At 46.1% G+C, this 72089-nt stretch overlaps 1 pseudogene; it reads left to right on the top strand.

The window, feature by feature from the left end:
- The first annotated feature begins 27829 nt into the window (after positions 1 to 27829).
- On the top strand, positions 27830 to 69745 carry LOC129656510 (histone-lysine N-methyltransferase SETMAR-like; annotated as a pseudogene).
- The last annotated feature ends 2344 nt before the right edge of the window (positions 69746 to 72089 follow it).

The raw sequence follows: 72089 nt of genomic DNA, 5'->3' as shown, positions 1-72089 counted from the left end.
CAGAACATCCATATTTCTAAAATTCAGCCTTCCACAAATCTTAATTACCACCAAGCATTCCAAACTGATTATGCTGCTCAGACTTGGGGAAAAAAAAAAAAGGCAAAAGAATCCGCTAAATATATTTGTCTTCTCGTGTCTCAGCGTAAACCATTAAAAGTCAGTTGCTTAAGCTTCTTTTGTGATTGTGCACTGGTTTAAGAATTTTGACTGAAGTATGATTGCTATGACTCATTGGCTCCTTTGAAAAATTCATCAAAAATCTGCTTTGCCTAAATGCTGTAACTTGAACCAGTTGTTTTATTAAATTTAATTTCTGTAGGTGGGGAGCGGGGGCATGCAGTCATTTGATGATTGATCGCATGAAATGGTTGAAAAGTTTCTCTCCTTGCTCCTCAGTGTTTCTCATTTGAGGATCGGATCCACACGAGCATTTCCCAGGAGGTGGGTCTGTGCCTGTGTGTACAGAGATGCTCCCATGGGCTTGAGCGGGCCGAGTCCGCAGCAAGAACCACACCGCTCAGGGCTTCACCTCTTAGGTGGGGGGAGCCAATCATTCCTCCGGACAAACAGCTCAGAGGAGGGCAGAGAGAAAGCTGCGTCCTCCCTGCCAGGACCTCAGAAGAGGATCAGTGGGTGGAAACAGGGAGCCGGGCAGCCTGCAAGCCGCCTGTCTCTGCTTGCTCCTGCTGTTTCTCCGGCAGATGCTCTCAGCTAATTCCAAGCGGTTCAGCTTGGTCCTCTGTCCTCTCTTCTCAGATGCACCAGTTTCTACAGTCTCGTGTCCCTTCTCCCAGCCTGGCCCTGGTTCACATCTGATCAAAGACAATCCCACGTGATGATTTCCTGGAAAATATCAGATAAACAAGCCCAGGCAGGGAAGCTAAGGACACTATCTGGCTAAGGAGAGGCGGGTGAACATTCTCCATCCCCATCAGGGTGACGTGCCAGGGGAGGGCAGGGCACAGAGGAGTGGGAGCAGATAGCGGGGGCGCCTTGGGGCGTGGGGTGTGGAGAGGATGGCTGAAGATGGCTGCTGGCGTGTCACTCACCCCAGCTCTTGTCATTTCTCCGGGAACAGTGCTCCTGGCTTTTCCATAAATCCCCATGAGCAGGAGGACACGGACTCTTACCTACCTATGCACAAGTCTCTCCTGGCACTCTGCTGGTGCCTTGGAGTCTACATGGGGTAGGGAGAGTCTCACATCCTGAACAAGGAGGGAAGCGCATCCCTCACTCCCAAACTGTGGGCTCCTTTCCCTCCCCTCCCCACCCCCACCCCTGTGCACCACCATCCAACTAGGCTTTTCTGCACCTGTAAGATGTCTTACATCTTGGCTTCCACCTCGAGCCCCCTACCGCATCCCAAGGTCTCCTCCATGGTTCTGGATTCCATCTACCAAGCTCAATCCCAAACAAGCAGCCAAACCCACTGCTAGGAACCAGACCTGGCCTCTGAGCCTTCTTTGGACTTCTTTGGAATCATGACCCCATCCCAAGTTCTGCCCAGAAAACCCCAGGCCAGGTCCTTCCCTTGGCCACGGCCATTGGTCAGGACCATCTCAAGAAGCACAGACCTTGTGAGTGGACACTGGGTACCAAGTGACCCCTCGCCTCCATGCTCCAGCTGCAAACTCCCTCCTGCCAGGCCAGCTTGACATGCCCACCCTACCTTGAGGCTGTTTGCTCAAGCCACCAACAAGGTGCCACTTGAAATGCCCAGGCTAAAAAGGGTATGAATTCCCCCTGCACCCAAAGTTGGCACTTTGGTACAGCTAGCCCATACTGTGCATATACACAAAAGGGAATTAAAAATAGCCTATGGAAGTTATAACCTATGATTCATGATCATTAGGAAAATTAACCAGTCTTAACTAGCTGACTGCACCAGGATCCAGGAAACACCCGAGCCCAGACAAAAGGGTTTGGAATCACGGCTCTCATGGGAAATAAGGAAAGTGTCCTGCATGTGGGGTTCCTCTCAGAAGTTACCTGTGCAGACATCACAGTCTGCATCAGCTTATTTTTTGAAGTTTCTTCCTACTAATAATATGGGATTTAATACTTCTTTTAGAAGTTGTGTTATTTACAGCTAGACCTCTGCTGTGATGTTTATACCAGTAAATCTCTCTGGCTCCTCACAGACGTTGCCAAATCTCTCCACCCCCAAATAATCCAAACCCAAAAGCTGCATCAGAAATTAATAACCATGATCATAAATCAAAGTGAAGGTTTTATCCTTTCATTTTGCATACGACATCCTGACTAAATGAGTACCCCCGTGCACACAGGACTTATCATAAAGGGGGGAAAACCTTCCTTAATCAAAGGCATATTTCATCTCTGAAAAATTCATCAGAATGCATTACCGAGTGACTGTATGTCTTGAAAATCGCTCGTGAGCACATCTGGAAACTCACGGGTTTTTTTCCCCATCATTATATTCAGGAATACAAGCAGTTTCGATTTGCATGCATAAAGCAGTTTCTTCATCTCTTATCTTATGTGCCATGTGAATGAATTTCTGTGATCTATGGTCACAATTACCAGAATATGGATTAAGAGTGCCTACATTATGCAGATGGTGGCCGTGATCAAGAAGCTGCAGGAAATATAACACAGTGAGGGAACGTGCTCTGCTGTTTCTACAACGCTGATCTCTTCCTCAGAGCCCTGCCTGCTGCCTGGAGCCAGAGATCGCAGGAGTACCTGAACCCAGACTTTTCTGGGCTTTAATCAGAAGCGATGCTGACAAGTTGCCCTGCTCGCACAATCTTGCACTCAGAGCGAGTCACTGAAATGCCACCTTCTGACGCCTGTAGCCCATCAGGCAGACTCATCCCCCTCCCAGCCCCCGGCCACCCCGCTCTGCTCAGGGACTCTTCCTCTCGTCTCTAAATGACACATCTGCCTGTTTTTGTCACATCCTCCCAGGTAGATGTTAAAGTGAAAGTGAAGTCGCTCAGTCGTGTCCAACTCTTTGCTACCCCATGGACTGTAGCCAACCAGGCTCCTCCGTCCATGGGATTCTCCAGGCAAGAGTACTGGAGTGGGTTGCCATTTCCTTCTCCAGGGGATCTTCCCGACCCAAGGATTGAACCTGGGTCTCCCACATCACGAGCAGACACTTTAACTTCTGAGCCACCAGGGAAGCCCAGATGTTAAGTGCATCCATTTCTTTTCTTTTAGCTAAAATGGGGGACCAATGTCTCTAGGAGGGGCTTTCATCACTATAATCATGCCATTCTACCTGTTCATAGCATCCAAGTTAGTGAGCCAGACAAATGGTGAAATATGCAGAAAAGCACTTTGCGTGCATTGATATCAGGCATGTGGAAGCTTATATTTATCACCACCATTTTCCAAAAGCAGGTTGCTGGTGTGCATGATGGCTGTCAGAAGTAGGCAACATCCTTGCCTCCTGGGTGAGAGGCACTGGAGAACTCTAAAGATGAAGACACTTCAGTTCATCCCATGACACCAGTTGAGATAGCTTGGAGAAATCCCAAGACTCAGTTTCCTCAACTCTAAAATAGAAACTACAATATAGCTTAGAGTATTCATTTCCTAAGATTACTGTAACAAAGTTCCACAAACCAGGGAGCTTAGAAGCACAAAAGTTATCATCCCACAGCTCTGGAGGCTGAAGTCCAAAATCTAGGTACCGGCGGGGCTGGGTTCCCTCTGAAATCTAAAGGAAGGATCCTTTCTGGCTTCTTTCAGCTTTTGGTGCCTGCAGACTTTGCTTAGCTTGTGGCAGCATCATTCCGGTCCTCCCGTCCATCATAGCATCCTCCCTGTGGCTCTCTCCACATAGTCCTGCCTCTGTGTGAGTCTGTCTCTGGGTCCAGATATCTCCTTTTCACAAGGACTGCAGTTATATAAGCCACCTGGATCAGGGCTCACCATTTGAACTTGGCTACCTCTATGAAGACCCTATTTCCAAATTAAGTCATATTCGGAGGTGCAGGGGTTAGGTCTCAGAGGTGCCCTTTGCAGGGGACACAGTTCAGCCCACAACCTGATAAGCTGTCGTGAGACACAGGCAGAGCCAATTCTATGTTTCTCACGTTAATGGCAGTCAGTGTCAATCATGCCTACCTCTTCATCCCAGCCCCCGGGGACAGGCATGCTGGGCACAGCGTACAGTGCGGTCTCAGTTAACTGAGGGGACTTGCTTAGGGTGCAAACTCTAGTGAGTAGGACATTATGAAAATGAGCTGCAGGCATTACAGTGGGTCCCTGGACAAGTCACGCAAATTGCCCATGATATGCTTCTAGATAATCCTGGCAGCTCAGGAAGCTGCCCCAAATAAGGCATAATAGGAGTCAAATGAGCTTCTAAACTTGGCGCAAAACCTGCTGCCTTCCAAAATCATGGGCAACTATTCCCTCTGAAAAGATGGAGACGGTTCATTGTTTTTCAAGGAAATATGAAAGGGAGAAGAAGAATGAATTAAACGTAACTGTTAAAAATGCTATTGGGATAAATGTCAAACCCGTAATGAATGCTTTGAGCAAAGACTGGCTACAAAGTAACTTTGTCACAGAGAAAACAAGTGAAGCATCTGGACCGAGGGTCAAGATCGCAGGGTTTCAACATGGTTCTGGCAGTTCTATCTCAGCCTGCCTACACTCAGGATGCTTTTAAAGAATTGTCAATAAACAATACAAGGTTTGTAGCCCTCAGGGACCTGTGTCCAGGCTTTGACTGAGGACCCAGCCAGGCTGCAGGGTAAGCAGTGTGCACGCTCAGCAGATTCCAAGATTTAGTCGTGCCTTTGTTGCTGTTCAGTTGCTGAGTCATGTCCAGCTCTGTGACCTCATGGACTGCAGCAGGCCAGGCGTCCCTGTCCTTCACCATCTCCCAGAGTTTGCTCAAACTCATGTCCAATGAGTCGGTGATGCCATCCAACCATCTCATCCTCTGTCATCCCCTTCTCCTCATGTCTTCAATATTTCCCAGCACCAGGGACTTTTCCAATGAGTCAGTTCTTCACATCAGGTGGCCAAAGGATTGGAGCTTCAGCTTCAGCATCAGTCCTTCCAATGAATATTCCGGATTGATTTTCTGATCTGTATTAAACACGGTTGCATGAATCTGGCCTCTAATTCACATGGTATAAAACAGGACCTTATAATTAAAATGGCTTTGGGCAGCGCTGACTGCCCACCCTCCTGCCTGGGAAAGCTTCAGACAAGCTCCTCTTACACGGGCCTCACAGCTGTACCGTCATGAGTTGGGAGTCAGTGGGGAACCCAGTCCTGCTGGGTAACTATTGCCAGAGATCAGAGTGTGATATCAACTTGTCTTAACTCAAATCTTCATTCCAGCAGAACTTCTCCAAAAAATGTCATGGTAGAGGGCAATGGAAGGGTACATTTGGCAATGATTTCCTCTTGCTGGCTTCACTGAGAAATCATACAGCATCAAAATGGTGTTATGGGAATATTACTGAGGTTTTTTCCCCCTTTGGCCATGATGAGAATCCTACCACAAAAAAATTCCCAGCTAAAAACTTACTCCAGTGTTCTGTATGGAACAAAACTTTGGGAAACCCACTCATTCTTAATGTTTTCCTAATCTCCCCTCCCTTCAGTTTCCTTCTACAGGAAAATTTTGGTTGAAAGTCTCAGTTCCCCAAAACAGATATGCCACATGACCATCTGATAAACTCTCTGAGATACCTGAGTCTGCCCTCAACCCATAACACCAAAGGTTTGGTGCACTTTCAAAGACAATTATCCACATCCACAGCAACTCTTATCCACATTCCTGTTGCGAAAGGGCACAGAGTCCATCTAGGTTTCCATGGGTTCCAGAGTTTCTGTGTGAGGTGTGTCTTATCATCTCGTTCCCTTCGCTGCCATGGATTTGCACCATCAGACTCTCTGCATATGCACAGTGGTGTCAGAAGAAAGAGCCTTGAGCTCTTGAGGACGCTGTGCATCAAATCACTTAAGAAGCTTGATGTAAGAAATGGCAGTGCACACACAGGCACACACATGTACAGTCACACACACGCATACACACACACGCGCATACACACACACACCAGGAGACATTTTGCCTCCGTAAGGGACTCATTTGTTTTCTTTTCAAGAACACTGAGATCTGATAACCGATTCATGTTTGTGTTTTTGCTTTGTCTATCAGGAACATCAGATCCAAATTTGTACCTTCTTCGATCAGGCATTAATACCTTTGGGTCTATATCGTTTTTCTGCCACCTTGATTCTCCCCAATTGTGATGTCCCCAGTCCTAGCGCATACTTTTGTATTCACAAATCCATTTTGTGAACATCACCTAAAATCATTTGGGGGAAAAGGTACATAAGTAAATAAATCAATCGTTGATACATTGGTGACAAATGAGCTCGCAGAGTTAGTATATCTTTAACCCAAGTTGTAGCTCCATTGACAAAACATATGTTTCCATGTGTGAACTTAGGAAATTGGGCATTGGCTCCAATGGTGGTGGTTCTTCTGAAGCCAAAATTAGAACGAAATAAGGACTTCCTTGGTGGCTCAGATGGTAAAGAATCTGCCTGCAATAGAGGAGACCGTGGGTTCAATCTGTGTCCGGAAGAACCCCTGGAAAAGGGAATGGCTACCCACTCCAGTATTCTTGCCTGGAGAGTTCCATTGACTGACATGCCTGGCAGGCTACAGTTCATGGGATCACAAAATAGTCAGATACGACTGAGCAACTAAACACATTCTCAAAAGCTAAGGAAGCCCAATCTGCTCTAGACAAGAACCCTTGCTTCTCTAGGTCCTGCTCCCTCATTATCCCAGTCCCTCCTGCCTCTGCACCCTCCCTCTCTCTGGGCTCTTCACTCATGGCATCTAAACTTGCTCAATTTTCAACAGAGTGAAAAATAAATGTGAGCCATGTCCTTCCACCCTCTCTATTCCCCTGTTTGGAGGGTGGGTGCTATTCTGTGGATGGGCATCCAAGATTGTCAAGGTGTCAGAGCTGGACCGAGCCCTCCTGGTTCCACAGGAGACCCTGTGGGGGTCCCTGTCTGCTGATGCCCAGATTGGCACAGAGTGAATGGAGTTTCAAATGTTGGAGAACTGTGATCAATGGAGGGCTGGATTCTATGTGCATTGCTCGGCTCTAGAAGTCAGTGAATGGATTTTACAATGCATCTCATGTCTTAGGGGTGGTAGAGACCTCAGATGTGATCTAGACCAGCCCTCCCGCCAGAGCTCCCCTCCACCCCACACCTGCCAGGAACCAGTCCCAGCATCTGCCCGTCTCCCCAGACACTGGGCTGAGCACCCTCACCACGCCCTCCCCTGGCTGGGGCTTCACCCACGAGCACTCCCAAGCCCGTTGGCAGGATTGATTATGAAGAGGACAGAGCCTCAGTTTAAGGGCACTGAGAGGAGCCTAGCCATGTGTCCCCGTGGGAGTTTGTTGTGTGCATTTTGCAGAGTGATGTATGTGGATCACTACTGGTTAAGCCCACCATCTCTTTTCCATCCAACTTCCTCTTCATTCTCCTGCAGCTGGTGGAGGAGAGGGCCCGGGGAATTTGAAGATCCATATCAGGGCAAGTTGAGCTGGGAAACTGATTAGTTCCAGGTCTTGGGGTAGCTGTCTGTGGTTTGTGTCCAGTTCCATGTACAGTTATGTTGTTGGTCACCATCCAGGTTTAGGTATAGCTTCGGTGACTCCTCCTATCACCCACTAGCTGCACATGGAGCATGCTAACATCGGGTTGCGGCAAACTGAGTACCAGTGACACCAACACAGAGAATCCTGAGGGCTAGAAATGCAGAAATGCCCTGAAATTGAATAGGAAAGAATTTCAACAACTACTTTTCCAAGCTCAACAATTCTACAGTTTACCTGAGTTTCTAGCATTTGTCCCCTAACGTCCCATCACCAACAACAGGTTGCAGAGCTGAAGGACATGTACCTAGACCATCAAAATATAAAACTAATTTTGACCAACACTGCTAAAGGAAGGACTGAGTTGACTGCTAGTCTGTCTGTAAAGAGCAATAATTCAGAATTATTATTGAATACAGAAGTGATTAAAGAATATGCAGCCAAATGGAAGGGGATTGTATGATAGAGTGAGGGTAGGCAGTTAATAAAATATATTAACTGTAATTCCAAGAGTCATAAAGCAAGTTGCTTTCTTGGATTTGGTAACTTATGTGTTATGTATCAGCTTTTCAAAATTTGTGATTTGCCATTGGAGAAGGAAATGGCAACCTACTCCAGTACTCTTGCCTGGAAAATCCCATGGACGGAGGAGCCTGGTAGGCTATAGTCTATGGGGTCGCAAAGAGTCGGACACAACTGAGCGACTTCACTCACTCACTCATGATTTCTTTTCAAGTGTAAATGAATATTTACCTAACTTGTAATCATGTTTCCTCTTTCTTGCAGAGAACCATGAGGGTTTAACAGACACGAAGCTCACATCCTCCCCTGACATCAGAGTGTGGGGTCAGCACTCACTCCAACAGCCCAAGCCCAGCATCCTTGAGGAACCACCTGGGGCTGGGGCCATCCAGCGGCTGCCCTTCAGCTCAGGCTTCCCTGCCTGTGCCTGTGCCTGTTCAGCCTGCAGCCTGTGCTCTCCCTGGGATGAGGTGCTACTCTGAGGCTCAGCTTCTGTAGCAGGCTCTGACACCAGCCCATACTTGCCAAGTCCCCGTCCCCAGGAGTGGGTTGTTGATCAGCCTCTCAGTTGTGTCCGACTCTTTGCAGTCCCATGGACTGCAGCACACCAGGCTTCCCTGTCCTCCACTATCTCCCAGGGTTTGCTCAAATTCATGTCCATTGAGTTGGTGATGCCATCCAACCATCTCATCCTCTGCCACCCTCTTCTGCTTTTGCCCTCAGTCTTTCCCAGCATCAGGGGCTTTTCCAATCAATTGGCTCTTCGCATCAGGTGGTCAAAAGATTGGAGCTTCAGCTTCAGTATCAGTGTTTCCAATGAATAATCAGGATTGATTTCTTTTAGGATTGACTGGTTTGGTCTCATTGCAGTCCAAGGGACTCTCAAGAGTCCTCTCCAGCACTACAATTCAAAAGCATGAATTCTTCCATGCTCAGCCTTCTTTATGGTCCAGCTCTCACATCTGTGGATGACTACTGGAAAAACCATTGTTGTTGTTCAGTTGCTAACTCATGTCCAGCTCTTTGAGATCTCATGAATTGCAGCATGACAGGCTTTGCCTCAGCCTTCACCATCCAGCCTTCACCATCTCCTGGAGTTTGCTCAAACTCATGTCCATTGAGTAGGTGATGCCATCCAACCATCTCATCCTCTGTCATTCCCTTCTCCTGCCTTCAGTCTTCCCCAGCATCAAGGTCTTTTCCAATGAGTTGGCTCTTCACATCAGGTGGCCAAAGTATTGAAGCTTCAGCTTCAGCATCAGACCTTCCAGTGCGTAGTCAGGGTTTATTTCCTTTAGGATGGACTGGCTTGATCTTGCAGTCCAAGGGACTCCCAAGAGAGCTTCAGGGCTGGGAGCTCTTCCTAAAACCAGGCAGACATTTCCTGGGTCAGGACAAGTGCTCCCAGGGGAGGCTGTGTGGCATCTGAAGTGAGCCTCCAGCTGCTGAGCCCTCCCCCTTAGATGGGACCCACTTGAATATGAAAGAAACTTAGCTGTCCTCCCCACGCCTCCCCTTCCCCCGCCCAGCACCAGCGTTTGTTTCCTCAGGAAAATGGGAAAGTCAGGGCTCCTGCTTTCCTGGATTATAGTGCATGATTTAATCCCCATGGAGCTTCGGGCACAGTGCCCAGGATGTCGTGAGCATTCAAGACAGTTACCGGGAGTTGTGGTTGCCCTTGTCACTGTTTTCATTAATAAGAAATATTAACATTATTAATAATAATGCCCAGAGTGCCACAGTGTCATCGAAATGATGGATGGAAGTATTTCACTGTGGAGTATAAATGATAGAACCCTTTGGAAAGCTGGGGGTTACCCGCTAATTTGAGAGCCATCAGCCCCTTTTTGGAGTACCCATTAATCCTGTCCCCATCCAGGGTGATGCCCCAGCTTACAAATCCAGAGAAGATCATGAGAAACTTTCCCCAAAATGTTGTTTCGATCCAGATATATTATGTCTACAGATGGCTTCAGCTGTGTGAGCCCGAGTTCCCTGTCAAAATAAGGAAATGAAAGTAATCTTGCCCGATTGGCCCTTATTGAACTCCCACTGGCTTCAAACAACCGTCTTCCCTCTCCAGAGGCTAATAAACCATCCACTTGAAAGTCATTTCTAAATTCTTGCCGTTTGTCCAGCTCACAAGTCTGAGGTTGAAGGAGATGTTCCATATTCCTCCTTTTATAGAAAGTGTTAGTTATGCCGGAGCTTTCACATGGGCCACAGGCTTAACAGAAGCAATGACCCCACAGGTATAAGTGGCTAAAACTGGACCAGCACTCTCTCTCCATCCTAATGATTTGCTTATTTTCCAAGGAGAATTCTGTCTCCATCTTAAAATGCTAGAAGAGTGAGGGGCATGAATTTTCATCAGAGTGATTTTTTTTTTTTAATTTTGCTTGGACTTGGTTTTCTAAAAGACTTGGGGCTTATATTTGAATCTATCTGCTCCTGATACCCTGAGGAAATGCAGTACCTGCTAAATAGGAAAAGATCACCCTCAGGTTCTTGGCTTCATCCCTGTTGTCCAGGACTTGATGAGCTGGAGACACTGTGCTTCTCTGACTGCTACCACAGCTGACCCAGAGCAAAGCTGAGCTGGGTTCTGGTGGAGTGGAGGCCACAGTGGGAAGGGCTGGTAGGAAAAGTGAGGTCACATGATTTAGATTGTGACATCATCCTGGATAACAAGAGGTCACAGCTGTTCAAACAGAGTGAGCCATTTGGGATGTATGGTCCTTGACCCAAACCAGCCAGCCAGCTTAAGTGCCAGCCCTGAGACCCTTGCCGAATTTCCCAAGAAAGAGCCTCTCTACCTGTTGTAAACCTGGAGCTTCCATCCCTGGGAGACCCTATCTGAGATGGAAACCAACACAGATGAAAGCAGAACCAAGAGATGGAAACCAGCTTCTGACAACATTGCCTGAATATCTGGAACAAGTTTCCCCTAAAGCTAGATTCAGCTCCCATTGGGACTTGCAGTTCTATTAAGCCAATGAATTTGTTTTTTTCTGAGGCCAACTTGAACTATATTTCAGTCTATTGCAACTAAAAGAATCTTACCCAATTGTTTGCAGAACCAGAGGGCTTACAAAGGGGTTGGACGGGCCATGGATCAAAAGCATTGTGGCAGACGTCACTGATACATCAAATGTCTGCAATTCTTGGTTTTCCAGGCACTTATTAGGGTTACATTTCTTTTTTTTTCTACTTCCTTTGAAGTTAGCTGTGGCCATGTGACTTGCTTTGGCAAATGAAATGTGGTCAGAGAAGCTCATTTCACCTCCAGGGAGAAGCTTTAGGAGCAAATATGTTATTTCAACATACCCTTTTCCTGCCTTGCCAATTATGGAAACATCAAGATGGAACCTCATTCATCCTCGGTCCATGAGACAGAGAGAAGCCCATGCCCCAACCGATCAGTGATGGACATGTAGCCTGAGTGAAGGGGACAAACAAACAAAAGCAAAGTTTTTTAATCCACTGACACTTTGGGCTCATTTGTTACTGCAATGTAGTTTTCTGCTTCTGACTGATACAAACATCTGGCCTATGGGCATAGCAGTGAGTGTCCTGGTAAGAACCAGGCATGGTGGGGATCATGGGTGAGCAGCCAGCTGTTGTCTGGGTCTCCCAAGTGAGGGGAGAAACTGGTACGAGGATTTTGAAGATTGTTCTGACTTTTTAAAAAAAATGCACAACATGAGAGTTGAAATTTACCTTTCATTTGGGGCAAAAAGAGGACTGCAGCCCAGGAGAAGCACCTCAGGTAGCTCTGAGAGCCTGCTCCAAAGAGGCGAGGGGAAGGTCAGTGTGTGTGTGATTCTGGTGAAGGGGTGGGTAGGACCTGCAGTCAAGCACGTATTTTTGCATTAGGTTGCTGCTAGTCGGGAGGAGCAGACATCGCCATGAAGAACTTCAGTATTTCTCTAGGTACAAGCTGAAGCTAGAATTGGGCTCATAAAATCAGCCCCTGAAAATATCTAACTGCTTGAAGACCTACTCTGCCAACTTTTTCCCCGAGTACAAGGTGTCTCATTTCTGCTTTCCACCCCGAACTCCCTTCAGGGCGTGTTGAAGGTCAATAGCCGCAGCAGCATGTGATTTAATCCTTGTAGAGGTAGATGGCAAGTGCCAATTTGTAGTTGACAATTGGAAGGCCCAGAGGACCATTAGACAAGGAATGTGAACACTGTTTAAATAAAGAGGTAAGGAAACGGTGGGAGGGAAGACTTAGCTTGGTCAGAAGCCAGGAAACATTGGGCAGTACTTGTGAGGAATAGCTGCCAAAGGAGATAAGAGAAAGGGAATTTGAGAGAAAGCATGAAAGTGATCACACCCAGAAGATAGAACTGAGCTGGCTAATGAAACTACACTTGAAATTTACCTATCTGGATTGGTTTGTGAGTCAGATTCTCAGCTCACTGACATAGACATTGAACGGGGCCTCCTTGGTAACTCTGAAGAAGGTCTTAAAAAGAGACAGACGGTAATCCCAAGGGTGTGGTCATTGGGATCAGGCCTTATTCATCTTGTCCCACCGGGTGGTGTGGGATCCTGATTAGATAAGAGAGTTTAAAATGCTATCAAAGCACAAAATAATGTGTTTTCTTTTGAGTGGGAGATTCTGAAATAGCTTGTTGTTTTAATGATCTGTTGCTATACATACAGCAAATGACCTCAAAACTGTGGTTTAAAACAATAGACATTTATTATGTTATAGTTTCTGCAGGTCAGGAATTTGGAAGTGGACCAGCTGGGTGCTTGTGGCTCAGAGTCTCTCATGAGATTAGGGTCAAGGTATCAGCTGGGCCTACAGTCATCTAAGGGCCGACTGGGCCTAAGGATCCATTTCTGAGGTGGCTCACTCACAAGGCTATGGGCAGGAGATCTCAGTTTCTTACCCATGGGCTTCTCCATAGGGCTGTTTGAACATCCTTATGGCATGGCAGTTGGCTTCTGCCAGAGCCAATGAACCACGGGGGAGAGCAAGAAAGAGGTCACAATGCCTTGCATAACCTAGTCTGGCCTTCCCTGGTGGCTGAGTGGTAAAGAATCTGCCTGCCATTGCAGAAGACACAGGAGATACTGGTTCAATCCCTGGGTTGGAAAGAGTCCCTGGAGAAGGAAATGGCAACCCACTCCAGTATCCTTGCCTAAAGAATTCCATGTACAGAGGAACCTGGCGTACAGAGGAACCCAGGACTCTGGGGTTGCAAAGAGTCGGACACAACTGAGAGATTGAGCATAAAGAGAAACGTATTCTACAAGTCCTGGGTTGAGAGCTGGACTGCTTATACCTACGACTGAGACTTGATCTCCCCGACACTCTCTGCCCCAAGTCCTCTGTAATTCCCAGACATGTGCTCTATTTCTTCAGAGCAAAGAGAGCCAATAATTTTTGCCAAGCAGTTGCATTTGACACTTAATTACCACATGTTCCTCAAAAAAAAAAAAAGATCACCAGTTTTGGGGGCTTTCTCAATATTGAGAGTTCAGAAAGTGTTTGTTCAGTGAATGTGTCAATGGATGGATGAGGTGGACTTTATCTGAAAAATCTGGATCTCACTGGCCAGCCTTCTTAGTGGAAACTCCGGCTCTGACAACATAGATCTCAGAATGACAGAGTCAAAAGATTTATTAACAATACCTGTAGCCAAATAGTCATAGATATCAATTACATGGCTTAAGGCATGGGTGATTGCAAAACTTCCAAATATTTAAAAATTTTTTATCACTTTTAAAATCCACTACATCAGTTACCAAGGGTGTGTGCATAGTATTTCTGTTCTTTGGGGAGTTGCTCTTACTGGTCATGATTTCAACTTCTGGCCACTGGCTTTGGAGAATTGCATGACTCCATTCCTTAGCCAGTAAAGCATGTCTGTACCCAGAATCTTAAAGCTGCATAGATTCCAGGAAACAATTGCTTTAGAACTCCTAGCAATAAATAATGATGAAACAAATAATATAACAGACATAGGAAATGCAAGAAATGTTATTGCCCCATAACACATAAGCAATTGCTTCTACATGATATGTCTATGGCAGCCCATGCACTTCATGATTGTTTTAACACACGGACTAGTAAAGGCAGTGTTCCTTACTGAGCACAAGGCTCGTTCGGCTTTCTTACAACTCACACGCTTCCAGGACATATGGGACACATGGCAACTGATCAAATGGAAAGAGGAGAAGTGAGAAATGTGGTTAAACTACTAAAGCGTTGCATCCTTTCTTTCTTACGAGCAAATAGCCCAGTTACCCTCAATCTAGGCCCCTGTTTTGCTAAATAGACAAAATCGGTTCTTTCGCTCTGCAGAGTAACTCCTGGGTACATCGTTTCAAAGAGCATCATTTCAAAGTGGGAAAATAAAAGTGTTCATTGCTCAGTTGTGTCCAACTCTTTGTGACCCCATGGACTGTAACCTGCCAGGCTCCTCTGTCTATGGGATCCTCCAGGCAAGAATACTGGAGTAGGTAGCCATTCCCTCCTTCAGGGGATCATCCCGACCAAGGGATCAAATCTGGGTCTCCTGCATTGAAGGCAGATTCTTTACCAGCCGAAACTCCAGGGAAGCCCTTTAAAGCTGGAAGGTAGGAAAAAACCTTGGCCAAGCAGATGGCTGGCCGACCATGGTTCTGGCTAATTGAATCTGCTGGTTAACTCTGGTCTCTTGCCTTCCAAACACCCCCCCATGCTCTTCTCACCCCTGCATTTACTAAAACACAGCTGAGATCATCTCACTGACTTGCCCACTGCCTTTTGGGTTTTGTTTTCTAACGTGTTTGAACATTAACTGCAAAGTGTTTTTGTGTCTTCCAAAGAAAAGCAAACTGAGCAGAGCTGCTGCTGTGGACGAGGAGCCTGCTGGGAGTTTCAGCTGACTTTTTAAAAAATTGGAATAGAGTTGCTTTACGATGCTGTATTTGTTTCAGGTGTACAGATACAGTGGTCCGGTTATACTTTTGCATTTTGGTTCAGACTTTTTTGGCACCCTCATGTCACCCCAGCTTGTTCTCACCCCAGCCCTGTGAGGAGAGGAGGTTACTTTATCTCCTCCATTTTTCATCTGAGCGGTACTCTGACAACCGGATAAAAGGGGTTTGAGCCTTTCTTGGGGAGGAATGAAAGACAGCTGGATGTTTTCAGCTCAGTGATAAAATTGGAGCTGCATGCTGGGGTCTTAGTAAGATGCTGGTTGTGCTTATGATGGTGGGAGAGACAGAGGAGGAAGAGAAGCCAGAGGCAGAGAACAAGTGGACTATCTGGAAGCTATGAGGCTTCCCTTGTGGCTCAGCTGGGAAAGAATCTGCCTGTTGTGCAGGAGACCTGGGTTCGATCCCTGGGTTGGAAAGATCCACTGGAGAAGGGAAAGGCTACCCACTCCAGTATTCTGGCCTAGAGAGCCCCATGGACTCTATAGTCCATGAGGTTGCAAAGAGTAGGATATGACTGAGTGACTTTCACTTTCACCTATTAGGAACGACATCATAATTTGGAAATGGTTCACTTTCACTTTCAACTATTAGGAAAGAGGTCATAATTTGGGAATGGTGATGGGGAGAGCAGATGCAAGGAATTTTCTAGAAATCGCATTGACTTTCCAGAAGTGGCACCTTTTAAAGTGGTGGATGAGGACTCTAGAGAACAGTTAAATCCTAGTGAAGCCCCCAGAGGCATATTGTGCCACCTACAGAGCAATGAATCAATGGAAGAGGAGCCCTTAGAATGAAGGAAGGATGCTGACCTCGTTTTGATGTGCTGAGGGGCGTGGCTATGGACCAGCCAAGTTCTTTGGCTTTTTGTGCCATCACTTCAGTCTTGTCTGACTCCTTGTGACCCCCATGTAGCACAATAGACTCCTCTGTCCATGAGATTCTCTAGGCAAGAATACTGGAATGTGTTGCCATTTCCTCCTCCAGGGGATCTTCCCGTTCCAGGGATCAAACCCGTATCTCGTATGTCTTCTGCATTGGCAGGCGGATTCCTTACCAGTAGCACCTATTTAAGTCACCTCAAATCTGAGTGCAGATTGAGAGCCGTCCTGGATGGAGATTCAGATTTGAACGGTAACACACAGCTGATGCCATTGCAAGAGATAGAGCGTGGAGGAAGGGAGGACAGAGAAAAGAGGAAACACTAGCAAAGACAGAACCTAGAGCTCCCAGGGTGTCTGTGGGGACGTTTTTTCTATGATCTGAACAGAAAACTAGTTGTCTCAGAAAGCTCACTAAAATAAATCTTGGAAGTAGAACTTCAGTTTTGGATAGAATTTTCGTTTTGATAGAAACATGATATATACAATGTAGAACATGTAACTTTCAAAATTTTTATAATAATTAATGCCAGGAATATTTGGTCACAGTTACATCGTAAGAACAAAAGAACATAATCTAAGCCTGATTGTGTGTGTGGGGTTGTGTGTGTTGTGTGTGTGTGGTGTGCACAGATGTATGGAAATAATACGTAACGAGCAGGGTCATGTTCTCCGTGGGCCAGGTGTCTGTGGTTTTGAAACAAGTGGACACCTGCCCCTTAAAGGTCCCACCACTGAGCCCAGGGCTCTTATGATTGCTGCGCCTGTGGACTTTGTGGTGAGAAAGGAATGTTAGTTGAAGGCTGCCCCTCCCTGTGAAAGTCAGAAGCAGACATGGGCTTCGCCTCCCCAACCAGAGGGCGATTTCCCAGTTACCGTGGCAACATCAGGGAGATCTGTCAACATGAGATGCTTTCTCATGTCCACCTGGTCTTTTGGTATTTTAACCAAAAGAAGTTTTACTTCTTAAAAATGTATCATAAGCAAAAAAAAAAGAAAAAATAGATAAGTCAGACCATATTAAAATTTTTTTTAAGCTTCTGTGTATCAGAGGACACAATCAACAGCGCGAAAAAGCAGCTTATGGGATAGGAGACAGTATTTGCAAATCACGTGTTTGATAGGGGTTAATACCCAGAATATGTAAAGAGCTCCAACAACCCAGAAACAACAAGAAAAGTATCTGATTAAAAATGGGTAAAGGACTTGAATAGATGTTTCTCCAGGGAAGATATATCAGTTGACCAATGAGCACATGAAAAGATGCTCAGTATCACTAATCATTAGGGAAATGCAAATTAAAACCACAGTGAGATATCACTGTATGCCTATTTGCATGTCCTCTGTCAAAGACAGAGAACAACAGGTGCTGCTGAGCACAGGGAGGAACAAACCCCTGTGCACTGTTGGTGGGATTGTAAACTGGTTCAGGCACTTTGGAAAATGATATAAAATTCCTAAAAAATTAAAATAGAACTACCGTATTATCCAGCCATTCCATTTCTGGGTATGTACCCCCAAAGAATTAAAAGCAGGGTCTCCAAGAGATAATTGCACACCTGTGTTCACAGTAGCGCTATTCACAGCAGCCAAAACGTGGAATCAACTGACGTGTCCAGCAGCAGAAGAAGGAATAAGCACAGTGTGGTCTCTAGATATAATGAAATATTGCTCAGCATTGAAAAGAAGGAAATTCTGACACAGGCTACAACATGGATGAAGCTTGAGAGCACTCTTCTAAGTGAAATAAGCCAGTCTCATGATTCCACCTACATGAGGTATCTGGAGGGGTCAAATTCATAGAGACAGAAAGTAGACGGTGGTTGCCAGGGCATGGGGAGTCAGTGGTTAACCAGGGCAGCTTCAGCTTGGGAAGATAAGAAAGTTCTGCGGATGGATGTCAGTGATCGCTGCACAACAATGTGAATGTTCTTAACACAACTGAAACTCACTTAAAAATGACTATGTTATGTGTATTTTACCACAATTAATGCTTTCTTAATCTAAAATTAATGTATGATAAGTCATCGGTTCTTCCCTCTGCCTTTTGGTATCCTTTCTGTATGTAGAGAATCCACCTGTAATGCAGGAGGCCCAGGTTCAGTCCCTGGGTCAGGGAAGATCCCCCTGGAGAAGAGAATGGCAACCCACTCCAGTGTTCTTGCCTGGTGAACCCCATGGACAGAGGAGCCTGCCAAGCTAAGAGGTCACAAAGAGTCGTAAAAGACTGAGTGACTAACACTTTCACTTTTCACTGTATGTAGACTTCTGGATAAATGTGGAAAGGTAGCTCCTATTAATGAAAGGGAAGGTTGTGTTTAAGTCCACAGACATGCTTCTTCCATGGAGGAAGGCAAAGTTCCTTTAGAAGCAACATGTCTCACATTCATAATTTGTAAATGATTTGTTTCCTGGTTGCTCAGATGGTAAAGAATCTGCCTGCATTGTGGGAGACCCAGGTTAAGTCCCTGGATTGGGAAGATTCCTTGGAGAAGGTCATGGCAACCCATTCCAGTATTCTTGCCTGGAGAATCCCATGGACAGAAAAGCCTGGCAGGCTACAGTCCATGGGGTCGCAAAGAACAAATGTCACACCCTTGAGTGACACGTCCTAAAACCTGGCCTCGTATAAAACTCCATTCAACAGGTCAAGTAGGCAAGCACTCCATGGAAAAACCATGTTACAAGCCTCAGACCCGGTGCGTGTGGGTCCTTCAAGGGATGACCACCAGGTCCTAGAGCCAAGAGCCCCCAGAAGTCTGTGACCCAGCTCCTTCCCACCTAGGACTGGCTCCACTGGGTCTCAGGGCCTGCCACTGAGCACTCAGAGACAAGCACTGTCCTTTCTGGCAGAGCTGGGATTGGGGGATGACCAGATGTCCCACAGAGTGAAAGTGAAAGTCACCCAGTTGTGTCCGACTCTTTGCGACCCCATGGACTGTAGCCTGCCAGGCTCTTCTGTCCATGGGATTCTCCAGGCAAGAATACTGGAGTGGGTTGCCATGCCCTTCTCCAGGGAATCTTCTCAATCCAGGGACTTAACCTGGGTCTTGCACAATGCAAGCAGATTCTTTACCATTTGAGCCACCAGGAAACACATGACCCATAGGGTAGTAACTAAATAGATACAAGGTCCATTCATGACCAGGTCATAGGACCTGGTCACGAGTCTCCTTGCGCAGGACACGTGGTGGACTATGTGAAGTGACCACTGCCCCACTCAGCCACCCTCCAAAGGGCCTTTCACCAGCAGGTGGTCTCAGGTGTGTGGTCCACCCTTCTCTTGGTCCCCAGGGTCCTTGCCGAGGACACATGTGCTGAGCCACGTTCATCTGTCAGATATAGAAATGCATAACTGCGGTTAGTGATTACCACATTCATGAAAGAAACATGGCAAATAGATGGGGAAACAGTGGAAACAGTGGCTGACTTTATTTTTCTGGGCTCCAAAATCACTGTGGATGGTGATTGCAGCCATGAAATTAAAAGACGCTTGCTCCTTGGAAGGGTTTCAGTGCTTTTTAGATATGAGGAGCTACAAGAATTGGGCTCATAAAATCAGCTCCTGAGAATATCTAACTACCTAAAGACCTGTCCTGCCAGTTTCTTGGAGCACAGAGGGCCTCATTTCTGCTCTCCACCCTGAACTCCTTCAGGGGGTGTTGGAGGTCATCAGCTGCAGCGGCTCACGGCTTAACCCTCGTTGAGGTAGATGGCAAGCCCACGGCAAGTGCCAACTTGTGTTTGACATTTTTGAGGCTCACCTGAGTTGGCAGCCCAAACTTCTCTTGAATATCAATGAGAGGGGGAAAAAAAAGTGAAAATCTTCACATTCCTTGCAGGAATCTGGAGAGAACAGACCTCAACAGAACCCAAGCATGATATGCTTCTCATGGGTTCCTGTGAGGAAACCAAAATCATTTCACTCTGCAGCAAATCCTCCAGAAGGTGACCCAGCAGAGAGGACCCTATGGGAGACATGCAGGGTTTGGCAGGAAGGCCCTTATCAAATCCTGGGTGTGTTTGACCATGAAGAGACACGTTCAAGAGTGAATGTGTATGCCCAGTTGCTCAGTCCTGTCAGACTCTGTGATCCCATGGGCTGTAGCCTTTCAGGCTCCTCTGTCCATGGGATTTCCCAGGCAAGAATATTGGAGTGGGTTGCCATTTCCTTCTCCAGGGGATCTTCCCAACCCTGGGATCAAACCTGCATCTCCTGAATTGGCAAATGGATTCTTTACTGCTAAGCCACCTGGAAAGCCTAGAGCTGAGGACCAATGTTTCTTGCGTCAAGATGGAGCTGGTGCACCTCCATAGGAGAGGACCAGCAGCTAGAGAAGGACTGAACTGGGGGGAATAAAGGTTCCTCCCCACAGGCCCTTCGTGAATGATTAATTCACATCAGCCAGGCATGCATCGCACCAGAAAGATCGGTAAGGATCCCAGACACAGCTGTGGTCACCCTTCTGAGGGCAAACAAGCAGAGCCCACAAGCCAGCCCTCTCCTCCTGGATCACACAGTCCACAGAACTCAGGACATTTGCAAAATCCTCCTCAAAGAAACTAAACCCATCAACACTGATCCTTGGCTATAGGTCAAAGCTGTTGCTAAAAAAGGGAAATGGCTGAGAGAGATTCCAGAGAAACAGGATTCTCCAGCATTAATATAAACTCCATAAACTGTCTTTGCAAATAGGTTATTTGCTATGAGGTTTTTTTTTTTTTTTAATTTATAAATTCCAACTACAAAAGGATCCTAAAATGTCTGAAATTCTTTCTTAAAATGTCAAGATTCTTCCCACGTTGGCTCACTTTCTTCTCAGTGGTTGTTTTCTTCATCACTGGGAGCAAAGACATGAAATACTCTCTTTGTTTGAAACTCCCTAATTTTACAAAGTATGTTGTTGTTTACTGACTAAATTGTGTCCGGCTCTTTTTAGACCCCATGGACTGGAGCATGCCAGGCTCCTCTGTCCACAGGATTTCCCAGGCAAGAATACTGGATCAAGTTGCCATTTCCTTCTCCAGGGGATCTTCTCAATCAAGGGTTGCACCTGTGTCTTCTACATTCAGTTCGGGTTAGTTCAGTCGCTCATTGTATTCAACTTTTTGTGACCCCATGGACTGCACCAGGGACCCCGGCTTCCCTGTCCATCACCACCTCCCAGAGCTTTCTCCACCTCATGTATATCAAGCTGGTAGTGCTATCCAACCATCTCATCCTCTGTCATCCTCTTCTCCTACCTTCAATCTTTCCCAGCATCAGGGCCTTTTCAAATGAGTCAGTTCTTTGCATCAGGTGACCAAATTATTAGAGTTTCAGCTTCAGCATCAATCCTTGCAATGAATATTCAGGACTGATTTCCTTTAGGATGGACTGGTTGGATCTACTGGCTGTCCAAGGGATTCTCAAGAGTCTTCTCCAACACCAAGTTCAAAAGCATCAATTCTTCTGTGCTCAACTTTCTATATAGTTCAACTCTCACATCCATACATGACTACTGGAGAAACCATAGCTTTGACTGGATGAACCTTTGTTGGCAAAGTACTGTCTGTGCTTTTTAATATGTTGTCTAGGTTGGTCATAGCTTTTCTTCCAAGGAGCAAGCCTCTTCTATGTTAGCAAGTGGATTTGTTACCACTTAACCACCTTGGAAGCCCTTCAGTTCACTTCAGTTCAGTCATCAGTCGCATCTGACTCTTTGTGACCCCATGAATCACAGCACACCAGGCTGCCGTGTCCATCACCAACACCCAGAGTTCACCCAAACTCATGTGCATCGAGTTAGTGATGCCATCCAGCCATCTCATCCTCTGTCATCCCCTTCTCCTCCTGCCCTCAAACCCTCCCAGCATAAGGGTATTTTCCAATGAGTCAACTCTTCGCATGAGGTGGCCAAAGTACTGGAGTTTCAACCTCAGCATCAGTCCTTCCAATGAACGCACAGGACTGGTCTCCTTTAGGTGGACTGGTTGGATCTCCTTGCAGTCCAAGGGACTCTTAAGAGTCTTCCCCAGCACCATAGTTCAAAAGCATCAATTCTTCAGCACTCAGATTTTTTCACAGTCCAACTCTCACATCCATACATGACCACAGGAAAAACCATAGCCTTGACTAGACGGACATTTGTTGGCAAAGTAATATCTCTGCTTTTGAATATGCTATCTAGGTTGGTCATAACTTTCCTTCCAAGTAGTAAGCATCTTTTAATTTCATGGCTGCAATCACCATCTGCAGTGATTTTGGAGCCCCCAAAAATAAAGTCTGATGCTATTTCCACTGTTTCACCATCTATTTCCCATCAAGTGATGGGACCAGATGCCATGACCTTTGTTTTCTGAATGTTGAGCTTTAAGCCAACTTTTCACTCTCCTCTTTCACTTTCATCAAGAGGCTCTTTAGTTCCTCTTCACTTTCTGCCATAAGGTTGGTGTCATCTGCATATCTGAGGTTGTTGATATTTCTCCCGGCAATCTTGATTCCAGCTTGTGCTTCTTCCAGCCCAGTGTTTCTCATGATGTACTCTGCATATAAGTTAAATAAGCAGGGTGACAATATACAGCCTTGACGTACTCCTTTTCCTATTTGGAACCAGTCTGTTGCTCCATATCCAGTTCTAACTGTGCTTCCTGACCTGCATATAGGTTTCTCAAGAGGCAGTTCAGGTGGTCTGGTATTCCCATCTCTTTCAGAATTTTCCACAGTTTATTGTGATCGACACAGTCAAAGGCTTTGGCATAGTCAATAAGCAGAAATAGATGTTTTTCTGGAACTCTCTTGCTTTTTTTTGAAGATCCAGCGGATGTTGGCAATTTGACCTCTGGCTCCTCTGCCTTTTCTAAAACCAGCTTGAACATCTGGAAGTTCACGGTTCACGTATTGCTAAACCCTGGCTTGGAGAATTTTGAGCATTATTTTACTAGCATGTGAGATGAGTGCAATTGTGTGGTAGTTTGAGCATTCTTTGGCATTGCCTTTCTTAGGGATTGGAATGAAAACTGACCTTTTCAAGTTCTGTGGCCACTGCTGAGTTTTCCAAACTTGCTGGTATATTGAGTGCAGCAAGTTCACAGCATCATCTTTCAGGATTTGAAATAGCTCAACTGGAATTTCATCACCTCCAATAGTTTTGTTCATAGTGATACTTTTTAAGGCCCACTTAACTTCACATTCCAGGATGTCTGGCTCTAGGTGAGTGATCACACCATCATGATTATCTGGGTCGTGAAGTTCTTTTTTGTACAGTTCTTCTGTATATTCTTGCCCCCTCTTCTTAATGTCTTCTGCTTCTGTTAGGTCCATACCATTTCTGTCTTTTATCGAGCCCATCTTTGCATGGAATGTTCCCTTGGTATCTCTAATTTTCTTGAAGAGATCTCTAGTCTTTCCCATTCTGTTGTTTTCCTCTATTTCTTCGCATTGATCGCTGAGGAAGGCTTTCTTATCTCTCCTGGCTATTCTTTGAAACTCTGCATTCAGATGCTTATATCTTCCTTTTCTCCTTTGCTTTTCACTTCTCTTCTTTTCACAGCTATTTGTAAGGCCTCCTCAGACAGCCATTTTGCTTTTTTGCATTTCTTTTCCATGGGGATGGTCTTGATCCCTGTCTCCTGTACAATGTCACGAACCTCATTCCATAGTTCATCAGGCACTCTATCTATCAGATCTAGGCCCTTAAATCATATTTCTCACTTCCATTGTGTAATCATAAGGGATTTGATTTAGGTCATACCTGAATGGTCTAGTGGTTTTCCCCACTTTCTTCAATTTCAGTCTGAATTTGGTAATAAGGGGTTCATGATCTGGGCCACAGTCAGCTCCCGGTCTTGTTTTTACTGACTGTATAGAGCTTCTCCATTTTTGGCTGCAAGAATATAATCAGTCTGATTTTGGTGTTGACCATCTGGTGATGTCCATGTGTAGTCTTCTCTTGTGTTGTTGGAAGAGGGTGTTTGCTATGACCAGTGCATTCTCTTGGCAAAACTCTATTAGCCTTTACCCTGCTTCATTCTGTATTCCAAAGCCAAATTTGATTGTTACTCCAGGTGTTTCTTGACTTCCTACTTTGGCATTCCAGTCCCCTATAATGAAAAGGACATCTTTTTTGGGTGTTAGTTCTAAAAGGTCTTGTAGGTCTTCATAGAACCGTTCAACTTCAGCTTCTTCAGCGTTACTGGTTGGGGCATAGGCTTGGATCACCATAGTATTGAATGGTTTTCCTTGGAAATGAACAGAGATTATTCTGTCGTTTTTGAGATTGCATCCAAGTACTGCATTTTGGGCTCTTTTGTTGACCATGATGGCTATTCCATTTCTTCTAAGGGATTCCTGCCCACAGTAGTAGATATAATGGTCATCTGAGTTAAATTCACCCATTCCAGTCCATCTTAGTTCACTGATTCCTAGAATGTCAATGTTCACTCTTGCCATCTTCTGTTTGACCACTTCCAATTTGCCTTGATTCATGGACCTGACATTCCAGGTTCCTATGCAATATTGCTCTTTACAGCATTGGACCTTGCTTCTATTACCAGTCACATCCACAGCTGGGTATTGTTTTTGCTTTGGCTCCATCCCTTCATTCTTTCTGGAGTTATTTCTCCAGTTATGTCCTGTAGCATATTGGACACCTACCGACCTGGGGTAGGTGCCCAGTAGCTTTTCTTCCAAGGAGCAAGCCTCTTCTATGTTAGCAGGTGGATTCTTTACCACTTAGCCACCTTGGAAGCCCTTATTTAGTATAGTTAAAGCTATAAAATATGGGGAGTTTTTTTTTTTAACATAATCATTCTTTTATATTGTTTGTCAAGAGTACAAGAGGGTACCAGGAGCACTCAGAGTTGGAAAAAATAAAAAAAAAAACAACCCTTGCCTGAGACCTGTATGTTGCTACAGCTGTTCTCTCAAAATGCCTTGTAACTCTTGTTTTCCAGAGGAGAAAAGCATAGTGCACGTTAATTTATTTTTTTTTTTAGATCTAGGACCCTCCCAACAGCTACTATGTTCATAGGGTTTCATTAAATTATAAGAAATGCACAAGTAAACAATTATATATACAATTTAAATGCTCAGATAAATTATGCTCATCAACACAGTGGGAGTCATTAAAATATAGCTATTAAAATTTATGTTGTCAGAGAATTTTTAAGAGCATAAAAATGCTCGCCATGTCATGCTGAGTGAAGGTGAGCAGGATATTCAGCTGTACACAGAAGTTAGTGTTCTGGGAAGTAGTTCATTTATTTTTAATTTAGAGATAATTTATTGAGCAGTTGCTATGTGCCCAGGCAACAGGGAAGCGGGGCACATTTTGTCTCATTTATTCTTTGTTGTTGTTTTATTGAGAAGTTGTGTCTGACTGCTTGTGACACCATGGACTGCAGTACGCCTCTGTCCATGGGATTTCCCAGCCAAAAATACTGGAGTCTGTTGCCATTTCCTTCTGCAGGGGATCTTTCTGACCCAGGGATCAAACCTGCATCCCCTGCATTGGCAGGTGGACTCTTTATCACTGAGACACTTGGGAAGCCCAAAGTCTCTATAAGGTTGATGCTGCCCCCATTTTACAGATGAGAAAACTGAGGCTAAGAAAGGACAAATAATCTGCTCAGCAGCACTTCTGGATTATAAAGTCTGAGCACTCATCCTCCCTATGAAACAGTGAGTTTCCTAGACCAGGAACATCTATGGCCTGAAACTCAGACATGTGAGATCCCAGGTTCTCCCTAAATCTTCTGATTCATAGTCTGAGCCCCTGCACTATCTCCAGGCGATTCATATGCACAGTTGACTTCAACCAGTGCTGCTCTAGATTACTCCTTGAAGAATAAAGTCATGGAGAAATGCATCAAAATGTTAATAGTGATTAACTGTGATTCTATAAGTGATTTTCTTCTTTACACTTCCCTGTATTCCCCAAACAGCTTCAGTGAGCTTATATTTCATCCCAAATTAGAAAAATATGGAGGTGAGTTTTCCATTTTCACTCCCTGATACAACACAGCACAGATCTATAACATCACAAGTTGCAAACACATGAATTAGAACCAAGTCTTCCCCTTCCATCACCACCAAACTCCGGACTTACAAAGCACAGCCATGGGTTTTGATGTAAACAGTAAGAGTAAGCCTCAGCTAGGGACACTGTCATCCAGTGGGATGTCATCGATCACAGCTGTTTCAGGAAGGATGGATTTGGCTCTACTGGGGCAGCCTTGTGGCCCAGCCAGGGCCCTCAGGGAACCAGATGAAGAGAGAGCAAGCACTGGTCAGGGTGCACTCACTGGCAGGCTGCCCTCCTCCCTGCCCCCCAGGTGGCTGCAGGCTGGGGTGACAAGGAGAAGTTTGTCCAGGGAACGGACTAGTGAGTAGATTCGAGGATGAGTGATGGCGGGCAGCCCTTGGAGAAGGATGCTGGGTTCTTTGAAGGTGAAAGTTCTGTCGCAGCCCTCCGTCGGAAGCCTGTCCATCTGGGGCAGGACACTGTGTCCACGTGCACTCCCTCCCTGTTCCTGGAACCATCCTGTCCTCACCCGCGTGAGAATGGTTAGTGGTGCCGAGATCGAGCAACATGAACAGAACCCTGTCCAACTGCAGGCGGCCCTGGCCCTGCTTATTCTCTGCAGTCATTTTGGAGTTATCAAGGCAGCTCTAGAAAGCATCAGGGTCCCTCTGGTCTCTTTCTAAGGGTGCTTTGTTTGGGCCGCTGACTCAGCTCTGACTTTCTCCCCTGCAAGCAGCCATGCATGCTAATCTCAGCAGCCACGCATGTTCATCTCTTGACGCTAAATGGCCCTGAACAGACACCAAGGTTTCTCCACACCCGGAAAGGGACTCTGCCCAACCCCTGTCCGCACTATCCACCTTCAGGGACCCCAGGCCATCTCCCCGCCTCCAGCAAACCTCTTTCTGCCTGCCCTTCCCATCCCCACGGATACAAGTGAGGGTACCCCAGCCAAGGCCATTTCACCAGGGGGTGGGCACCGTTCCCAAGCTCAGCCAGCAATCTTCTCAGAACTTTTCCACTTTCTATCTAAGAGATCCCATGAAAGCTTTTAGGATAAAAGCCAGAGCTTTCAGGTAGCTTCTTCTCCCTCCTCCTGGTAGATCAGCAGTGTGTCCTGAGACGATAGACAGAGGTTCAAATTCCAGCCCATTTCTCTTGGGGGCTGAGTCCCCTGCTTGTTCAGATGCAAAAAGGGAAGCAGCTGCAGAGGACCTGCAGAGGTCATGTTGTGTCCGCCTGGAAGCCTGGGGAGTGACTTGATCTGGAATAAGGATCTTTGTTGAAGTAACTTAGTTACTTTCACTTCATAAGATCACCCTGGATTAGGGTGGGCCTTACCTCCTTATCAGAGAAGGCAATGGCACCCCACTCCAGTCCTCTTGCCTGGAAAATCCCATGGACGGAGGAGCCTGGAAGGCTGCAGTCCATGGGGTCACTGAGGGTCGGACACGACTGAGCAACTTCCCTTTCACTTTTCACTTTCATGCATTGGAGAAGGAAATGGCAACCCATTCCAGTGTTCTTGCCTGGAAAATCCCAGGGACGGGGGAGCCTGGTGGGCTGCCGTCTATGGGGTCGCACAGAGTCGGACACGACTGAAGTGACTTAGCAGCAGCTACCTCCTTATAGGAGACAGAGAAGGAAGAGTAAGAAAAAAAAAAAAAAAAAAAAAGCAAGAATACAATCACAGAGGGTGGGCAGGGCCTCATGAAGCTGAGGCAGAGGTTGGAGGGATGCAGCCACAAGCCCAGGAGTGCAAGGAGCTGTCAGGAGCTGGAAGATGCAAGGAAGGACCCTCCCCCGGAGCCTCTGGACAGAGTGCAGCCCTGCCTGCCAACACCTTGATGTGGAACTCATGGCTTGCAGAGCTGGAGAGGACATGTTTCTGAGGCTTTCGGCCCCCAAGGTGCAGCACTCTGTTACAGCAGCACAAGGAGACGTCACAGAACCGCAGGCGCTGGGCAGACGGACGGACAGGGTCAGCAGTGGCCGCGGAGGCCCCAGGACCCGGAAACAAGTCTTGAAAGAAGCTCAGGACCATTCTGGCACAAGCAGACCAGAGCCAGCTGTTTTTGAAAGGGCCACGAGGAAGGTAGTCCTGGGACGTGAGCTTGCAAACCAAGCAAACGGTGAGCTGGACATGTGCATCCAAGCCTGAAGTTTCCATCAGTAAAAGGAAAAAAAAAAAAAAAATGAGTAAATAAATCTGTGATCATTTCAACTCTGCCCCCGGGCTGTGTGCTCACAGGAGGCTTCAAGCCAGGAAATGTAGCCCTGATAAGGGAAGGCACGGGGTGGTCATGATTGAGGTGACCAGAGTGATGTCCAGGACACAGAGCTGGGTGTCCTGAGTGCTTCAGGAATCAGGGGAGGACTCGCATTCACCGGGAGCAGAGCTGAGGGATGTGCTGATGGTGATAGTGATGCACACAGGTCCTGTCACACGAGGATGAAGGATTTCGACTGACCGGAGAGCATCCCGGCCTCTGGGGAGGACAATCAGAGGAGAGCCTCCTGGTTTCCCTCTTGCCCACACAGCATCTCCGTGGGCTGTTGACTTGTCCTCAGGAACACAAGTCTTCATGGACCCGAGGCCTGGGAAGCAGAGGCTCCAGACCTTCCCCACTCACACTCGAACTTCTAGACCCAGACCCCGGTGGAACGCTTTCAGACAGACCCGGGGCTTCTTTCCAAGCCTTGTGTGAAGCGAAGTGAAGTGAAGTCACTCAGTCGTGTCCAACTCTTTGCGACCCCATGGACTGTAGCCTACCAGGCTTTTCCATCCATGGGATTCTCCAGGCAAGAGTACTGGAGTGGACTGCCATTTCCTTCTTCAGGGGATCTTCCCAACCTGGGGATCGAACCCGGGTCCCTCACATTGTAGGCAGACGCTTTACCGTCTGAGCCACCAGGGAAGACCTCCTCCTTGCACCTCTGTCCCCATAGGGACTCATCTTCTGAACCTGCTACCTGCCCCCCTCCAGCTTGGCATGCCTGGGCCACCCCTGAGGGCCAACACACCCGGGGGTCAGGGTTTGTGTCCTCCAACCAAAGGGCATCTGGTTTGCCCAGGGTCCAGATCATGAGCCAGTGTTGGGGACAGTGTCTCTGACTTGGTAACCGCCTTGGAGAGCATTGCAGTAAACCACCCAAACGGCAGGGACATTGGGGGTCCCTCCCAATTCCCCAGTTTCCTCAGTGCAGACAGTAATCACTAATTTGCCTTCCATCTGGCTGACTCCTAAATGTCACCTGCTGGGCCGCTCCATCCTAAAGCTTCTGATGTCCCCCCCGTCTCCTTCCAGTTCTCCAGGAATGATCCAGGAATGATCATCAGGAAGGTTGCCTGGGACGCCGTTCCCGGAAACATCCATAGTGAGAACGTGGGGTCATCACCCAAAGACCCCAGTTCCCTCAGTCCAGGCCTCTCCTCCCACTGTGCCCCCTGCCCTTCCACTCCACACCCTGCCTTGTGTCCACACCCACATCCTGGGTTTTGCCTTGTGTGCAGCCTTGGGCCTGGCACAGGTGATATCAGGATGAATGGGACCCCTGCCCTCCTGGCCCCCACCGTCCTAAGGAAAGGACACCAGAAAGTCCTGAAAATGCAGACACCCAGGTCTAAACCCTTGGGCTGGACTTGCAGGCTTCCTGCTGCCCCCTCTTTCTGAGTTCCTGCCCCCACCCCCTGTCCCACATTCCTGGTAGGAGCCTCTGCTCCATCAGGTCACTCCTATGGGAACTATTTTTTACCCACGGGACACACTGCAGACTTGATTTCATTGGGGTGCAGTTGCTTTATAATGTTGTGTTAGTCTCCGCTGCATAACAACATAAACCAGCTACATGTATTCGTATATGAGCCTCTCTGCCACCCCCATCCCACTGCTCTAGGTCGTCACGGAGCACTGAACTGAGCTCCCTGTGCTGTCCAGCAGCTTCCCATCAGCCATCTCTTTTACACATGGCGGTCCATGCCGCTCTCCCAATCTGACCCACTCTCCTCTCCCCAACCCCACCGTGTTCACTAGTCCATTCCCTACGTCTGCGTCTCTACTCCTGTTCTGCTAATAGGTTCATCAGTGGGCTTCCCCGGTGGCTCAGCAGTAAAGAAGCTCCCTGTCATGCAGGGGCCACAAGAGATGTGGGTTCGATCCCTGGGTTGGGAAGATCTCCTGGAGGAGGAAATGGCAACTCACTCCAGTATTCTTGCCTGGAGAATCCCATGGACAGAAGAGCCTGACAGGCTACAGTTCATGGGGTTACAAAGAGTCAGACACAACTTAGAGACTGAACAACAACAATATATACATTAATACACTATATTTGTTTTTCTCTGTCTGGCTTATTTCACTTTGTATGACAGACGGTAGGTCCATCTACATCTCTGCAAATGACCCAGCTTCATTCGTTCTTATGGCTGAATTGTATTCCATTGCGTATGTGCACCACATTTTCATTATCATTCATCTGTTGATGGACATTTAGGTTTCTTCCATGTTGGGCTATTGTATTCATTCCAGACTTAGGCCCCTTCCTGACATCCTTACTTCATGCTGCCCCCCACCACCCCCGAGATCAGTCCTGAGTGTTCATTGGAAGGACTGATGTTGAAGCTGAAACTCCAATACTTTGGCCACCTAATGGGAAGAACTGTCTCATTAGAAAAGACCCTGATGCTGGGAAAGATTGAGGGCAAGAGGAGAAGGGGACAACAGAGGATGAGATGGCTGGATGGCATCACCGACTCAATGGACATAAGTTTGAGCAAACTCCGGGAGCTGGTGATGGACAGGGAGGCCTGGCATGCTGCAGTCCATGGGGTCGCAAAGAGTCCAACATGACTGAGCGACTGAACTTAACTGAACCAGCACCGCTGACTTAGCTCTCAGGATCTGCCAGCGTAGCCCTTCCCCAAACACTCCGTTCAGCTGATGAAGCACTCAGAAGCCCCTCCGCATCCTCTTGGCCTTGCCTCTGGTCCTCCACATCTGGGTCAAGACCCTTCCCTCCCAGGAAACTGCTCTTTCTGCCTCTGCCCTCTACAAGGTACCAGCATCTACTCATCTGGGGTTAAAAAGATTACCTTAAAAGCCCCCTTACTCCAAACTCAAAACAAAACATTTCTCATGCCAAGGACTAGTGGAAGAAGGTGGCCTCAAGGGGGCTAGGATTCTGCAAAGAAAGCTCTTGGGTCTTGCAGAGAGAAATCCCAGAGCCTCATCCAGATGGGAGGTGACACTGTGCTGGAGAAGGGGAGCCTGCCCAGGCTGAGTGGGGGGCTTGGACCACGTCTGGCTTCCACTGGGAAGACAGGCTCTGGAAGAAGCCTGGGTCCCCTCCTCCTGAAGTCAGTATCCTGACTCTTGTCATTTGTCTCTAAAGGTCAACAGGAATCATCTCACGGGCTGGGACACCCAGAGGACTTCGGTGTCAGTCACCTCCACGGCATGACCACTGTCTGTTCTTGATTAACTGCCTTGTTCCTGCCACAATGTGAGAAAAAGCTATGCAGACCAGGGACACTGAGGCAAAATCCATTATCTCGCAACATGGTGCAGAATCAAGGGAAAAGGTTTCTATGTCAACGTTGGCAGCGCTCGTGGTAAAGAATCCTCCTGCCAAGGCAGGAGACCCGGATACCTGGGTCACAAAGATCCCTTGGAGTAGGAAATGGCAGCCCACTCCAGTAATCATGCCCAGGAAAGCCCAGGGACAGAGGAGCCTGGTGGGCTACAGTCCATGGTGCAGCAAAGAGTCGGACACGACTGAGCACACTCACACACACCAACATTAAAATCTGGAATCATAAGCATTTTTGTGTTGTTGACAGACCCCAGTCCCAGAGGAGAGGAGAAAGGGGTTGGGGTGGGGGTGGGGGTTGGTTTCTGGATTCAAGACCTTGAGCTCAGAGCCGGAGGTCAGCGCCGAGCATGGCCAAGAGTACCAGCCAGAGGAGGAGAGAGAAGATGCCTGTGTCTCCAAACCAGGCTGCTCAGCGGATGGGTTGGCCCCCCAGGGACAGCAGCTTTGACTCCAAAGGTCAGCTTCATGCCACTCACCGCAGACCAGAGGCAGGAATGGGATGGGCCAGGAGGTTAACCTTGGGGTCCCCTGTGAAGGAGGGTGCACAGGGCAGGAGCTGTCTGGAAGGCATTACTTAATGCAGAGATTCAGGTTTCGCCCCGCACACAGAGAGTCTTTCATGTGGAACCCTTGACCTTCAGGGCTTCCAATTTCTGTGTGAGTATTAAATGGCCTCAGAGGACACACTGCAACAAGAAACCCCAGATTTAATGGCCAGATCCAAGGTCACAGGCCAGTGGGGCCTGCTGACTGCATGTGCCACGGTCTTCTGGGCACGTGACATCCTGCTCCCTCTGTTCATTGACTGACGGAGCGAGACGGGGTGCTGGTGGTGGGTGCTGGGCTTCCAAGATGCTGAGGGCAAGTCTCTGCCTCCCAGCCTGGTAAAGAGGCAGCCCAGAAACCTAGGAGTATTAGCAATAATGCCAGCATTTGCCCCCAGCTTCCCTTCTATTGGGCTTCCCTGAAAGCTCAGTTGGTAAAGAACCTGTCTATGATGCAGGAGACTCGGGTTCGATCCCTGGGTCGGGAAGATCCCCTGAAGGAGGAAATGACAACCTACTCAAGTATTCTTACCTGGAGAATCAAATGGACAGAAGAGCCTGGCAGACCACAGTCCACGGGGTCGAAAAAGAATCGGACACGACTTAGTGACTAAAGAACAACAGTTCCCTTTTATTGTCTTGAGAGGCCTGGTGTTTCATTCTGAAACCTTTCTGCCTCCCTGCTCCAGTGGCCAGGGGTCTGGTTCCCTGTTTCCTTACACCCTGAGCTGTAACTTCTTGCACACCACATGGAGACTAGTGGAGGGATGAACAGGTCGATTATAATTCAGTGGGTCGTCGTCAAAGGGCACCATTTACAGAGTGAAAAGGCAAGCCATAAAACAGGAGAAAATGTTTGCAGATCACAAATCTGATAAGGGTTATGTCCAGAGATACCCAAACTCCCACAACTCAACAACAACAGAAACAACCAAGCGGCTCTAAGAACAGGCGAAGGACTTGAATATTCTCCAGATAAACAAATGGCTGATAAGCACATAAAGAGATGCTCAAAATCGCGAATCTTTAGGGAAATGCACTTCAAAACAACGAGATGCCACTTCATACCTATTAGGATGGCTATTAGTTTAAAACAGAATACAGACCCACACACACAAAATTAAAAGTGTTGAGGAGGATGTGCAGAAATTGGAACCCTTGTGCATGGTTGGTGGGAATGTAAAATGATGGAGCCTGAATGGAGTTTCCTCAAAAGCCTAAGCATAGAGTTACCATGTGATCCTGCAACCTACTTCTAGGTGTACACCCCAGAGAAGTGAAAGCAGGGATTTAAATAGATATTTACACATCCTTATTCATAAGTAGCATTATTACAATAGCTAGAAGGTGGAAGCAACCTCCATGCCCGTCAATGGATAAAAGGGTTAAAAAAAAAAGCGGCCCATCCACACAATGAAATATTAGTTAGTCTTTAAAAGGAGTGAAATACTATGTGATTCCACTTCCATGAGGTTCCTAGAGGAGTCAAGCTCATGGAGACAGGAAGTAGACGGTGGTTGCCGGGGATTGGGGAACGTGGATGGGGAGTGAGGGCTTCATGGGGACAGAGTTTCTGTCGGGGAAGATGAACAGATCCTGGAGACCGGTGGTGGTGACGGTTGCAAGACACTGTGAATGCACTTAATTTCACTGATATGTACAGTTAAAAATGGCTACAGCCATAGGTGTGCATGTGTCCCCTGCCTCTTGAAACTCCCTCCTGAAACTCCCTCCCACCCCATCCCACCCCTCTAGATTGTCACGGAGGGCCAGGTTTGAGCTCTCTGCCTCTTACAGAAAATTCCTACTGGCTATGTCCCCATATTGATATATGGCAGAAACCCACACAATATTGTAAAGCAATTATCCTCCAGGTAAAATTTTTTTTTTTAAAAAAAGACGATAGAAAGTTTACAATATTAAATTTTATGTTGTGTATATTCTACCTCAATCTTTTCTTAAAAAAGATCTTGGGTTGAGTTAAATTCAAGTCACAATGTAAAGCCAGCTTTGCTTTTAGACCAGTAAAGCCAAGGAGGTCCTTGTCTATCTGCAGGTGATGAGCTGTGTGTGTGTGTGAATTCTGTCCCCTCCTTGCTGGGCTCCACTTTGGAGCCTTTAGTGAGAATTGGAATATTTATTTGTTCCCCAAACCAATACCACTTTCCAGAAGGAAAAAGAAAAATCAACTGTGGTGATGCATTCTAGGGGGCTTCTATCCACACAAATCACCCCAAGAATCCTAGACAGTGTTTATGGCCTGGCCCCAAACGTGTACCAACCTGCATGTTCCCAAGAAGGGACAGAGGGCTCAAGAGCCTGGGGGTCTGAATACTAACCCCGAGCCATATGGCTTGAATTTCTCTCGCTTTTGAAAGTACAAAACCATTGTAAAACCGGTCTGAGTCTTTTCATAGGCACACACTGTATCGAAAAATTGACTAATTTTCCATGTCAAAACCTGGTTTACCCTTACCAGGGTGGTCCCTATCACTCCAGTGTCTGAGGTCCTTTTAAAGACTCTTTATGGGGGAAGGTTGAAAGCTTTGAGACTGTTTGTTCTTTGCAGAGATAGACACATTTAAAGCCCCTGTCACGGGCCTAACTGATGTGGTCACATGACCCGACCGGGGGAGGATAGGATTTGTCCAGCTAAACCCTAAATACGGCAGAGATTAAATCCACGGTAAACAAGGGGGATTAAGAATGAAAAGCCGGGCTGGGTGGGATCAAATGACACTGGTCGCCTGAGAATAAAGGCTCCTTGGGAAGTTTGAAAAGTGATTTAACAGCGATGGCGCTGGCCTCTTAGGTCCTGTTCACAAAATCAGCAATTATGTACTTAATGGAACAAAGAAAGCAGGGGCAGAGGCCTCGGACAGCAGGGTCTGCACTTCTCAAGCCAGGAAGACCCGGCGCTCAGACCTCACCTCGGCCAACGGGCTTTCACCAGGCGCTCCACCGACTACGTGTTACTTCTTGGTAATAAAGGCCCGCAAGAAAGTGCCCGCAGCTTTGCTCTTATTTCTGCAGCTGGTCTCCAAACACCTGCAAGTGTTTTTCCAGAAAGAAAACTTTAAGAAGAAGGCGTCTCCCACCTGGATTTTCTTAGCATGAGGCTTCAACCGCACGCCAGCAGGCACAGGTGTGTGGGGCCACAACCCTGGTGTCCACAGCTGACGGTCTTCCATGCTGCCACTGGGAGCCTGCAGACCCAGAGAGAGGGGGTCCAGACACAGGGCCAGGCTTTGGCTAACCTTTTCAGGGCTGGATATGTAGTCCTTGCGGTCTGGTGTAAAGAACTCATCTCAGGCCAAGTGGGCTAGAAAGCATGAATTCTTTTCTCCCCTTTAAAAATTACAAAAACACCAGAAACAAAAACTAAACAGAGAATCTGAAAATTTTAGAAATATTTGAAAGCATTTGTTGTTGTTCAGTCACTAAGTCATGCCCAACTCTTTGCGACCCCGTGGACTGCAGCACACCAGGCTTCCCTATCCACTCTCTCCCGGAGTTTGCTCAAACTCATGTCCATGGAGTTGGTGATGCCATCCAACCATCTCATCCTCTGTCATCCCCTTCTCCTCCTGCCCTCAGTCTTTCCCAGCATCAGGGTCTTTTTCAATGAGTTGGCTCTTCACATCAGGTGGCCAAAGTATTGGAGCTTCAGCTTCAATGTCAGTCCTTCCAATGAATATTCAGGGTCTATTTCCTTTGGGACTGACTCGTTGGATCTCCTTGCAGTCCAAGGGGCTCTCAAGAGTCTTCTGCAGCACCACCATTCAAAAGCATCAATTCTTTGGTGCTCAGCTTTCTTTATGGTCCAACTCTCACATCTGTACATGACTACTAGAAAAACGATAGCTTTGACTATACAGACCTTTGTCTGCAGAGGGATCTCTCTGGCTTTTACTACATCATCTAGCTTTGAAAGCATCCTGGATGTCAAATAGCCAGGTATGTGGACCTACTGTCCTGCCTGGATCAGAAATACATGAAAGCTTTGACAGAGACAGAGAAAAAGAATACAAAGCAAGTTGAATCCCATCATCCAGAGAGAACCTCTGCTGAGATCTGGATGCATGAACTTGAAACTTGTCTCTGCCCTGTGTTTGTCACAGGTGATCTCTGAGGCTTCAGAGACGAGTGCAGGGTGCAGCTGGCCTGTGAGTGGGAGCTCTTGTAGCAGGGATGGCTTAAAGGTAAAGGGATGAGCAACAGACTTTGCTCAAGGTGACACTGGAAACAGACACGTAGCAACATAGCCCTGGGAGTGGGAAGCAGCATTTCCTGTGGTTTTCTGAGCCCCTTTGTGAAGGGAACTGGGAATAAATAAAACAAACATTAAGTTATATATAAAATTGAAAGAATTTCTTACTTTTAATCATTTTACACAGTGGCTTTTTGTCTTGCTCTACTTACCAGTACTGTTGGAGAAATTGAGATCTCACCTCTTACTGAGCGAGAGACAGCCAAGGCGGCCCGCACAAATTACTAAACTTGTGGAAGCCCCAGAGTTTATTGTTCCTGTTCGAGAACAATGTATGTGCCTCTTTCATGAGCCTCCAGAAAGCACGCACTGGGCTACGTGACTGCCCAGTTCCTCCTTAACTCCACCAGATGTGGAATTGTATTATATGTGCTGTCCTGTCCAGTAAATCACACTGCGGACTCTGCAGACGCATCTGCTTCCCACGTGAGCCCTCACCTGCTGAGAGGCCGGTGACAGCACACGGCTCTTGGCTGGGGCTCGGGTGAGCTTTCCCTTTAACCGCCCAAGCCTTCCATTTGCCTTCCGTGCTGCGAAGCGGCGGAATTAGGGCACGCGCAGGCTCCTCGAGGGCCTGCCTTTCACAGTGCGGTTCCCGCGTCCCTGGGTGTCAGGGGGCCGGGTGTGTGGAGCTCTTGTCCCGCCCAGGTCAGAAGCGTGGCCTCCGTGATCCGTGTGGCAGGTGCATGAGCTGCCGTGAGTCACCAAAGCTGAATAGCGCATACACACCTGATGGTGATGGAGGCGATGCTGATGCGGCGGTGCAGTGGGTGTGGGAAGGTTGTTGATATTGATCAGATCAGTCACCGTTTCCACAAATCCCCTGGACTAGTCCACACCTTGCACAGATGTGCCTCCAGCGGCTACTAACAGGTCCTGCCAACGGGTGCATCCTGCTAACTGGTCTTTTGGCCTCTGACTTTCTTCTCTGCTTTCCAGATAAATCTGCCATTTATCTATCATCGACCTATCAATTTTTGTCATCACTGATGCTGCTATTGTTCGGTCACTAAGTCGTGTTCGACTCTTTGCAACCCCATGGACTGTAGCCCGCCAGGCTGCTCTGTCCATGGGATTCCCCAGGCAAGAATACTGGAATGGGTTGCCATTGCCTTATCCAGGAGATCTTCCCAACCTATGTCTCCCATATTGGCAGGTGGATTCTTTGCCCCTGAGCCACTGGAAGCCCTTCTATCTATACCTATCTATGTATCCATCTATCTATCCTATTCCAGGGGTGAAAATATAAAATCTCTTCATGTAGAATAAACCTTTATTCCTTCCCAAACTGAATCCATAGTTATATTTAGAAGACTAGGAAGAAAGGGCCTCATTTTGCTATTTCCATTACGCCTTGCACTCAGATCACTGAGTGGGCAGGGCTGTGTCTCTGGCCAGGTGAGTGAGGCACCCAGGGTGCAAAATTTAAGGAGGTACTTACTCGCTGGGTCCTGCAAGTTATTCTACACCTGCTGAGAAAACAAGGACACGATGTCGATGTGAACACAGAGAGCAGAGGTGAGATGCCAGGGTTCCAGGGAGGCTTGGCAGTGCCCCTTGGCTGCACCTTGTAATCTCAGGACATGACAGTGGGGGAAATCTTCAGGGGGTAAGTGTCCTTCCAACCCTATCCGAGCCCTTATAAGATTATGACTTAAGAAACTTGTCATTGCTTTTACCTTGGGTCTCCAGAACTTCAGAACTAGACTTGCAGTCCAGTTAGCACTGTGATAGGTGTTCTCAAGTCATTGGCCCATGTCTCACTCTTGTCAACATCAGCCTCTGAAATAATTAGGCCAACAATGTGGAGGTTCTAGAATTCAGCCATCTGGTCAACCTTACGGCTGCTGCCTGGCGCTGTTGCCCGTCACTCACTGCCTCCCGAGTTATGTCATCACCCACAGCTGGGCTCTTCTCCATAAAGCACCAGCCCCGCTTCGTTGAATGAAAAGAGTTGAGAGCACCCCACTAGAGTAGCCAGAGCTTTCACCAACCTTCTTTCATGCAAAGCATTGCTCCCAGACCCCACCTCATCCTTCTATCCTTCCCTCCTCCTAAAGCTGAGCTCTCCATGTGTATCCTGGATTCCATCCCTTCCAACACTCTTGGTAGGAAACCATCTCTACAAATACCACCCTGCCCCCCAATCAACTTTTGATATTCCATCTAGCACAGACTTCATACCAGCAAGTTAAGTCATACCTTCAGTTAAGTTATATTTTAAATTATTATTATAAAAGTAATACATCATCATGGTTAAAAAAAAAAAAATTTCACACAGTACAGAAAGATGTTCAGTGAAGAGTAAAAATCTCTTCCTGTCTCTGCTTTGATCCCCATCCCACTTTTTACTGACGACCTCTAAGAGTTTCTGGTTTCGGTTATCCTGTGGCTGTCATTACAACATTAAACAATGTACTTAGACATCTGTTTCCAAGCCCATCACCCATGTGCAGCCGGCACTTACTCTCTGTTCTGAAAGAGGAGAGAGACAGCACAAGGGCCCTTCATCCCTCCATCCTCCCTAGTTTTTGCTTTGTTCGATCATCTTCAGTTTCTCTTATCTTCTACAGCGTTAAGTGGTATATTTCAGATAGGGGCTCTTAGCTTTGATGGACCATCTGAAGGACACATGAAGCATTTTAAAAATACAGATAAGAGAATTTTTCCTTTTCAGAACTAAATACCCGTGGCAGTTGCAATACAGCATTACATAGGAGTGGCGATTGATTCCAACGAGCAACCAGGATGGAGAGCTATGGAAAGAGACATTTTTATTCGGTGTCAGGAAACCAAGGTGAAGGGACAATAATTGTAAGTAAAATCACTACAGAGAGCTCTTCCACATAAGAGAAATAAGATGGAGCCAAGAATAAGAAAACCAAATGTGATTTTTAATAAAGTTAAACAGATTTATCATATGACCAAGCAATCCCATGGCTCAGTAGTCACCTAAAGGAAATAAAAAAACACTTGTTCACATAAAAAGCTACACACAAATGCTTATAACAGCTTTATTCATGATGGCCCAAAACTGGAAATGGCACGAATGGCTCTCAATTGGGGAATGGGTAAACAAATGGTGACTTAGCCATACAATGCAATATTACCCAGGAGTTAAAAGGAATGAACTGTTTATATGTACAAAAACAGGTGTAAATCTCAAAAGTATCATGCTAAGTGCAATAAGCCACACCAAGGGTTATATTATGGATGATTCTATTTGTATGATATTCTGGAAAAGGCCAACCTACAGTCACCAAAATTCAATCAGTGGTTGCCAGAGGCCGGGTGTGGGGAGAAGGATTGACTACAAAGAGGCAGAAGGGAAGCTTTTAGAAGAGAAGGAAGCTATGCTCACTACTATACCACCAATGTTTCCAATGCCAAGCTTTTAAATGGATGTGCACATTCCACTCATTGATTGTAGTGTAGTTACACGGCTAAATGTTTGTCAAAATTCATCCAACTGTACAACTATAATTCTACTACTTGAAGATCACACTCCAATAAACTTGATTTTTAAATATAACTGGGAATCTTTTCTAACATGAATACATGGGAATTCGAGCAAGTAAAAATTAATGCTCTAAAAGAACTGCAGCCATAAAAATTTACACTGAGACATGTTATAGGGGTAGGTTTATGGTACTGTGCTGAAATCACTCTTTGAGACTCATCCATGTAAGTCTTATGACTAATTTCTCACTGCAGTTACGTTTTCTAATTTTCCCATATCATGAAAGTGAAAGTGCACGTCACTCAGTCGTGTCAGACTCTTTTTGACCCCATGGACTTAACAGTCCATGGAATTCTCCAGGCCAGAATACTGGAGTGGGTAGCCTTTCCAGTCTGCAGGGGATTTTCCCAACCCAGGGATTGAACCCAGGTCTCCCACATTGCAGGCAGATTCTTTACCCACTGAGCTATTAGGGAATCCTTCCCATATCATACCAACATTTAAAAAAAAAAAAAAAAAAACTGGTTTCTAAGTTATTATACCTTTTGTTGCTATGGAGTATAATTTTTCCATGCTTTATAATTATAGCAGAGATGTTAAATTTCATGGATATATTTTCTGTGTGGTCATCATACTGAACTAATTTACTACTAATAGACACTAAGGCATGCAAATAAAGTTAACTTTTCCCTTGTTTTCCCATATTTATCGATTTTACACTTTTTCATGAAGTTTCTAAAATTTCCAAAACAAAGTTGGACAGCCTCTATAATAGTTGATATGTAGATATGTTTCTTGGAGAAGGCAATGGCAACCCACTCCAGGACTCTTGCCTGGAAAATCCCATAGATGGAGGAGCCTGGTGGGCTGCAGTCCATGGGGTCACGAAGAGTCAGACACGACTGAGCGACTTCACTTTCACTTTTCACTTTCATGCATTGGAGAAGGAAATGGCAACCCACTCCAGTGTTCTTGCCTGGAGAATCCCAGGGACAGGGGAGCCTGGTGGGCTGCCATCTGTGGGGTTGCACAGAGTCGGACACGACTGAAGTAACTTAGCAGCAGCAGCAGCAGCAGCAATGTTTCTAATTTCAGAAATGAAATGCTATATTCATCTTCATTAGTGCCAGGGTTTTGGATAGATACTGTTACTTAAGGAAGTATTTTTCTATTCAATTTATGACACAGTTTAGAAATAATTCTATATCAAACTTTAACAAACTTTTTTTTTTACCATTAATTAAGATTGTAATATGGCATTTCTCCTTAGTCTCTAAATTTGATGACTTATAAGAATAAATTAGTTGATGTTGAATCAACTATACCTTCTCAATGTAAAACCACTAAATTTTAAAATGTAATTAAAACATATTATATTTTTTCCTTTTTGTTTCTGAGTGTTCTGTATTTCTTTTCTGAACACTTTATTTAGTGTTTTAAAATTATTTAATAGATGAGTTATCAAAAATTTTTTTCTGGGCTTTCTTTTTTAGGTTTAGCTATCAGAACTGAACTTGTAATAACATTTTGCCCACTCCTCAACACACATTTATTTCCTTTGAACTTGAATCTTAATTCCAAAATTAAGTAGTTTTTCCTATTTCATAATTAAGGCATATTTATTTAAGAAAAAAGTAAGCACCAATAAGAAACAATAAAGCAAATATACTGATGATAATAGGATACTGAAGTTACAAATACAGGAAGGAAGCTAAGAGGGATCCTACAGTACTGGATTGGAATTAAAGTATCCAAGGGATGTCGTATACATGGAAGCTCCAGCTCTGCCTTTGAAGAGGACGTAAGCAGCAACACCACACTAGGGATGAGCATGCCTAGCACCCAGATGTTGGTGCCAAAGTACCATTCTCTCCTGAAAGGAATCAAAGTCACCTGGAGAAATAGTCTGTATCAAGGCTGGAAGGCTAGAACATCTCATTGTAACAGCAAGGACAGAAGTACTGAACCCATTGCAGGGATGGGACAAAGGATGTAAATAGATGCCAAGTAGCCAGAACTTCCACTAACAACATATGGCATAATTTGAGTATCAAAATAAGTAATGATACCAATGCATCCTAACTCACTGGGTAAAATAAACCGTCATGAATAAATAAGGATATGAGAAAGCTCTTCTAAGACTTGAAAGCCAGCTAATATGTGCAGAAGATGAGATGGAATTAACAAATCACCATTTTTGACAACTACTGTACTATAGTGATATTGTTGCCATTTTCTCCTCTGGGAGATCTTCCCAACTCAAGGTTCAAACCCACATCTCCTTCATCTCCCGCACGACAAGCATATTCTTTTTACCACTGAACCACCAGGGAAGCCCATACTATTGCAATAACGCATCACAAAAAATCAATGGATGCCAAAACTGTGAGTGAAAGGTTGAAGACAAATAAGACGTTTGCTTCCCTGGTGGCTCAGATGGTAAAGCATCTGCCTGCAATGCGGGAGACCTGGGTTCGGCCCCTGGGTTGGGAAGATCCCCTGGAAAAGGAAATGGCAAACCACTCTAGTATTCTTGCCTGGAGAATCCCATGGACAGAGGACCCTGGTAGGCTACAGTCCATGGGGTCTCAAAGACTCGGACACGACTGAGCGACTTCACACTCACTTCCACAAATACTTATTAATTGCAAAGGGGAAAAAGTAACTTTACAAAAGCGAATCCTGGTAGACATCATGTTAACCCAGTGATCAGTGTCAGAATCACCAGTAACAGGATGAAACAAAATCATCTGGTACCTGCTGAGATGTCTTGACAAATGTGAATAACCTGAATCTAATCAAGGGGCACAGTACATGATAGCTAGCTTGTAATCTTCAAAAGTGTTTAGATCATGAAAGGCAGAGGAAGATTAAGAATGTTTTCCAGAATGAGGAAAGAGACGATGCGACTATAACCCATGACCTGGGTTGAGTCATTTTGCTCTAAATGGACATTGTTAAAACAAGTGATAAAACTTGAAAGGAGACTGAGAATAGAAGACTAGTAATGTATTAACTTTAATTTCTTGATTTCAGTGGCTGTCCTTTTGGTTGTGTAGGAGAATGACCTTGTCTGCATGAAACACACAGTAGAGTATTTGCGGATGATGGGGCACATGGCCATAGCATTCTCTCAAATAATTCAAGGAAAAGGGTTCCCCATGCTACTCTTGCAACTTGTCTATTGCTTTAAAATTATTTCAAAATAAACATAAAAGAAGAGACTTAAATTATTGTAATGATTCAACATTGGCAATATGTATCAAGAATCTTAAAATCCATATATCTTTGACCCAGAAATGCCACTACTGAGGACAGAGCCTGAGAATATAATCACAAATGTCTACAAAGATTTTACGTGAAAGCTGTTCATCCAAGTTATTCATAGGTAAAACAATGAGAACCAACCTAAACGTAGGATTTGGGAACATAAATTATGTTACAACCATGAAATGGAATACTAATGCAACTGTTAAAGAAGATGTTTAGAAAATATTTAATGGCTTGGAAAAATATTTGTGATACATCATGGAGTGGAGAAGGCAGGTTTGAAAGCAGCATATTCAATCCATCCCATTACTGAAATAGCGTAAAAATAAGCACCATGCGTGCAGTACGCATGTGTGCATGTGTGTGCATGACACGTAAGGAGCAAGCTAATCAGACTCTGCCATGGGGAGCCCTAGGGCCCTCAGTGTCCTGGTGTGCACTGTAGGTCTCCAAAGCCAGGATCAATCAGCCGTGTTTCCCAGACGTAATTTGACCACAGAGCCGTTTTGCTTTCAGGATTTCTGAGCCCTGTTTGGGCACGTTTCTGAAAGCACCCAGAACTTTGAGGGTTCACCTTAGTTTCCTTTCACTTTAATTTCCCAGTTTATCCCCAATCCTATCATATTCTACAATGTGTCACTGTGCATTGCCTCATTATTTTTGAAATGAAAAGTATAGTGTTATAAGTCAATAATCAACAACAAAGATTGGACACTCCTGCAAGAGGTCCAGGGGACCTTGAGGAAGACTCAAGGGAAGATATGACCCATTAGGGACAACTCTTTACCCCACCTGGACACCCTCTTTCTAGCCAAGGGCTCCCTCTGAGCTGTTGCAAGAGGAGGGGTTTGGTGGAGACCTGCTTCACCCTCATACATCCTCCCCCACTCCCAAACAAAGCTTCTGTGTCTTGAAAGGTTTTTGCTCAGTTGCTCAGTCAGGTCCAGCTCTTTGTGACCCAATGGACTGCAGCATGCCAGAGCTCCCTGTCCTTTACCATCAAACAGTTTGCTCAACTCATATCCATTGATTTAATGACACCATCCAACCATCTCATCCTCTGTCACCTCCTTCTCCTCTTCCCCTCAGTCTTTCCTGGAATCAGAGTCTTTTCCAATGAGTCAGCTATTTACATCAGGTGGCCAAAGTATTAGAGCTTCAGTATCAGTCCTTCCAATGAGTATTCAGGGATGATTTCCTTTTGGATTGACTGGATTTATCTCCTTATTTTCCAAGGGACTCTCAAGAGTCTTCTCCAGCACCACAATTCAAAAGTAAACATTCTCCTGCTCTCAGCCTTCTTTATGGTCCAACTCTCACATCCGTACATGACAACTGAAAAAACCATCACTTTGACTATACAGACATGTATCAGTGAAGTGATGTCTCTGCTTTTTAATATGCTGTCTAGGTTTGTCATAGCTTTCCTTCCAAAGTTGGGTTGGGTGAAAACTGGGCTGCAATTTTGATTAGTTCAGCTCTAGCTTCAAGAGTTCTGAAACAGAGTTGAGACTCCTTCCAGAAAGACCTCGAGATTGTAAGATCCCAAGATGGCAAGACCTCAAGGCTGAGGAATCTTAAGACTCTAAGACAGGAAGAGTGTCAATCTCATGACACTACCCTCAGCCCTTGAATTTCTCCTGGGTATCTAACTGGCATATGTCCCACATGAGAGAATTACCAGGCTAAGAGAATTTACTTTAGAATTCCTACAGATTCAAACCAAAACAAGCCCACTGGGTCAATAAGCTTTGCCCAGTTTCTCCTGGACCTAGAAAGCTTGACCTTGACCTTCCCTAGCAGGTTTGCTCGTCTGCTGCCCTGTCCCTAAGTCCAGCAAGTGGCCCTGGACCACCTAGTAAGGGCTGGTCCTTCTGGAGTTCAGTTCTTTAAGAATGCTTTAAGAATTCTTGATTTCCCTGATGGTCCAGTGCTTAAGAATCTGCCTGCCGATACAGGGGACACAGGTTCAATCCCTGGTCCAGGAAGATCCCACATGCTATGGGGCAATGGACTCTGTGAGCCACAACTACAGAGCCCACGTGCACTAGGGCCCGTGCTTCACAGCAAGAGAAGCCACCGCAATGAGAAGCCCTCGCACTGCAGTGAGGGGTAGACTCTGCTCATCGCAACTAGAGAAATCCCGTGCACAGAAACAAAGACCACAATCCATACAGCACAGCCAAGAATACATAAAGTCATTAATTAAAAAAAAAAATCATGGTGTCAAGAAGCCCAAGCTAGCATTTTGGTTTACTCAGTGATCTCTTATTATTGCCGAAGGAGAGATCATGATGTTTCCCACTTCAGCTTAATTTCAAGTGCAACACCCAGGACACTGATATTTTTTTCCCCCTAAACTTACTCATTTTTAATTGAAGGGAAATTGCTTCACAATAGTGTGTTGGCCTCTGCCATACACCAACATGGGTCAGCCATAGGTATACAAGGGAAGGACACTGATTTTTGATTAACACTTACTGGACTTCCCTAGTGGCTCAGACAATAAAGAATCTACTTGCCATGTGGGAGACCCAGGTTCCATCCTTGGATTGGGAAGATCCCCTGGAGAAGGGCATGGCAACCCACTCCAGTATTCTTGCTTGGAGAATTCCCTGGATGGAGGAGCCTGGCAGGTCACAGTCCATAGGGTCACAAAGAGTCAAAGTCAGCCAAGTGACTATTAATACCCCTATGTGCCAGGGATTGATCTAGGCCCTTTTTTTCTATATTAACATAATCCTTACAACAACTCTATAAGAAATATATTACTCTGTTTACTCTAAATATGAGCAGATGGAAGTTTAAAGGGTTAAGGGACTCAGGCTGCACAGGAGACTTGTGAAGACTGAGTCTCTTGCCTGCAGACCTAAGGCTCTTCCTTGCCTGCCTTGGTTTCCCCCCAGAGCAGTCAAGACAGAAGTATACAGAAGGTCAGCTCCCACAGGAAGCCAGCTGCCATGAGGATGGGTGCGCATGGCCAGTTTCAGGAAAACTGAATAGGATATAGACCTGGGGGCCTCCAAGAGAAACGTGGAAACACCCACAGTTAGCAGTTACCTGCCAGTGATGACCCAGGGCCTGGACAGCGCCAGCACCAAGCTAGGACAAGCGAAGGGACTGAGAGCAAGGATGGGATCCATCCTGGGCCCCAGTCCCTCTCAAAGCTAAGGCCGAAGGAGACTGGCCACTCCCTGAGGCCAGAAGTCCCCATGCCGGGTGAGATGAGTAAGGGATGCCCAGACTGGCACATGAGCCATTGAAGGCAAACACCCACAGCTGGAGAGGGCCTTTAGGGTATGCAGAGTGTCCTCCTGAGGCAGGGCTGTGTTTCAGCAGATAAACAGGGAGCCACATGACTGTTAATTAAACTGGGTTAATCACTGCCCACCAGAGGCTCTCGCCCCGAGTAGATGCCTCCCTTTTCAATTAGAGGAAGCTTAGCCCAGGTGGTTGTTTGAAATCCTTGAACACTCCATATACTTCCGGAGACACATTTCCTAAAGAAAGGATGAGAGGTGAGCTAAACATGAGCGGTTCCCACACATGTGCATTTTTAAACAGAAAAGGATGCCACTGGACGTTTGACCTCAAAACTCCACCCTTCAAGCTTGAAAACTAAAGCAGACGATGTACTACATTTTCACTTGCTAGGGCGTTTTTACAAACGAAGAGGGCATTGACTCCTGGTTGGCACAAGTTCTAAAGAGCCTGTCACTCCATCCAGCGCCCCTCCCCCACCCCCCGGTGGCTGAGGGCGAAGTGACAGATGGCATCTGTGTCGACTTCAGCACAGCTTTTGATTCTGTTCCACATGATTTACTCATCAAACCCAAAATAAACAGGCCTCCGCCCCACAGCTTGGATGTGGCACGCGGGCGGCCAGCTTTGGAATTCGCTTCAGAAACTCATTGGCGGCCCAGCCTCAGCCTGGGGCTCCCCAGGGTGGGATGTCAGGCAGACCCAGGCGACAGGACCCTTGTCTTCCTCTGGGCCTCGAGAGGCACCTCAGAGAAGTTCTTAGGGGTCAGCGGGGAGAGGGGAGCCAGGCTCCCCAGAGGGGCTGGCCTAGGAGACATGGTTTCCTGGGGACTGTGTAGGCGCCAGCCTGCTTCCAGTCTGAGCCTGGAAAGTGCTTTGGGATGGAGGTCAGCCCAGTCTGGAGCCCAAATCTGGAGGAACATTGCCTTGTGGGAAGCAGACGCTGCAGGGAGCTGGGGAGATGCTGGAGAGGAGGGGACCCCGGCGACCTCATCACTCTATTTCATTAGGTGCATAATTAAGGGGGTTGGGAGCAATGAAGGGAGGGAGACTTACCCATGTCCCGTCGGGATGGCTGACTTAAGCAGGAATTTCTCCTCCCCTGGTTCAGGGGAGGCAGTACCCGACAGACCCAGGAGCCTGCGTGGGGTCCAGGAGTGGTTGTTGCTCTTTGGTCACCAAGTCGTCTGACTCTTTGAGATGCCATGGACTGCAGCACGCCAGGCTTCCTTGTCTCTCACCATCTCCTGGATTTTGCCCAAGTTCAGGTTCACTGAATCAGTGATGCCATCCAACCATCTCATCCTCTGTCATCCCCTTCTCCTCCTGCTTTCAATCTTTCCCACATCACGGCCTTTTTCATTGAGTCAATTCTCTGCATCAGGTGGCCAAAGTATAGGAGTTTCAGTTTCAGCATCAGTCCTTCCAATGAATATTCAGGACTGGTTTCCTTTAGGATGGACTGGTTGGATCTCCTTGTGAGTTTGATCTCCTTCCAAGGGACTCTCAGGAGTCTTCTCCAGCACTGCAGCTGCAAAACAGCATTTCTTCCATGCTCTGCCTTCTTTATCGTCCACCTCTCAGATCCACACATGACTATTGGAAAGACCACAGCCTTGACTATACGGATCTTTGTCAGCGAATTGATGAGCAAAAGGAGCCCAAATTACACCCCAACCCTGTCCCCCCAACACAGAGGTCATGATTTTAGAGACACAAGAAGGGGCAGGGCAGAACCCAAGCGATGGGTCTGCCTGGTCTTTCACTCATTCATTCAGCCATTCATTCATTCCTCCTGTACCTCTGGTCCTGAGGAGGTCTGGGGTTGATCAGCTAAGTTTTCCTGCAGGGTCTCAAACCTACCTGCCCAGAGAGTGAGTGCAGACAGGTGAGGAAATTGACAAAGCAAACCCAGTGGGAGACAATGACCTCAAAAAGGTCAGCAGCTCTCCAACTCTGGTTGGTGGTAGCCATGGAGAAAGAACTCAGTGTCTGCCCAGAGTCATCATCTTATAGGGAAGCCCGAAAACAAGTTTGCCTGTGAAGCCCAGGGAACGTCAGTCATTGAAAACTCCTTCCAGTCGGTGGCCCAAGCCACACCACTCCATGAGCTTGGTTTAGGCTATGTGGTCAGTTTGCAACTCACATGCTGCAGGTCCTGGGGTCACCTGGCCCACCTCAGGCACAGGTTCCTGGCATCCTACTTCATCCCAGTCTCAGATTACAGGTCACAGGTCACGGGCATCAATCCCCTGGAACACAGAATGAATGGAGGCCCACACAATGGAAATGGGGAGAATGTTCAGACAATTGACCACTGAGAGGGGAAAAAATGTCTCCCCAGAGCGAGAGAAGAGTCATGTGCAAGGAGGAAAACTAGCCTAAACTGAAGTTTACTGGGAAGACACATCCCTTGTTTCCAGTTCCTGCAGGGCTCAGGACCCCTGCCTGTCATGCCACCCCTATTTCTCTGTACCCTGGGACAGACCCTCCTCCTCTATCCAAGCTTTATTTTAATTTTATGTTTTTATTGGAGTACAGTTGCTTTACAATGTCGTGTTAGCTTCAGGGGTACAACAAAGTGATTCAGTTTTGCTAATATATGTATGCTGCTGTTGTTCAGTTGCTAAGTCGTGCCTGACTCTTTTTGACCCCATGGACTGCAGCACGCCAGGCCTCCCTGCCCATCACCAACTCCCGGAGTTGACTCAAGCTCATGTCCATTGAGTCAGTACTGCCATCCAACCATCTCATTCTCTGTTATCCCCTTTTCTGCCTGCCCTCAGTCTTTCCCAGCACCTAGGTCTTTTCCAATGAGTTCATTCTTTTCATCAGGTGGCCAAAGTATTGCAGTTTCAGCTTTAGCACCAGTCCTTGCAATGATTATTCAGAGCTGATTTCCTTTAGGATTGACTGGTGTATATATATATATATATATATATATATCTTCTTTTTCAGATTCTTTGCCCTTGTGGGATATTCAGTTCAGTTCAGTCGCTCAGTCGTGTCTGACTCTTTGTGACCCCATGAATCGCAGCACGCCAGGACTCCCTGTCCATCACCAACTCCCGGAGTTCACTCAGACTCATGTCCATCGAGTCAGTGATGCCATCCAGCCATCTCATCCTCTGTCGTCCCCTTCTCCTCTTGCCCCTAATCCCTCCCAGCATCACAGTCTTTTCCAATGAGTCAACTCTTCGCATGAGGTGGCCAAAGTACTGGAGTTTCAGCTTTAGCATCATTCCCTCCAAAGAAATCCCAGGGCTGATCTTCTTCAGAATGGACTGGTTGGATCTCCTTGCAGTCCAAGGGACTCTCAAGAGTCTTCTCCAACACCACACTTCAAAAGCATCAATTCTTCGGTGCTCAGCCTACTTCACAGTCCAACTCTCACATCCATACGTGACCACTGGAAAAACCATAGCCCTGACTAGACGGACCTTTGTTGGCAAAGTAATGTCTCTGCTTTTGAATATGCTATCTAGGTTGGTCATAACCCTCCTTTCAAGGAGCAAATGTCTTTTAATTTCATGGCTGCAATCACCATCTGCAGTGATTTTGGAGCCCAGAAAAATAAAGTCAGCCACTGTTTCCACTGTTTCCCCATCTATTTGCCATGAAGTGATGGGACCAGATGCCATGATCTTAGTTTTTTGAATGTTGAGCTTTAAGCCAACTTTTTCACTCTCCTCTTTCACTTTCATCAAGAGGCTCTTTAGTTCCTCTTCACTCTCTGCCATAAGGGTGGTGTCATCTGCATATCTGAGGTTATTGATATTTCTCCCGGCAATCTTGATTCCAGCTTGTGCTTCTTCCAGCCCAGCGTTTCTCATGATGTACTCTGCATAGAAGTTAAATAAGCAGGGTGACAATATACAGCCTTGACGTACTCCTTTTCCTATTTGGAACCAGGCTGTTGTTCCATGTCCAGTTCTAACTGTTGCTTCCTGACCTGCATATAGGTTTCTCAAGAGGCAGGTCAGGTGGTCTGGTATTCCCATCTCTTTCAGAATTTTCCACAGTTTATTGTGATCCACACAGTCAAAGGCTTTGGCATAGTCAATAAAGCAGAAATAGATGTTTTTCTGGAACTCTCTTGCTTTTTCAATGATCCAGCAGATGTTGGCAATTTGATCTCTGGTTCCTCTGCCTTTTCTAAAACCAGCTTAAACATCTGGTTATTACAGGATATTAAATATAGTTCCCTGTGCCATACAGTCAGTCCTTATTATGTTTTATATATTGTTGTTGTTCAGAAGTGTCTGACTCTTTTACAACCCCTTGGACTGCAGCACGCCAGGCCTCCCCGTCTCTCACCATCTCCTGGAGTTCACCCAAATTCATGCCCATTGAATTGGTGATGCCCTCCAACCATTTCATCCTCTACCACCCTCTCCTCCTTTATATTATAGTGTATATTTCTTTCCAACCTTAAATCGGAGATTTAAAATTCACCATCTGAAGCATACTGCCCCAATTTTTTGGACCCCAAAAGAACCGACTCATTGGAAAAGACCCTGATGGTTTTCCCTGAAAGACTGAAGTGAAAGGGGAAGGGAGTGGCAGAGGATGAGATGGTTGGATGGCATCACCAGCTCAATGGACATGAGTTTGAGCAAGCTCTGGGAGATGGTGGAAGACAGGGGAGCCTGGTGTGGTGCAGTTCATGGGGTTGCAAAGAGTGGGACATGACTGAGAGCCTGAGCAGCCAGGATAAAGACACAGGTCCTCACCTGCTCTCAGCCCCCGTGTGTTTTAGGTCCCACCACATCTCTCCTTCCTTCACCGCAGGGTCCAGGCTCTTTCACAAGCCCTCCTTGCTCCTGGGAATCCCAGCTCCTTCCTGCCTCACACCAGTCATCCTAGAAGTCTCCGTGTGAACATCCCTTCCTAGGAAGCCTTTCCTGCCCCGTTATTACTTTCCAAGCTCGCCTTCCTTCCCTCAAGCCACTTCCCACAATTGTACCCAAACTGCAACCTGTGTGATCGGACTGTTTACCTTCCTGCTGGGCTGGGGAGGCCCTGTGGGCAGGGAGCTCCCTGCCTATTCACCACCAAACCACCGGAGCTGTTCCTAAGTACCCACGGAGTAGAATAATTAATGCAAGTGTCAAATAAAATTATTGTGCAAAAAATATCAGTGGTTTTCATTGACTTCATGCTAAATCATCAGAGGTATCTTGATGCAGGCAGTTTTAGGAGTGTGGGGTCCCCATCAAGGCAGCTCCTGTCACACTGCCCTGGCACCAGACGGGTCACAGCTGGGACACTCTGGTTGGGCAATTTTTTTTTTTCTTTTTGATGATACTGTTTGAAATATAACAGGTAGACTGGAAAAGCTCTACTTTCTGGAAGAGCAACACAATTCAGTTCTTTTTATTTTCTTTGTAGATTTTTAAATTTTATTTGCATGCAATTTTTAAATATTACACTCCATTTACAGTCATTACAGAATATTGGCTATGTTCCCCGTGTTGTATAACACATCCTTGAGCCCACCTTACACCCAGCAGTTTGTACCTCCAGTCTCCCACCCGTATCTTGCCCCGTTCACTGGTAGCCACGGGATTGTTCTCTGTATTTGTGAGTCTGCTTCTTTCTTGTCATATTCCCTAGTTTGTTGTAGTTTTTAGATTCCACCTATAAGTGATATTATACTATTTGTCTTTCTCTGTTCGACTTATTTCACTTAGTATAATGGTCTCCAAGTCCATCCATATTGCTGCAAATGGCAAAATTTCATTGTTTTTTTTTTTTTTTCATGGCTGAGTGGTATTCCATGTGTATATATAGATCGCATCTTCTTTATCCATTCTTCTTATGATGGACACTTAGGTTGCTTCTGTAGGTTGGCAATTGTAAATAATGCTGGAGTTATTGGGGGTACATGTATCTTTCTGAATTAGTCTTTCTGTTTTAGGGTTGTTTTTTTTTTTTTTTAATATACCCAGGAGTGGAGTTGCTGGGTCATATGGTAGCTGTATTTTTAGTTTTTTGAGAAACCTCCATACTATTATACATAGTAGCTACACCAATTTTCATTCCCACCAAGATTACACACGAGTTCTCTATCCTTCACATCCTCAGCAGCATCTATTATTTATACTCACTTTGCTGATGGCCATTCTGACAAGTTGAGATAATGCCTCATTATAGTTTCTATCTGTAAAGCACTGTTATTTCCTCTACCGTGTCTGGGACCCCGGTTCTCTTTACCCTCACGCTCTGTCTGGCCCACAGTCTGTGTTCCCTGGAGAATTCGGTGGCAGGCAAGCTTCGGATGAGAAGCCACGGGGCCTGGGCGGGACGTGCCAGCCTGTGCGGTGGCTGCACCCAGAGCCCTCGAGACACTGGGGGACCACAAGGGGCCCCTGTCCTCCAGCTCCCTGAGCAAAGCAGGAGGAGGGGCAGCTGACCTCTCCCTGAGCAACCTGTCCAGCTGCTTCCCAGTCTTAAGCTTCTGTGATTTTCATATATCTTGGGCTCAATGGTCAGGACTCCAAAGAGGGATCTGGGGTGGGTGGGAATGCTCACAGCCCCATGGTCAGGATCAAGGAAGGTCTGGGAATCAGAGAGAAAACCGCCGACTAAGGGAAAAGGCCTGGGAGGTTGGGAGGCCCTGCTGGGACCCTTGTTAAGAGGAAAGGAAGCCCAGGGAAATTATTTAATGCCGGCATTTCCTAGGCTTGACGGTTTGCTTCTTTGAAAGCAACCCCCCCACCTCTCACTCGGGGCCAAATCCCTTGCATCATTCTGCAGCATAAAGGGGGGAGGGGGCTTGCAGGGGCATCTGCTCTGCTCACGATGACCCTCGGAGGCCTGTCCCCCTCCAGCCCTGTCTCTAGAGCTGGGATTTGGGGGTTGACATTTGGAAAGGCAGACTCAACCTGGAGAATCTAACCCTCAGTGCAGGAGAGATGACCAAGGGCTCCACGAACCGGGTCCCCACTGGGCTCCCTTTGCTGGTGGCCTGGAAAGTGTTAGTCACTCAGTTGTATCTGACTTTTTGCAACACCTTGGACTGTAGTCCCCCAGGCTCCTCTGTCCATGGAATTCTCCAGGCAAGAATACTGGAGTGGATAGCCATTTCCTTCTCCAGGGGATCTTCCCGACCCAGGGATCAAACCCAGGTCTCCTGCATTGCAGGCAGATTCTTTACCCACTGAGCAGGGTCCCAGAACATCCATTCCAGCAGTGCCCACCGGAGTAGCCCGGGCATGTTACCATCCTCCCTAAGCTGCATTTTTCCTGGAAGGAAAATAAGGAGGCCAGCCTGCCTGTCATTCAGGTGCTCTGAAGAATCGGTGGGGTACTGAGCGGAACTGTAAAACCACAATGCTTCCCACCATCAGACCAGATGAGGCCAGGTAGCAGCACAGTTCCCAGTTGTAGACATAGATTTAAAAAGCACTAATACCCTCCTTTCTTAATGGGCTGATGCTCTATGCTTTGAGCTTAGAAAAGTATCAGCCAACTTGATTTCAAGATTGTAAAACAGTGCAGAAATAATCAATGATCTTCCTTTTTCATGACAATAGGTTTCTTAAAAGCAAATTAAGTGATTTCTTTTCACATTTGAAGAAATTGAAAGGAATCTTTGGTATACTAAAGACCCAAAGAAAAGATGAGGTTGAAAAGGCCAAAAACAACAAATAAAAACAGCAATGAGAAAAAGATGGATTGACAGCTACTGAGGTCCCTGTGACAGCCCAGGCCTGGAAAGTGACCAGCCAGGTGAAGGGCTCTGCAGGTAATGAGGCCCTAACTTCAAGGTGTACCCAAAAGGCCATCCAAGGTCAGCCACACAGTTGGGGTACCCTTGGGGTGCCAGTCGCTTTTGTGAATTCCCTGGAAATAGTACGGTTAGAGAACTCCAAGCGAGGAGCATCTGAAACCAATTACAGACTCTGCCAGTTATTTAGGACTTGTGATGTCTCATCCAGCACATTCCTTCCTAAGTCTGTAGGCACCAAGGGTCTGGGTGGCACATTTCAGCTGGCCACACCCCGGGACCTCCTATATCAGGTAAAATGAGAACGTCAGGGATGAAGACACTGGCCAGTCAAGCTCTATTTGCAGCAACAATCCTTCTAAAGAAGCAGCTGCTCTGGCCTTTCAGCCAACAGAGATGTTATTTACTGCAAAACCGTGGCTCACACTGAGATGCGAGTTAATGTTTGTCTCAGAACAGAGGAAACACACATACGCTGTTGGGACGTTCTTATTTCAGCTGAATTTTCACTTCACTAGAAAACCCTTTGTTATGGTTGGTGCAAGATAGCAACAAAGGTTCAGCACGTCCGGGGATCCTAGAATCAGCCCTGTCATAGAGAAAGCTGGTCCCGTCCCTTCCCTTCATGGTCCTTCATCTAGAAAAGCAAGGACCTCCCTTTGACTCGTTTCTCAGATGGATGCTGACCCGTTCTGCCAGCATAGCCTTCCTCCTGGATGACTCCCTTCTTCTGGCCAAATTTCTTTCTTTGTTTTTATTTATTTCCTCGTTTTTGGCTGTGCTGGATTTTCATTGCTGTGAGGGCTTTTCTCTAGTTGCAGCCAGCGGTGGCTTCTCTCTAGTTACGGTGCCCAGGCCTCTCATTTCGGTGGCTTCTCTTTTTGCAGAGCACAGGTTCTAGAGCACAGGCTCAGTAGTTGTGGTTCTTGGGCTTACTTGTCCCTCGGCACGTGGGATCTTCCCATATCAGGGATAGAACCTGTGTCTCCTGCATTGGCAGGCAGATTCTTCACCACTGAGCCACCAGGGAAGTCCCTTTTCCTTCATTTTATGCATCAACTTTCTTTCCATTGTATCTTTGGAGATACAGGTTTCTGCCTTGCCTCATCTTTACGTATTTCCAAGAAACAAGACTGAAACCTGCCTTTCCCTTTTATAACCTGAAGGACACTCTCACTATTTGACATTCTTTGTCCCCTAAGAATAATTTAGGGGAGCCCAACACAGCTGATCTTAATAAAAGAAGCAGGAAAACAATATTCCAAACAAATGTATATCAGTCATCTCCAACAAAGGAGCAGACTCTGTGGTCCGGAGGTCTTCCAGGACGGCCACCTGTCTCACTGGCCTGAGGAGCTGGCAGGATCGGACATGCAGAGCTCAATCTTGATGGCAAGAGCTGCCACTGGAATAACGCAGAGCCCCTTGATGGCTCAGCTGGTAAAGAATCCACCCACAATGGCGGAGACCTGGGTTTGATCCCTGGGTTGGGAAATCCCCTGGAGGAGAGCATGGCAACCCATTCCAGTATCCTTGGCTGGAGAATTCCATGGCCAGAGGAGCCTGGGGGTGGGGGTAGGGGCTACAGTCCATGGGGTCGCAAACAGTCAGACAGGACTGAGCGACTTTCACTTTCCTGCAAGCTGGGACCTGCCTGGATCCAAAGCTTTGCTGGTGAGTCAGGCCCCTGACACATGGTTTGCTTTGGCCTGCGGCTGCTGCTGCTAAGTCGCTCAGTCGTGTCCGACTCTTAGTGACCCCATGGACTGCAGCCTACCAGGCTCCTCTGTCCATGGATTTTCCAGGCAAGAGCACTGGAGTGGGGTGCCATTGCCTTCTCCGTGCTTTGGCCTAGCAACACTTAACTGCAAGCTTGCGTAATTCACTCACAGGACACAGGTGCACTGGTGCAAACCGAAGAGGTGGTGCAAACCGAAGAGGTGTTGCCAACCAGAGTCAGAAAGAGTCATCTTTCCCCTTTTCCCTTTAGAGCTGGGGCTGTTAGGGTCCTGAGTACCCTGGCCTTTAACACACGCAGAGATGCTACCTGCTATGAATAATTGCTTTACAGAGAGTACGGTTTGGAGGCGTTACTAAAATGCATTGATTTAGAAAGACACAAACTCCTCTGATAGTGGTAAAGAACCTGCCTGCCAACGCAGGAGACATAAGCAACACGGGTTTGATCCCTGGATCAGGAAGAGCCCCTGGAGGAGGGCATGGCAACCCACTCCAGTACTCTTACTTGAAGAATCCCCATGGACAGAGTAGCCCGGCAGGCTACAGTCCATACGGTCGCAAAGAGTAGGACATGACTGAAGCAACTTAGTACCCACACGTGCAAACTCCTGATCATAATTTTGCGAATTTTGCACTTCATTTTTAGATGCAAATTAAAGTTATCTTGGGGTATATACTTCCAACAATCAGTTCCCAACAGTTCTCCCTTCCAGTGACATTGTGTCCTGAGCAGGAGACCATTCCACAAGCTCAGGGGAACTTGTTCCTCCCTTCCAGGCTCTCCTTAGCACCACACTCTCTGCCAATAGCCTTCCTTGTTATTGGCAGCTGTTAGCTCCATGGTAATTAACCTCCTCCAGGGCATCTTAGATGGCCACCAAATGTCAAGAAACTCTAACCTTGTGCTTTTTAAAAGTTATTTTAGCATTTTAAGAGGGCTTCCCTGATGGTTCAGTGGTAAAGAATCTGCCTGCCAATGCAGGAGACATGGGTTTGATCCCTGCGTTGGGAAAATCCCCAGAGGAGGAAATGGCAACCCACTCCAGTATTCTTGCCTAGAGACTCTCTTGGATGGAGGAACGTGGTGTGCTGCAGTCCACGGGATCAAAAAAAGTTGGACACAACTTAGCAACTAAACAACAGCAACACTATTCTAGAAGAAAAAAAAATGTGTATTGCAAAAATCTAACAGTAATCCAAGTATCCCCCAGTAGCCAGGAGTTACTGTGTGAGCCTCTGAAATCTCTGATTATGAAACTGTACATCAACATACACAAGTGGATCAATTCTCAAGAACTAGTTCTTCAATTCAGTTCAGTTCGGTCTCTCAGTCGTGTCTGACTCTTTGCAACCCCATGAACTGCAGCATGCCAGGCCTCCCTGTCCATAACCAATTCCCGGAGTCTACCCAAATTAAATCCATGTCCATTGAGTCAGTGATGCCATCCAACCATCTCATCCTCTGTCAACCCCTTTTCCTCCCTCCTTCAATCTTTGCAGCATCAGGGTCTTTTCAAATGAGTCAACTCTTCGCATCAGGTGGCCAAAGTATTAGAGTTTCAGCTTCAACATCAGTCCTTCCGTTGAACAGTCAGGACTGATTTCCCTTAGGATGGACTGGTTGGATCTCCTTGCAGTCCAAGGGACTCTCAAGAGTCTTCGCCAACACCACAGTTCAAAAGCATCAATTCTTCTGTGCTCAACTTTCTATATAGTCCAACTCTCACATCCATACATGACTACTGGAAAAACCATAGCCTTGACTAGGCAGACATTTGTTGGCAAAGTAATGTCTCTGCTTTTCAATATGCTATCTAGGTTGGTCATAACTTTCCTTCCAAGGAGTAAGCGTCTTTTAATTTCATGGCTGCAATCACCATCTGCAGTGATTTTGGAGCCCAGAAAAATAAAGTCAGCCACTGTTTCCACTGTTTCCCCATCTATTTCCCATGAAGTGATGGGACCAGATGTCATGATCTTAGTTTTTTGAATGTTGAGCTTTAAGCCAACTTTTTCACTCTCCTCTTTCACTTTCATCAAGAGGCTCTTTAGTTCCTCTTCACTTTCTGCCATAAGGATGGTGTCATCTGCATATCTGAGGTTATTGATATTTCTCCTAGCAATCTTGATTCTACCATGTGCTTCTTCCAGTCCAGCGTTTCTCATGATGTACTCTGCATAGAAGTTAAATAAGCAGGGTGATGATATACAGCCTTGATGTACTCCTTTTCCTATTTGGAACCAGGCTGTTGTTCCATGTCCAGTTCTAACTGTTGCTTCCTGACCTGCATATAGGTTTCTCAAGAGGCAGGTCAGGTGGTCTGGTATTCCCATCTCTTTCAGAATTTTCCACAGTTTATTGTGATCCACACAGTCAAAGGCTTTGGCATAGTCAATAAAGCAGAAATAGATGTTTTTCTGGAACTCGCTTGCTTTTTCGATGATCCAGCAGATGTTGGCAATTTGATCTCTGGTTCCTCTGCCTTTTCTAAATCCAGCTTGAACATCAGGAATTTCACGGTTCATGTATTACTGAAGCCTGGCTTGGAGAATTTTGAGCATTACTTTACTAGTGTGTGAGATGCGTGCAATTGTGCAGTAGTTTGAGCATTCTTTGGCATTGCCTTTCTTAGGGATTGGAAAGAAAACTGACCTTTTCCAGTCCTGTGGCCACTGCTGAGTTTTCCAAATTTGTTGGCATATTGAGTGCATCACTTTCACAGCATCATCTTTCAGGATTTGAAATAGTTCAACTGAAATTCTGTCACCTCCACTAGCTTTTTTTTAGTGATGCTTCCTAAGGCCCACTTGATTTCACATTCCAGGATGTGACTCTAGGTGAGTGATCACACTATTGTGATTATCTTGGTCATGATGATCTTTTTGTACAGTTTTTCTGTGTATTCTTGCCACCTCTTCTTAATATCTTCTGCTTCTGTTAGGTCCATACCATTTCTATCCTTTATCGAGCCTATCTTTGCATGAAATGTTCCCTTGGTATCTCTAATTTTCTTGAAGAGATCTCTAGTCTTTCCCGTTCTATTGTTTTCCTCTATTTCTTTACATTGATCGCTGAGGAAGGCTTTCTTATCTCTCCTTGCTATTCTTTGGAACTCTGCATTCATATGGGTATATCATTCCTTTTCTCCTTTGCTTTTTGCTTCTCTTCCTTTCACAGCTATTTGTAAGGCCTCCTCAGACAACCATTTTGCTTTTTTGCATTTTTTTTTCTTGGGGATGGTCTTGATTCCTTTCTCCTGTACAATGTCACAAACCTCCATCCATAGTTCATCAGGCACTCTATCAGATTTAGTCCCTTAAATCTATTCCTCACTTCCACTGTATAATCGTAAGGGATTTGGTTTAGGTCATACTTGAATGGTCTAGTGGTTTTCCCCACTTTCTTCAATTGAAGTCTGAAATTGGCAATAAGGAGTTCATGATCTGAGCCACAGTCAGCTCCTGGTCTTGTTTTTGCTGACTGTATAGAGCTGCTCCATCTTTGGCTGCAAAGAATATAATCAATCTGATTTCGGTGTTGACCATTTGGTGATGACCATGTGTAGAGTCTACTCTTGTGTTGTTGGAAGAGGGTGTCTGCTATGACCAGTGTGTTCCCTTGGCAGAACCCTATTAGCCTTTGCCCTGCTTCATTCTGTACTCCAAGGCCAAATTTTCCTGTTACTCCAGGTGTTTCTTGACTTCCTACTTTTGTATTCCAGTCCCCTATCATAAAAAGGACATCTTTTTTAGGTGTTAGTTCTAGAAGATCTTATAGGTCTTCATAGAACTGTTCAACATCAGTTTCTGGTTGGGTTATAGACTTGGATTACTGTGATATTGAATGGTTTGCCTTGGAAGCAGACAGAGATCATTCTGTCGTTTTTGAGATTGCATCCAAGTACTGCATTTCGGACTCTTTTGTTGACTATAATGGCTACTCCATTTCTACTAAGGGATTCCTGCCCACAGTAGTAGATATAATGGTCATCTGAGTTAAATTCACCCATTCCAGTCCATTTTAGTTCGCCGATTCCTAGAATGTCGACATTCACTCTTGCCATCTCCTGTTTGACCACTTCCAATTTGCCTTGATTCATGGACCTGATATTCCAGGTTCCTATGCAATATTGCTCTTTATAGTATTGAACCTTGCTTCTATAACCAGTCCCATCCACAACTGGGTGTTGTTTTTGCTTTGGCTCCATCCCTTCATTCTTTCTGGAGTTATTTCTCCACTGATCTCCAGTAGCATATTGGGCACCTACCAACCTGGGGAGTTCATCTTTCAGTGTTCTATCATTTTGCCTTTTAATACTATTCATGGGGTTCTCAAGGCAAGAATACTGAAGTGGTTTGCCATTCCCTTCTCCAGTGGACCACATTCTGTCAGACCTCTCCACCATGCCCTGTCTGTCTTGGGTGGCCCCACACAGCATGGCTTAGTTTCATTAAGTTAGACAAGGCTGTGGTCTGTGTGATCAGATTGGCTAGTTGTCTGTGATTGTGGTTTCAGTCTCTCTGCCCTCTGATGCCCTCTCTCAGCGCCTAGGGTCTTACTTGGGTTTCTCTTATCTTGGACGTGGGGTATCTCTTCACGGCTGCTCCAGCAAAGCGCAGCCGCTGCTCCTTACCTTGGACGTGGGGTAGCTCATGTCGGCCGCTCCCGCACCATTGCGGCCACTGTGCTCTTCCTAAGAATTAGTTCCTGGAAGATAATTTATAAAGTTTTATAAGCCTGTCTTAGAAACAAGTAGAAGAAAAGTCACAAAGAGCTAATAGCAATGGAAATTTGCACTAATGTATTTCTTTAAATCCTCTACAACCTTTGAAGATGTTATCCGGTGACCTAAGAATGATACTTGCGGATAATCCTGAAACAACAAATGTCTATGCCCTGAACTGAAGCATATGTTGATTTACCCCTTTGGTGATAATATCTATGAATTCTGTAAATCATTCACATTCTTATAGCTATTATGTTGTAATAGACCACCCAGCTTGATGAATACAAGGTTTTAGCTGGAGGAAAAATAACAATTGTGGTTGGAGGCTGAATTCCATTCCAGAAGCTCAGAGCTGAGGACCGTCTTCCCGTCTTCCCGAGCAGGGTGGGTACTTATGGGTGGGGGAGGGAGAGTCTTGGACAGCAGCAGGTCTTACGCATCCAGGCACCCTTGGCAATGACAGCAGCAGCTTCCCCACCCCCCGGGCTTGTGTGAATGCTCCATTCATCCCTGTTCTTCCAGGCAATTGGCGAAAGTTCATTGCCGAGTAGGAATCTGGGGCAAACACCAAAGGAATATACTTAAAGCAAATAACTCAGAAAAAAATCAACAAGCTGCATCTTTCTGCAATTGCCCTGTGTGTTTCTTTTTTTTCCCCCCAGAATGAAGGGGTTTCCCCACTTTTGCATCTTTGACCATACTGTGTTTTGTTCTACTGTTTTTGGCAGAGACAGAGGAATCCAGGGTCTCATTAACTCACTGATAAATGTACGAGGCCCCTCTCCTTTGTCTCCCAGCCAAGGGGGCTGGTCTGAGGGCTCGGGTGCTGATTCAAGCCCCTGCCATGGTCATTCTGTCCCGGAGATGGTCAGCAACTTCATATTTGTGGTCGAAAGGAAGCATTTAAGAAACGTCTGTTGCTAATGAAGTGCAGCTGACACGCAGAAGCATTTGTGAATGGGAAGGACCCGTGGTTTTTTCAAGCATTTTTGAAATGTGAAAACATTGCAAGTATTAGGTGCTTTCTGGGACAATGTGGGGAGTGAATCTGGTAGCCTGGCATTCTTTCACGTAGCTGAGGCGGTCAAGGTACAGTAATTTAGTAATCTGAAACAAATTAAAAACCAGAGCGGCAGAGGGCAAGAAACAATGAGAGAATCCTCAGCTCTCAGGACTTGGGCCAAAAAAAAAAAAAAAAAAAATCTGCATTTTAAAACCATGACAGAAATGAGAAGGGGCAGGAATGGTGACCCAACAGGCAGGGACAGAGTAGCAAACTGGGAACCCAGGTCGAAGCTCGGTTTTCCCCTGTCTTTACCCATGAACTTGGGTCTTTATAGTTGAATAGAGCTTTTGAAGAACTGGGTGTGTGTCCCCCAACAGAGCTGGGATGAGGATAAATGTCCTCCTTTCTGCTGATGACATAGTTTTATGACCATGAACTAAGAATGACCTCAAAAGATCCAATCGCAACCAGGAAGAACTTCTCAAGTTGAATTACCCCGGACCCTAAGGTCACTCACTGTCTTTGCAGACACTCTTTAAAACCCAATGATCGTCACTCAGTAAGTTCACAGGCAATTCAACGTGTCCAAGTCAGTTACCCCCGTGAGTTCCCGACATCCTCAGCTGTTTCAGCACACGGAAGAGAAAGGATCTCCAAGCTCTCCTGGGCCCTCCAAAGTCCAGGAGTGGGTTACACTGTCTCTGAAGACATATCAGGCCTTCACAGTCCCTGTTGTTCAGTCGCTCAGTCGTGTCCTGTCAGGCGAGTGTACACTCCTCGGTTCTGTCTCGTCACAACAAAGATTGGAGCGATGGACATTAAAGCCTTCAGTGCATCACAGCTCTCGGGTCTTGGACAAACCGTGTTATAGCTCTTAGACAAATCAGTGTTACGGCTCTATTTTATTTAGAAGATAGCAGGAGAATCCGTCCTCGAAGCATGGGGGCATGCCGACCCAAAGACGTGAAGAGAAGAGAGTGGAGGAGCGCGCCAGCACGCAGGAGAGAGAGCAAGAGAGCCAGCGAGCGAGAGAGCAAGAACCCTTTGCTCCTCTTTTTATATGTTTTTCCCACCCCCTGGGCCTGCCCTATGCAAATTGAGCTAACCAGGAGTGCTGTTTGTTCTACCTGAAGTCCTCACTCTGGTCCTCGGACCTTCCTTTGACCTTTCTTTGTTCTATTTTCACGGGCTTTTCCCTTCCTTGTCTTTTAGCCACCGCCCATTTTGGACTCCTGTTTCCTATTCTAACTACCTAACATGTCTGACTCTTTGCAACCCCATGGACTACAGCAATGCCAGCCTTCCCTGTCCTTCACTGTCTCTTGAGTTTGCTCAAACTCATGTCCATTGAGTCGGTGATGCCATCAAACCATCTCATTCTCTGTCTGAGCTCTTATTAAAGACCAGATCTAAAGCTAGAGCAATTCCAAATATGAGGAAAATCTTAGATTCTGACTGGCACCGCCTTCCCCAGCATGGGGACAGCAACCTCTTTCCCAGGGTTGAGAGGAGGGGATCAGTTCTGTTCCCGACCCACCCCCCCCCACCTCAATCCCACCCCAGACCCTGGATTCCCAAGGGCCTGGGCCTGCTGTCCACCATCCATGTGGAGCTGCACATCTCTGATGCAAGCAAGTCCAGCCAAACGGGAGGATGTCTTGGATTGGACCCGTGTTTTCCTTCCTTTCTCCTGCTCCTCTCCCATTCTGCCTTTGCATTCAGTTAGAATATCTTTATTCTTAGATTAGAAAAATCTTTGCATTGAGTTAGAGTATCATAGGTTACATACTTGGACCACATAAATCTCACCTCGTCCAGAGTCCTATTTACTCAGTTAACCTCTTACTGTGCTCTGGCCTTTTATCAAGGTTTACACTAAGAAAAAAGCCATAAGAAAACAGCTCTTGGGTTTCTTATAAAAACACTGTTTACACCTCTTCTCATTATGTTATCTCATGCTTTCTCACAGTTGAAGTCCAGGTCAATTTTTATTTTAATAACTCACAGACAGGAAACCTTTAGTCAACCCTGAGGAATTGAAATGCTTCCTATTTTCTGATCATGGAAACCGTGGCATAACTTTTCCCCATTTCCCCCCCTCTCTTCTGGGATGCTCAAAACTAATTTAATGTTTACTTCAACTGTATTGCCCATCCTCCTGTATCTGTTTTCTTCTTCCTCTTTCTGGTTCCTACTCTCTATTTTGCTGTATGGTGAATTTGGGGGATGGGACAAAGGCCCTATATCACACCCTGTCTTTTTTGAAAACAGATAATGCATCTTTTTTAAAAAATTTATTGAAATATAATTGATTTACAATATTGCATTCGTTTCAAGTGTGCAGTAAAGTGATTCTGCTGCTGCTAAGTCACTTCAGTCGTGTCCGACTCTGTGTGACCCCATAGATGGCAGCCCACCAGCCTCCCCCGTCCCTGGGATTCTCCAGGCAAGAACACTGGAGTGGGTTGCCATTTCCTTCTCCAATGCATGAAAGTGAAAAGTGAAAGGGAAGTCACTCAGTCATATCCAACTCTTAGCGACCCCCTGGACTGCAGCCTACCAGGCTCCTCCGTCCATGGGATTTTCCAGGCAAGAGTACTGGAGTGGGGTGCCATCGCCTTCTCCGGTAAAGTGATTCAGTTGTACATATATATGTACTTTTTCATATTCTTGTCCATTATAATTTATTATAAGATGCTGAGCTTTGTTCCCTATGCTATATAGCAAGTCCGTATTGGTTACCTATTTTATATACAGTAGTACATATATTTTAATCTGAAACTCCTAATTCATCCTTCCCAGCTCTTCCGTCTTTGGTAACCATAAATTTGGTTTCTATGCCTGTTAGTCTATTTCTGTTTCGTAAATAAGTTCATTTGTATCATGTTTTTAAATTCCACAAATAAGTGATACCATGATATTTGTCTTTCTCTTTTACTTCATTTAGTATGATAATCTTTAGGTCCATCCATGTTCCTTTAAATGGCATTATTTCATTCTTTATTTATGACTGAATAGTATTCCACTGTGTATGTATACCATATCTTCTTTATCAATGTATCAACTTCTTTATCTGTCGATGGGCAGTGGGCTGCTTCCCTGTCTTGACTATTGTAGATAGTGCTGCTATGAACACAGGGGTGCAGATATCATTTTTAGTTACAGTTTTCATCTTTTCCAGATGCATTCCCAGGAGTGGGATTACTGGATGATACGGAGACTTTATGAACCTCTGTACTGTTCTCCATGGTGGCTGTATAATTTTTGCACCCTTAAAGTATCCATTCACAGAAACTCGGATGTATGCACCTAGTGGTGAGAAAGGGCCATGTGGGTTGGAGGAGGAGACCCCACTCAGGCCTTTGCTCCAGGGAATTTGCTGTCGGCTCAGCCAAAGGAAAAGAGCTCTGCTGTCGTAACTGTTCACTTTTTTCATCACGTATGCCCGTAGCATATGCAAGATCATTTTTGTTCCTTGATCTAAATTCATGCTGGAGCTCATGAGTGTATGTGTGCTTCCAGAACCTCCCGAGTCAGTGGCCCAGGTGGCTCCTGGCTACAGTGACTCCTGCATACACCCCGTGCAAGCTGCGCCTCCTCTCCCAGTGGTTTGCAGTTCTTCAAACGGACGGGCAGGCCTCCGCAGGGGCTTCCTGGCAACAGTACTCACTCAAATGCCATGACCAGGACTTGCCTGCCGTAGAAGACCAGGCTTTGGAGTCACATTGTTATTTTTCTGCGAGATACTGATATTTTTTTTACCCTTAAAATATTACTGTTCACAAATTCCATCAAAGCAATTGCATTCTTAGCAGATTATGGAATGTCTTGGATGTAAATATATTTGTTGAAAGTCTTTTTCAAAGAAAATTCAGGAGAAAAATGAAATCAGTTCCTAAAATAACCTCTAATAAGATTCTATGAAGCTATGCATGAAGGGTCCTATGGAAGTGGGGCGTGTGGGGGTGGGAGGCAGGCGGAGGAAATAGAAAGCCTTACCGTGAGCAGAAAACCACCCTGCAGCATCAGAAATACATCCTTCAGCCCAGGCCCTCTTCCTCTCGGAGAGAGAGGTCCACAGGAAGGGGTCACGGTACATATTTTTGATGGTACAATAAATCCAATCAAATGCCACCACCAAGAGACTCATTAAACAAGATGACTTGGGAAAGTAAAAAAGCGAAAGCATCTATCGGTCATGAAGCAAAACGAAAACAGGGGCGGGGATACAATCATATAGAAGGCATTACTTGGTCATTTTATGCTAATTAAATATAAATTCTGAGATGGAGATATCACAGGCATAAGCCTTCACTTCTCATGACTAGCGCTGACTTATAGAAACACAGCTGATAAAAGAAAATTTAACCCACTGTTTTCATTTCTCGGAAGGCAAGAAAAAAGCAGTATACACTCAACTGGAGGATAAAGCCCCCTCCACGTGGGGCAGGAGGCTTGAAGGGGGTTCTGAGGGGGTCAGACTTCCCTGCTTCATCCCCCACGCCAGGCAGGGGCTGTGAGGTGGGTACACATTTCTGTACTGGGGGTAGGGTGACTTTGAAAACAGAATTGCAGTTCTGTAGGGGAAGAGTCAGTGCTCTGGAAAGTTCTATTTTCGTGGTGTAAGTGAAGACAATGTGCCTCAAGAGTTAAGTTCTAAGGGACCCTCTTGGGCCCTGGCCATCCCTAGATCTAACCTGCCTCCCTCCTCTCACCTTGGGGAGGGGGTCTCACCCATTTACCTACCTTGCAGGGGTTCACTGAATGGGAATCTCAGGGGGAAGGAAGTCAGGCCCAGAGAACACCTCCCGTGGGAGAGTCTTGGGCTGGGGGTGGTGAGGGTGGGTGGGCTCAGGGTGCCATCATGGCAGGAGGGCAGTTTCAGAATTTGTGTCCAACTAAATGGATTTCATATCTTCCTACAGACCAGTGTGTATACAGACCAAGTTCCCTTTTTGGTCTTCACTTTCCAAATACCCAACTTACCTCAAAGTGATTTTATAACAAAAGGAGCAAAGACAGCATGGTAATACACTTAATTAAAAATTAAAAGAATAATAATAATAATGATGTTTGGAATGTGTTAGTCGCTTAGTCGTGTCCGACTCTTTGCAACCCCATGGACTGAAGCCTACCAGTCTCCTCCGTCCGTGGGATTCTCCAGGCAAGAATACTGGAGTGGGTTGCCATTTCCTTCTCCAGGGGATCTTCCTGACCCAGGGATCGAATCCATGTCTCATCTGTCTCCTACACTGGCAGGCGAGTTCTTTAACACTGAGCCAGGGTTACAAGCTAAAAGCAATTGTTTCCCTACCTGACTGACTGAAGCTAGCTGACAGAGTGCACCCAGACTAGTCTGGAGAAGAGGGAAAGTGTTAGTTGCTCATGTCTTACTCTTTGTGGCTCCATGGGCTGTGGCCCACAAGTCTCCTCTGTCCATGGGATTCTCCAGGCAAGAATACTGGAGTGGGTTGTCATTCCCTTCTCCAGGGGATCTTCCCGACCCAGGGATTGAACACAGGTCTCCTGCATTGCAGGTAGACGCTTTACCATCTGAGCCACCAGGGAAGTCCATAATAATACTGAGGTCAAATCTACTAAACCCTAAATCCCTCCAATGGCTTCCCACCTTTTCAGAGTAAAAGTCAGAGTTCTTCTGGAGTCTGCCAGCTCCTCAGTCACTACCTCAGCCTTTCCTGCTTCTCTTCCCCACGCCGTCCCCTCTGGGCACTGGTCTCTGCTTTTCCTTCTGTCTGGAAGGCTCTCCCTGGAGACCTTCCCATGGGTCCTGGCCTGGCTTCCTTGCCCATGGCTGCCATGTCTGAAATCACACGCTTCCCCAATACATGCATACAACACACTGATATTTTTCCTTCTCACATTCTCTAGTCTTCTCCTTAGCATTCAGCACCATTCAACATTTTACACTCCTTAGTTATTTATTTTGCTTATTTTTTAATCCCCAACCCTACTGGAAGACAAGCTCCATGAAGAAGGGATGATGCCTGGCATCCTTTCACTTTTTTCCCCACCATTGAATTCCCAGCTGCCCAGAGCAGTTCTCAGGCTTCTTTGGTGGCTCAGATGGGAAAGAATCCACCTGCAATACAGGAGACCTGGGTTCAGTTCCTGGGTTGGGAAGGTCTCCTGGAGAATGGAGTTCTCAGCACGTGGCTTGCCTGCGTGTGTGTGTGCTAAGTCCCTTCATTCATGTCCGACTCTTTGCGACCCAACGGCAACACTCAAAAACTACATCTTGAATGAAAGAAGACACGTACTGTAGACCGCAGATTCATGGGTACATGCTTGTTACCATCACAACCAGCCACTTAGATCTCTGTTTACTTTAGTTCTTGGCCGCTGAATATTCTTGGTGCAGAGAGACATGATTTTAGATTGGAGACACGGTGCCTGAGAGTCAGAGAGAGCTTGTTTCTCATGATCTCATTGACCCAGCCCTGTGACACTCAGGTAATTCCCTCAAACTTCCCTGAACTGTTTCTCCCTCAACTGTAAATAACTATTATAAAAAGAACAGTTATCACTTCTGAGCACTTACTAATACATCAGACTCTGTGCTAATAACCTCCTAAGGTTCCGGAGGAAGCTCAGGTGAATATTGTTATTATGCTGAGCTCTACAGATAAGGAAATGAGCTCTCAGAGGCAGTAAGTCCTTTGCCCAAGGCCACAGCAAAGCTTGGTTCAAGCCCAGAGAGTCGTATTCCAGTGTCCAGCAGAAGTGATCGCAGTTCTGCATTGTTGAACTGTGCCATTTGATACTGGAATACGTTCTTAAATAAATGCGGTTATGTTATACATAATTTTAAATACACATTTCTAGCTTTATTTATTTATTTTGCTAATGACTTATTACTTGCTCTTTATTTCATAAGTCTTTTTAACTGTGGAAATGATGTTAGACAAAAAGCAAATACAAGCAGTTTTCTTCTTTGAGTTCAAAATTGGTCATAAAACAGTGGAGACCATGCGTAACATCAACAATGCATTTGGCCCAGGAACTGCTAACAAATGTGCAGTGCCATGGTGGTTCAAGGAGTTCTGCAAAGCAGACGAGAGCCTTGAGCATGAGCAGTGCAGCGGCTGGCCATCGCAGGTTGGCAACGACCAACTGAGAGCCACGACGAAGCTCATCCTCCCACAGCTACGTGAGTGCCGTGTTGTGCTAGTCACTCACTCATGTCCGACTCTTTGCGACCCCGTGGACTGTAGCCCGCCAGGCTCCTCTGTCCATGGGGATTCTCCAGGCAAGAATACTGGAGTGGTTTGCCATGCCCTTCTCCAGGGGATCTTTCCAACCCAGGGATCGAACTCAGGTCTGCTGCACTGCAGGCGGATTCTTCACCATCTGAGCCACCAGGGAAGACCAACTACATGGGAGAAGTTGCCAAAGAACTCAACGTCAACCATTCTATGTTCATTTGGCATTTGAAACAAATTGAAAAGGTGAAAAAAGCTCAGTAAGTGGGTGCCTCATAAGCTGAGGCAAAAAAATAAAAAAAAAAAATCATCATTTTGAAGTGACATTTTCTCTTATTCTATGCTACAAAAATGAACCCTTTCTCGATCAGATTGTGACATGAAATGAAAAGTGGATTTTATATAACAACCAGTGATGACCAGCTCAGTGGTTGGACCAGGAAGAAGCTCCAAAGCACTTCCCAAAGCCAAACTTGCACCCAAAAAATGTCCTGGCCACTCTTTGGTGGTCTACTGCAAGTTGGGTCCACTATAGCTTGCTGAATCCCAGCAAAAGCCATTACATCTGAGAAGTATGCTCAGCAAATCAATGAGATGCACCAAAAACTGCAATGCCTTCAGCCAGCATTGTTCAATAGAAAGGGCTCAATCCTTCTCCATGACAACACTCAACCATACATTGCACAACCAATGCTTCAGAAGTCGAATTAACTGGGCTACAAAGTTTTGCCTCAGCCACCATATTCACCTGACCTCTCACCAACCAACTACCACGTCTTAAAGCATCTCAACAACATTTTTCCAAGGAAAACACTTTCACAACAAGCAGGATGCAGAAAATGCTTTCCAAGAGTTGTTGAATCCCAAAGCATGGATTTTTACCATAGAGGAATAAGCAAATTTATGTCTCATTGGCAAAAATGTGTTGATTATAATAGCTCATATTTTGATTAATAAAGATGTGTTTGAGCCCATATAATGATTTAAAATCCGCTGTCTGAAACTGCAGTTACGTTTCCACCAACCTAATTCTAGACCACATGATTTCCCTGGGAAAGGAGGCATTTGAGTTAACATCCCTCCAGATGTCAGGGTTTCTCTTTGCCCACCCATCCAACTACCAACTCATCCACCCACCCACCAGCCTATCTGGCATCCATCCACCCTCTCTTTTAGCTATATCTATCCTCCCACCCACTTACCATCCCACCTACCCACCCACCCACCAATCCATCCACCTATTCCTTCATCCACCCACCCACTCCTTTCCCATCCATCTGCCCATCTGTCCCCCATCAGCCTGCCCATTCATCCATCCACTCTCTTACCTGCTGACCTGAGGAACTGTATTTACAGATAATTTCGTGAAACATCTTTCCAGTCAGAGAAGTCACTGGCAGTGCATGTCCTACTAGAATTCAGCTACTGGTGGCATCTTTGGACTCAAAGAATGGTACTTTGTGACTTCATTAGCTACATCAATTACTTGGAATTTGAGATGACAGAAAACTGGCCAGAGAAACAAGCAAGCAAACGTGAAATCCATCACGAAACACAAGAGCTTCTAGTTGGTGGGTTGGGGAGCAGAGGGGAATAGAACATATTTTCTAATACAGACAGTTTGGGGACTGTCTTCAATGCCTTCAGATGTATTCAATGCTTGAATTTTTCAAAAATTGAGGATTTGATGGGCAGAAACACAAAATGCAGTTTAAAAGGACAAATAAAAATTATTAGCATCCTCTGTAAGTATTTCCTGCAGATAGCAATGAATATATACCCCTCTCTCCATACTGCACTGCGTGCTCTGGGGAGCCCCCAAAGTCAAGCCACACAGCTCCTGTCTTTGGGGAGCCTTCGTTTCTTGGGGAAGAGAAAAAAGCTTTATCTTGACAAGAAAACAGTGGAGACAGGTATGAAGAAGTGGTACTGGTGTGAAGGGCAATGAAATTTATTTGTCGAGATGGTTGGGTCCTGGGTGTGTACAAAATAATGGAGGGATCTTCTCGGGAGACAGGAAGCCTTAAGGTAGAGCTTTGCTGTCCACTCAGAGAAGAAAGCCCAGCTCCCCAAGAGGCTGAACAGTCACACCCTGCCTGGTGGCATCCTTGCCAGCCTTGCCCTCACCAACAGCAGTGTGAGCAGAAGCGTGGGGAGCAACCCTCTCCTCCCCAGCCCCACCAGGCTCCTTGGTTGACCTTCAAGGCTGAAGGCGGGGCTCCCACTGCACCCTCACCCTGGGGAGCTGAACGCAGGCCTCGGGGAGCTGAGACCTGTCCTGGACCAGGGGTCCCGGTGCTCACTCCAAGTGCAGCATCCACGCCATGCCCTGGGCCTCAGCTGCATTTTCTGGCATTTTAGTTCACTTGTTTTTCAGCCCGTTACCATCAGATCTTGCTGAACGAGCACCCTGGGCTTTGTAACATGATCTCACTTTCTTTGGTGCAAACATTTTTTTATTCTTTCACAATAAATGGGTACTATGAGAGGATGCGCTTAGATATTTTCCCTACAGTTCTGACTTGGAGTTCCTTAAGGGCTGGAGTCTTGATCTCTTCTTGGGACCCCCGGCCTGACACACTCGGGCGCTTAGAGAGCGTGTCGTTGGTGTGCGTATGTGCATGTGCGCATTTACAACAGCTTTGATGAGATTTACATGCCACACAATTCATCCATCGCAAGTGTACAATTAAGTGTCTTTTAGCAGATTTACAGATCACGAGAGTTAATTTTAGGACATTTTCATCATCTCAAAAAAAAAAAAATCCTGTATTCTTTGTTATCAACACCCCTTCCTCTTATGCCTCCAGCTGGTAACAATCACTAATCTTTCTTTCTCTGTGGATCTGCCTATTTTGCACATTTTGTACAAATGAAATCATGGAATGTGTGGCTTATTTGCCACCAGTTTCTTTTGCTGAGCTTGTTTTCAAGGTCCATCTGTGTTGGGTCGGTACCTATTCCTTTTTATGGTTGAATAGTACTCCGTCATATGGATAGACCACATTTTGTTTATCCGCTTATCAACTGATGGGCATTGGAATTTTTCTACCTTCTGATCATTATAAATAAAGCTGCTATAAAAGACACGCATTTTTGAGTGAATGTAGGTTTTCATTTCTCTTGAATTGCTGGGTCATGTGGTAACTGTTTCACCTTTTAAAGTATCTCTATGTTTAACTGTAACTTTTGTAGTCCAAAGTAGCTGCACCATTTTATATGGTGGATTCTCACTTGCCCTCATACTCGCCAACTCTGATTATCATCTGATACACAGATGTGTCTTGAGTGATGTCCT

The sequence above is a fragment of the Bubalus kerabau genome, chromosome 6, assembly GCF_029407905.1.
Source record: "Bubalus kerabau isolate K-KA32 ecotype Philippines breed swamp buffalo chromosome 6, PCC_UOA_SB_1v2, whole genome shotgun sequence".
In the NCBI taxonomy this organism is placed as follows: Eukaryota; Metazoa; Chordata; class Mammalia; order Artiodactyla; family Bovidae; genus Bubalus; species Bubalus kerabau.
This window is presented reverse-complemented; position numbering and strand designations above follow the sequence as displayed.